The 69009-nt window shown below is 39.3% G+C and overlaps 5 protein-coding genes across 5 annotated transcripts in view; 2 read left to right on the top strand and 3 right to left on the bottom strand.

Annotated features, from left to right (window-relative positions):
• Positions 1-9242: 9242 nt before the first annotated feature.
• LOC108677745 lies at positions 9243-23074 on the bottom strand. The gene is made up of 7 exons (XM_047884816.1): positions 22999-23074; positions 14142-14278; positions 13641-13746; positions 12153-12307; positions 11552-11722; positions 10343-10657; positions 9243-10287 (listed from the first exon to the last, which is right to left on the bottom strand). The coding sequence occupies exons 2-7, from the start codon at positions 14259-14261 to the stop codon at positions 10273-10275; spliced, it is 882 nt and encodes a 293-aa protein (XP_047740772.1). The 5' UTR covers positions 14262-14278; positions 22999-23074; the 3' UTR covers positions 9243-10272.
• Positions 23075-29143: 6069 nt separating this feature from the next.
• On the bottom strand, positions 29144-30126 carry LOC125179268 (uncharacterized protein YMR317W-like; the record flags this gene model as incomplete). Its single annotated transcript, XM_047884821.1, has 1 exon — positions 29144-30126. A coding segment is annotated over one exon (909 nt), but the record flags the coding sequence as incomplete, so codon positions are not given.
• Positions 30127-30134: 8 nt separating this feature from the next.
• Positions 30135-36091, bottom strand: LOC108677743 (the record flags this gene model as incomplete). Its single annotated transcript, XM_018166013.2, has 6 exons — positions 36030-36091; positions 34959-35005; positions 33054-33836; positions 32548-32687; positions 31479-31890; positions 30135-31265 (listed from the first exon to the last, which is right to left on the bottom strand). Coding segments are annotated over exons 2-6 (2475 nt in total), but the record flags the coding sequence as incomplete, so codon positions are not given.
• A 10662-nt stretch (positions 36092-46753) lies between these two features.
• Positions 46754-60676, top strand: LOC108677742. Its single transcript, XM_047884820.1, has 17 exons — positions 46754-46819; positions 47961-48071; positions 48947-49087; positions 49412-49541; positions 51438-51660; positions 52916-53004; positions 53383-53569; positions 54529-54708; positions 55346-55557; positions 55821-55974; positions 56386-56884; positions 57347-57572; positions 57951-58070; positions 58674-58812; positions 59181-59349; positions 59646-59833; positions 60319-60676. The coding sequence occupies exons 1-17, from the start codon at positions 46784-46786 to the stop codon at positions 60434-60436; spliced, it is 2922 nt and encodes a 973-aa protein (XP_047740776.1). The 5' UTR covers positions 46754-46783; the 3' UTR covers positions 60437-60676.
• A 2871-nt stretch (positions 60677-63547) lies between these two features.
• The window catches only part of LOC108677758 (MAPK regulated corepressor interacting protein 2), a 15555-nt gene continuing 10093 nt past the window's right edge, over positions 63548-69009 (top strand). Inside the window, exons 1-3 of the mRNA XM_018166028.2 lie at positions 63548-63860; positions 66952-67045; positions 67300-67448. Of these exons, the coding sequence (XP_018021517.1) occupies positions 63809-63860; positions 66952-67045; positions 67300-67448 (295 nt within the window). The 5' untranslated portion in view covers positions 63548-63808. The remainder of the gene's footprint in view (positions 63861-66951; positions 67046-67299; positions 67449-69009) is intronic.

Below are 69009 nucleotides of genomic sequence, written 5' to 3'. Positions count from 1 at the left end.
CAGCAAGACCACACACAGCAGGACCACATACAGCAGGACCACACACAGCAGGACCACACACAGCAGGACCACACACAGCAGGACCACACACAGCAGCATGTGGGGGAGGCATGTGGGGAGGCATGTGGGGAGGCATGTGGGGGAGGCATGTGGGGAGACATGTGGAGGAGGCATGTGGGAACAATTGTTCTCCATAATATTTTCTTCCGCATTCACCTCATTTTGCCTTTTCCATTTTATTTGTCCCTCATCGCTCCCCTCATCACTTCCCTCATCACTCCCCTCATCACTCCACCCGTTACTCCCCCCCATCTTTCCTCTAATCACTCCCTCATTACTCCCCGTATTACTCTCCCATAATTTCCCTCATCACTCCTCCCATCACTCCCTTCTTCACTACCTACTCTTATCACTCCATCATTATTCCCAAATCATTCCCCCATTCCCTCCTCCCTCACTCCCCTTCATTCCTCTACTCATTCCCCTCATCACTCCCCTCACGCCATATTGATCCCCTCTCTCACAGCCCTCATCTGACTCTCATCTCTCCCTCTTTTCCATGGCCATTCCTTGCTCTCTTTACCGCGCTCTCAACTCTATTGAGGCCGTGCGTTTTGATGATTTATAGCACGATTAATACCATATGATATTGTTCATACGTATCATAATTACTTATTGTATTCGAATCCTTTTTTTCTTCGCTTATTACACTTCTCGTAGCTCATCTTTAATTTCCTTAACTTGTTTGAAATTATTTGTTCCTAGTTAATAGACATATTTGTGAACTGAGCAAATGGTTCTGGCTAAAAATAAGTGTCGTTCGGTAAGTATTTTGGAGATACGAGCAGTATAGGTTTTGAGTTTACTGTCACGAATTACTTGCGTATTGTTTTATCCTCCAAAGACCGTGCACTACCAAGACTATACGATCACGCAAGGCTCTTATGAAGTGGGCGCCACGAATTAATCGCAGCAGCGTGTGCACCTAATGTCTTCCGTATTATGTGGGAGCTTATACATACTACATTCCTCCACCGCCGTCCCGCCGCATTCCCCACCGCCGTTCCCCGCCACATTCCATCCATCAGCGCAGGATCAATTGCGGGTAGCTGCTCCTGACACCGCCACAAAAGCGGCGGCTCTGGCGCCCACCGCAGCGCCCACCGCACTCAGCGTCCTGTGGCTTCCGGTGTGCCACTGCAGTGGCGGCGCCCACCGCAGCGCCCACCGCGGCGCCCACTAAACGCGATGAAAAATTCAATGTTAAAAATGGAAATAATTTAAAAGAACATTATGATCGTGAAGAAACAACTGCAAAATAAGACACTTGTTCAAAGAATAGATATAAAAGAGAGATATTGTTCAGAATAAGTCAAGGTAACGTATCTCTATACGTTCATAAGTGCCTGAGCTGCAGGAGTTGAAGCCAAATTCTACGTCTCGTGTCAATAACATAACATATTACATCATAGTGATGTTGGCGCTCAAGAGTATAGGCCTGATGTGGCCTGTTGCCGATTCTTGTACTTTTCGTGCCTTGTTCGCAGAAGATCTGAAATCGTGTCATTTGACCGTATCTTTTCACGACTGACGATAGTTGAAATAGCTACTAGACTTACACCGGCTCGATATAGAGCTATGCTTTTAAAGCATGAACATATATTCCTCCATACCTTTATCTAGTCAACGATGTAATCGGGGAGGCTGTTCCACATGGCGGTGCATGATTCGAAGCGAGAAGAAATGTTGGCGCGTGGATAAGTTGCACCGCAGTTTTTAGCGCATTTTCTCATTTATGGAAAAAATGCACTATTGTGTGTGAATAACGGCCAGTGAAGCTGTAACGTGTGATGAATAACGACCAGTGAAGCTGTAACGTGTGATGAATAACGGCCAGTGAAGCTGTAACGTGTAATGAATAACGACCAGTGAAGCTGTAACGTGTGGTGAATAACGACCAGTGAAGCTGTAACGTGTGGTGAATAACGACCAGTGAAGCTGTAACGTTTGATGAATAACGGCCAGTGAAGCTGTAACGTGTGATGAATAACGGCCAGTGAAGCTGTAACGTGTGATGAAACATGTCCCCATGTTTGGTTCATTTCCTGAGGCCGGAGGTCAGGCCAGATATCATGTAAAATATGGCGCTACAGAAACTCTGAAGCGCCAGCCTAGAAAATCTGTATTCATGGTAGCGGTAATTGAGGTGCTTTCGGTAGGTAATTGAAACTAATGGGGAATTATTAATTAAAATAAATATATAAATAATTACTTATTATAGTTAATAGAATATGCGTTGAACTATAATATCCATAAATTTTTAACAAAACAATGATCAAAAGATTTCGCATCAAACGAATTTGGCTTTAAATGGCTTTAAATTAAATTAATTCGTTAGATTCGTTATGAAATAGTAATTATGTCGTATTAATATATGCTAATGTATGTTAATTTTATTAATTATCATTAATATATGTCAATAGTAATAAAATCGTGACCAAATGATTAAAAAAACATTGATTTCCTTTCGAAAATCAGTATAAACGTACTCAAAATATACAGATGATATTGTAAATATATTCAATACAGACAACTGGGAATTTCTTCTAATGTGGACATTGATTAATCCATCTAGAACTGCTATGCTAGATTTACTTCTACTTGGTCCGATTATACCGTTGTTAAATTGCAAAATAAGTCTGACACGGGTGAATCCAGTCCTCCGGTCACGGAGGACTGGATAAACCATAAATGGGTGAATAACGAATTAATCCTCATTAATCCTTATCAATCATCAATATTAAAGAATTTTCAAGTATGACGGTAAAGATTATCCAATATTAGTGCTTCCTGCTAAGGGAAAAGAGCGCGGAAGTTCCCTCTGGACGCGTGCGCGACGCTGAGGTCAAACAAGCGTGATGCTCAGATGAGGGCCGCTGAGGGCCGCTGAGGGCCGCTGATGCAGCGCCTCAAAGAGAGGGCTTAGCGCCTGTCAAACCCAGCTCAGCTGAACGAAAAAAAGTGTTCAGCAGAACTGCTTGGATAAAGGAAAAGTGTGCAGTGAAGGCAGGAGTGTGCAGCGCAAGCAAAAGTATATATCTTAGCATACGCAGAAGCAGCAAACGTTTGCTGTAGCAGCAAACGTTTGCAGTAGCAACAAACGCCGTTTGTAGCAGCAGCAAACGTTTGCAGTAGCAGCAAACGTTTGTAGTAGCAGCAAACGTTTGCAGTCGCAGCAAATGTTGCAGTTGCAGCAAACATTTGCAGTAGCAGCAAACGTTTGCAGTAGCAGCAAACGTTTGTAGTAGCAGCAAACATTTGCAGTAGCAGCAAACGTTTGCGGTAGCAACAGACGTTTGTAGTGGCAGCAAATGTCGTTTGTAGCAGCAGTAAACTTTTGCAGTAGCAGCAAACGGTTGCATGCAGTAGCAGCAAACATTTGAAGTAGAAGCAAACGTTTGCTGTAGCAGCAAACGTACGTTAATAGTAAATTAATATGTATTAATTTTAAGCAAACGTTTTCTGTGGCAGCAAACGTACGTTAATTAGTAGTATTAATTCCCAACTTTAACTTAGGTGCGCTAATTTAATTATGTCAAATTCTTTTCATTTTGCCGCTAAAACTACAGTACCAATTGTAAAAGTTTGCCCTGCGTTCAAGATAACTCTTCTCTTTGTTTGGTCGAGATAGGTTATCTTCAGTGTTCCTTTTAGTGCATCCAGGCAGTCACGAAGGCGGTGCATCAGCATGACCATGGACAAGGACATCATAGACTTGATATAAAAAGTCACATTAAGATAAAATCCTGTCCCGCTCGGGCTGTGGGTTAGAAATTAAAATTCTACTTTTATTGCAATGACATGGAATTTCTCATGTAATTGCATGATTATTTGAAGATTTTCGAACAAATTGCTGAACAGCAAAATTGGTTAGTCGTGTCGTTGACAAATCTGCCGTCATGCACATTCGAATAATATTGTCGTGGGTTACATTCTTGCATCATCCGTATACTTAATTATCATTATACCCAGCATTGCTGTCATGCTTAGAGAACACTTTAATAAAATAATTTTATAATACTAAATAAATTATCTCTTCAGATAAAAGCACGGCTTACAATATCCGAATATCAATGCACGTATTCATACATCTACAACAATAAATAGGCAATATTAGCGCAGGTATTGACAACTAATCAGTTTACCTCGTTACATATCAGTTACCACCGTCACTCTGCACCACTCTGACTCCTGCACACCAAAATCCTCGCAAATCAAAAGGCCATCAAATAATCAATGGCATGCGAGCGGCCGCTCTGTGTCTGTTTTGAAGTGCTCCTGCAGGCAACACTCAGAAAACCAATGGTTCAATGTCCAAATAGTGACACACTTTCTTACCTATTACACGAGGACGTCCGCCCCAGGGTCTGTTTGAAGTGCTCCTGCAGGCTACTTCATTAATCAATGGGTCAGTGTCCAATTAGTGACACACTTCCTTACCCATCGCCCGATATGGCGTCCGCTCGAGTGTTTTGAAATATTCGTGTTAGAGTCGGAAAAATGATGGGTCAATGTCGAAATAGTGACACACTTTCTTATCCATAGCAAGCGCTGCATGAGGTAGCAGTGATACGTGCTGTTGTCAAGCCAAACTGGGTTAGGATGAGGTACAGAAGGGCAAAAAGTGCGTCGATATTCAAACAAAGCCGCACTGTTGCCTATGAGTGTACGACGGTCGCGCTTTTGCTCCAGTAATTAAATAGCCAAAAAGTTTAGAGTCACGGTTCTTTACTTTTTATAATATATCGTTTTTGGTGGTGTTATGCTAAAATTCATAATCTAGCAGTCTCGTTTTCGTCTAAGAATTAACTCTATCTTACCCACTTTAGCTTAAAAATACCTGCATACTTCACGCGTTAGTTTAAACTTACTTCTACCATTTAAATATGAACACGTTTGAAATGTTGACCGATTTCTTCTCATCTATGTAGGTTTTATCTGTGTACATTTCGATGCTAAGACTACCTTTTTTTGAGTACCTATATTATTAGCAATCAGTCTTGAATCGTGTTGTCGCGCTCAAGTTCAACAAGAATTTGAAAGCAAAGAAAACGCCTATGGTTAATATCTACACTATATATTTCTTAATGATCACAAACTATTTAATAATAAAAGAACATTACCTTATGTTTAAAATGTTGCGCGTTCAAGAAGATGCAAGTGCGTATCGATTAGCGCGTGCGTTTCACATGCGTAATCATTTAATGAAATCTGCGCTGTCGCGTCGTCACGTCTGCGCCGCGCGGCCGCCGCTCCTGCGCCACGTGACGCGGGCGACGTCTGCTCTGGGGTGGCCTTCCTAACTGCAATATTTCTTGCCAACATCAAAAAATTAGCGAGAATTTTAAAACCTTGAAAACGACAAGTAAATTCACCATATCTTCAATGAAAACGTTGAAGTATAAGAGTTCATTTCTAGTACGTTTTCGTTGACGGTATAGAACCAGATGCAAAAATATATCCCAACTAAGTATTATGCATATAGAACTTGATGGTGTACTTATTCTAATATTTCTAATATAAAATGAGTCGTATGGCACATATATTGAACCATGGATGGTATAGGGACATCAAATTCGCGGAAACTACATATATCGTCCGCATTTATGTCGTTTTTCAAACTATAGATGATTTAGGTAATATATGTTTCTCGTACATCAAGTACTTAGCACTTAAATTCTCGTACATAAAGTACTTAGTACTTACTTACTCTTACATGAAATACATTTCGCAGAACTTCGCGTCAAGCAGCGCAAAATAGCGTTATTTACGTAACGCCGTGGTCTCGGCGTAACATTTTTCTTCAAATTCGTTACTGATGAAACAAATATCACTACTAGAATTAACAATAGCAGCATCTGCATCAATAAGAGCGTTAACACCAAACAAATTAGGCATCAAATAAATCCAATGCATCAAACCGGCATTAATTTCAATAACCAGCATGAGCGTCTATAAAAGCATCAGCTTTAATAAAAGCCTTGGCATCAATTGCAGCATCAGCATCTCTAGCAGCTCACGCATCAATAACAACAAGAGAATCAATAAGAGCCTCTGCTTCAATAACGTCAGCAACAACTGCAGCCGCGGCCTGGTAACGGCTGGCGCTGACGATCGCTGACATATCGCGCGCGTTATTGAAGAGGGTTAATGCCAGACCACCAAGGTAGACAGACCGTCAAGTCCTCAAGCCAGACCATCAAGCCAGATCATCAAGCCCTAATGCCAGACCACCAAGGTAGACAGACCGTCAAGTCCTCAAGCCAGACCATGTGCACCAGACTTACCAGCGCCGACGTGACAGGCGTGAACGTAAAGCTGGCCGCAAATAATGTTCAAAATAATTATTTTACGTTGGACGGTGAGAATTCTTGAAATGTTGAAGATTTCGGGCAAACTATGCTTGAAATGATGTTTATTTTGGCAAAAACAATGTTCGAAATAATTATATTTGGATGCAGAGCAATGTTTTCTATGATGGTAATTCAACGGCAGAAATGTTCGAGGTAATATAACATCGAGATGATTACCGCATTATAATGTACAGTATTTAAGGCAGAAACGGTAATGTTGCTGAATGTAATTATTATTTGAACAGAAATAATGTTGAAAATACTGAACATTTTGCGCAGCAATTATGTATGAAATAATGGCAGCAAAAATACTCCAGTCAATTGACATCATTTGTGGCAAAAGTAATGTTTCGAATCAGGTTGACAATTGAAGAACCTTGTCCAGAAATTGTTAGCTCTTTATTCAATAGTAAATTTATCATCATATTATATTCTATATTGTCTGTCTATTATATTAATCTCTTATATTAGTAAATAATATTATCAGAAAATTGTTTATCACGCAGATAACGCTGGGTTTGAAGAGCGGTAAATTCAAGACGAATTAATCAATCGTAGACTCATAGGCTATTAAGGACTTATAATTGTTATCTGCTTATTTTGTTCCTATTAGTTTTTTTTGTAACTAATTAGTATTAAGTAACACTTATGGATCTTAATTATAAAAATTTTATTTAATTCTTTTAATTTTACATCCTGGCCGCTTTGGAAAATACTGGCTTCCCTTTAATTGTAAATATGGTTGTTGAGGGGAAGTGAGGGACGTGGGGGAAGTGAGGGACTTAAACTGAAGTGCGCGTTATTGAAGAGGGAACTGAAGCGCGTCGCTTGGCTGTCTCCCTTCGAGTTCATTTTACACTCACAAAATAGGTGAGATTTTGTCAGAATAGCGACTCACATGTACGTTCATCCTGATCAAATTTGACGCGGCATTGGCGCGTATGTCCGGTGTCAATCTGGCGTCTCATTATAATCATTATAATCATTATATGTATATATTGTATGTAATTGAGACGTAATATTCACTTGACCTGATAGACTCTGTATAACCACCCCGTATACAAGATACGTTATCTGGACAGATGTGTCTTACTTATCCCTCACTACCTTAGTCAACGAACCCGATCCTAAGGTAATTAATATATGAGCTCCAGTCATGAGCGCGTCCTTTGACACGTATCAGTGCTACGAACGAACAGTGTATCACTATATGAATAATATGACCCATTCATTGTTCTGAGTGTACATCTGTTGCTGTCCTAATGCCAGACCACCAGACTTACCAACGTCAAGTTCTCAAGCCAGACCATCAAGCCCTTATAATGCCAGACCACCAAGGTAGACAGACCGTCAAGTCCTCAAGCCAGACCATCAAGCCAGATCATCAAGCCCTAATGCCAGACCACCAAGGTAGACAGACCGTCAAGTCCTCAAGCCAGACCATGTGCACCAGACTTACCAGCGCCGACGTGACAGGCGTGAACGTAAAGCTGGCCGCAAATAATGTTCAAAATAATTATTTTACGTTGGACGGTGAGAATTCTTGAAATGTTGAAGATTTCGGGCAAACTATGCTTGAAATGATGTTTATTTTGGCAAAAACAATGTTCGAAATAATTATATTTGGATGCAGAGCAATGTTTTCTATGATGGTAATTCAAAGGCAGAAATGTTCGAGGTAATATAACATCGAGATGATTACCGCATTATAATGTACAGTATTTAAGGCAGAAACGGTAATGTTGCTGAATGTAATTATTATTTGAACAGAAATAATGTTGAAAATACTGAACATTTTGCGCAGCAATTATGTATGAAATAATGGCAGCAAAAATACTCCAGTCAATTGACATCATTTGTGGCAAAAGTAATGTTTCGAATCAGGTTGACAATTGAAGAACCTTGTCCAGAAATTGTTAGCTCTTTATTCAATAGTAAATTTATCATCATATTATATTCTATATTGTCTGTCTATTATATTAATCTCTTATATTAGTAAATAATATTATCAGAAAATTGTTTATCACGCAGATAACGCTGGGTTTGAAGAGCGGTAAATTCAAGACGAATTAATCAATCGTAGACTCATAGGCTATTAAGGACTTATAATTGTTATCTGCTTATTTTGTTCCTATTAGTTTTTTTTGTAACTAATTAGTATTAAGTAACACTTATGGATCTTAATTATAAAAATTTTATTTAATTCTTTTAATTTTACATCCTGGCCGCTTTGGAAAATACTGGCTTCCCTTTAATTGTAAATATGGTTGTTGGGGGGAAGTGAGGGACGTGGGGGAAGTGAGGGACGTGGGGGAAGTGAGGGACGTGGGGGAAGTGAGGGACGTGGGGGAAGTGAGGGAAGAGTTCCCTCTAATATCGCAGAGGGCGTGTCGAGTCCGTATCATTGGGCGGAGCGTATAACAGAAAACGGAATTTCCCCTCAAATATCGAGCCAATGGAAACTGTTAAGACAACGAGACGAATTATGTATTAGAAAATAACAGCCATCCAAATATTGCTGGTATCCCAATTCCGAAATGTATTTACCTTCATTTTTTCATACTCATTATCAAAAATTTTCCAATAAAAATCTACTAATTATTAAATCTGCTTTTAATAAATAAACGTGAAATCCGATTCTAGTCAAGATTTCCCTAGATTTATACCCCAAATTAATTTCCGATATTTCTGAAAGTTTATCCATTGAAGCTAAATAACTTTAATTTACTTATAAACTCTACTGTAAAACAAAAATTGGTAAAAAAATACACCTTTGAATATTATTTACTAAAATGAAATAATTCACCGCGATTAAGGTTAAAAAAAAGATTAACGTGGCCATATTTACTGGAAAAAATAGAAGAGTTGTCTAGATCAGGATCATCTTGTTCAGGATCATCTAGATCAGGATCATCTAGATCAGGATCATCTAGATCAGGATCATCTAGATCAGGATCATCTATATCAGGATCATCTAGATCTAGATCCTTCCCGCTTCTCTGTGCAGTATGGAGTTATAATAAGATTCAAAAGCAAAGAGTATATTTTGATAATAAAAAATTAATTAACTCATTTACTTAAGGAAAACAAGGCATGTTAATATATTTGTATATGTTGGTGAGATTCGTTATATTTTAAACGTTATATACTTGCGTGCTACTTGTATTTTATGTGATAGTTAATATCTACGTAGACATACAAACAACTAGAATAAAACAAGGGTAAATAGAGTTGAAATATGAATTTCTTCGTTAACAATAAGAATAATTATGACATATGGCTAATGCCTCGATGGTATATAGATCATTATCCCGTTAATAAGATACAATGCTTAGTTCTAACATAGATCTTTATTCGAGTTTTGACCTTATAGAGCTTTGTTCTTGTTCTAACCTTGAACTTTGGACAAGCTGAACGTAAGTGCACTTGCGTGAAGTCGTAATGAGGGATCATTGCCTGAAGTAATTTTTCCCTATAACTGTCCGATATTATTATACCCATGGTTCTGTAAAAGTAATTTTTTCAGTGATGCGTGTTGTACGTTCAGTATTATAGGGGTAAACTACTCAGTTCTGACCATCCGACCAACCTACTCAGTTCTGACCATCCGACCAGCCTACTCAGTTCTGACCACCCGACTAACCTACTCAGTTCTGACCATCCGACCAGCCTACTCAGTTCTGACCACCCGACCAACCTACTCAGTTCTGACCACCCGACCAGCCTACTCAGTTCTGACCACCCAACCAGCCTACTCAGTTCTGACCACCCGACCAACCTACTCAGTTCTGACCACCCGACCAGCCTACTCAGTTCTGGCCACCCAACCAGCCTACTCAGTTCTGACCACCCGACCAGCCTACTCAGTTCTGACCAAACGACCAACCTATCTCAGTTCTTACCACCCGACCAACCTACTCAGTTCTGACCACCCGATATATTTCGTCCTCCGATGGCGTGATAGAACTGTTAGCAACAGAGTAGAAGTTCTCCTCGAGATTGTCTTCAGTAAGAACGCTGTTCACATCTTCATCCGGAACAGTGCTACCAGTTCTGATGTTCACATCAACACTCTTCGTGGTTGCAGGGCTCGTGGTGGTGGTTGAGCTACCACCGAAACCAGTACTAGGGGTATTAGTGACGGTATTTCCGAATGTGCTGGTGGTAATGCCGGGGAAATTGTTGAAGGTGTTTTGTGTGACATTCGAGACCGTTGTTGCTATACCACGGATGCCGTTGATGAACTGAAATCACAATCGTTTTATTAGTATAAAGGCGGTATTTGTATGTAACAACGCTTCATCTTTTTATAATAGAAGGAAATTCGTAAGGAGGAATGAAATGATGATGAAATCGTTGTAAATTGCTGTTTACAACGATTTCATCTACAGCTGCAGCGTTGCATGTATGAGTACATCGAGACGTAATTCAGGACTTTCAATGTAATATATTATATTATAATGTAATATGATATAATATAATATAATATAATATAATATGGTATAATATAATATAATATATTACAATACAATACAGTACAATACAATATAATATAATGTATTGGTGTCCGTTTTTTACTACCCACGTTGGTGTATTACTGATTCTAACCACGCGATCAGCTTGCCGATTTTGACAAGAATTTTCACAACCAGTTGCGAGTTTCGAACCCGCAAAATAGTTACAAAAATCTTGGTGATTTCAACTACTCGGCCACCTCAAGCTCAATATAAATTAATATGACATTAATGGATAAAATGTGCTTCCAATCAACAATCCTAAAGTAAGGAAATCGTAAAAGCTGAAGGCAATGAATAAATGAATAAATAAATCTAAGAACTACACTCAGAATAATGAATGGGTTACGTTGTCCAAATAATGTACTGTACGTAACAAAAATGTACGTAATAATTCATTACGTAGCACTGATATACCAGGCAACATGTACATCACTATTAGGAACAAAGTCTCGCTCATTTCTCTTAGTGTCATATTAATGAATGGGTTACGTTGTCTAAAAAAGACACACTTTCAGTGACTAGTGTCGAGTGTCAGTCACTAGTGTCAGTCACTAGTGTCAGTCACTAGTGTCAGTCACTAGTGTCAGTCACTAATGTCAGTCACTAGTGTCAGGAACTGACAGTGTTAGCAGCGTCCTCGATGCCGTCCCTGGCTCCTGACATGACGTTAGTCAGCGTGTCGCCGTCGACGTGCAGGTTGACGTCAGCGTCAGCCTTGCTGCGGCAGCCCTCGTGCGAGATGCGGTCCAGGTGACGCAAGTCGATGCCGAATGACGTCAGCCGACGCTTTACCTGACGATGAAACAACGTTAAAAACGTTCACAATAGAATTGGAACAGAGATACAATACTATAGTTCGACGTTACCCGACGTTTTACCTGACAATAAAAAAACGTCAAAAAACGTTCCAATAGATTTGGAACAGAGATTTGGTACTAATGTTTGACGTAAGTCGACGTTTTACCTGACAATGTAACAACGTTAATTTATAAATGGTTAATAAACTGATACAAGACCGATGGTTCTGATGGTTCATATGGCTCTACAAGAACCCCGAACTATCCCGTGATTCATGGATGGTTGGATCCCGTAACTATATTCTAAACCCAACCTACTAAACACATAATATGATGCTATTAATACTATACAATAATATTATTAATATATACTATACATTATTATTAATATTGATATAAAGGTAGCATTGATAATAAAGGTTCACCCTGTCGACGTAGTCAGGAGACAAGGTAGGCTCCCTGGAGAGGATGGAGGCGCTCTTCCTGTGCATGAGTGACGTCACCGCCTGACACTCGTAGATGCCGGCGTAGTGCGTGTAGTCCGTGTCGAACACGATGTAATCGCCCTTCCCTGCCAGGTCTGGTACGAATAACATTGTCAGTATTGGTCTTTTTAGGGGAGATTACATTAATGATTCGTTAAAAGAATAATTTAGCCCTTTCCCGTCAGGTCTGGTACGAATAACGTTGTCAGTATTGGTCTTTTTAGCGGAGATTACATTGATGATTCATTGAAAGAATAATTTAGCCCTTTTCCGCCAGGTCTGGTAGGAATAATATTGTTAGTATTGATATTTTCAGCGGAGATTACATGGTTAATTCATCAAAAGAATAATTCAGCCCCTGCTCGTATATGGGCTGGTACGAATAACATTGTGGAGCATTGGTCTCTCTAGCTGCGATCACATGTTTTTTTACAACATTTCAACCTTGTTATGCTTATGTCTCAACCGCTTGCATTCATAACAGGGCTAAGTTATATATACGATTATATATATAAGCCCACCAGACATTAGACGTTGAATATATTGTAGCCGCAGCTTTTACGCATAGCGCGTAGCTTTTGTTTGTAGTTGATAAGTTCATTATTGCGACACCTGAAAGTCTAATTCTTAGTCTTGACGCCGGCTGTTGTGGTGTGGCGTAAAACGCATGACTTTATAGGCAAGTTCTTTGAAGTAGTCATACTGTCAAATTTCATTTAATAATGTTCCGTTTATTTTCAGCCTATGCAAAATAATTTCATCCACTGTGATCAGACACCGTATATAGTTTAGCATCCGATATCATGTTTATTGTGTTTTTTATGATATTAAAATTTGCGCTACCTACAAAGTTTGATTACTTTTTGTTAATTAGATTCCTCGTCAGTTTAACCTTGATGACCATTGCTAGAATGGTACGTAACCACCCTAGGCTGCAAATCAGCGGTTAGATAAATATAGTTTAACCCAAATCAACTGTTAATTAATGTTATTTCAGCGTTATTTGCGCGTAAGAAATGTGCTATTACTGTCTATGGTCTACTAACACTCACCGTGACTAGTAAGCTATTTGAGCTACATACATCAAATTACATCATAATATTGATTGAATTAGCAGGGCGAGTTGAAGCTCATCTTTTGTAGATCCCTGGTATTTATATCTTTGTTTTCACTCTTTGCTTTAAGTCACTTTACTAATACTGAAAGCTGATAATGAACGTTTGGTAAAAACACAGAGTATCATTTATATTTCATAAGAACGATGTTTTAAATTGCTAAAGAACTCAACGATCTCGGGTACTCGCGCCTGAGTATACTCAATGAGAGGCCCCCTAACCCTTACTCACTGAGAGGCAACCCGATTATTCTTCACTGAGTGGTCATCTGACCATGACTCACTGACTAAGAGGGCACCCAACCCTCACTCACTGAGAGGCCACCTGACCCTTATATATTGACTGAGAGGCCACCTAACCATAGTCAGGCACAGAGATGACGTGTCGAACTGCTCGATGACGTACCACAGACCCAGGAACTGCAATAGCAAGGGACGTGTTAGAGTTGAAGTTCTCAAAAGTTGTCATTTAGGTGAAGAAGGTAAATGTAAATGCATCAACGACGAATATGATGTCGTCAGAAGTTAGTATTTTGGTGAAGGAAGTCGAATATGTTGCACCAGCAACGAACGCATTAGCGATGAACCCTATAAAAATAGCATTAAAGTGAATAAAATTATGCAGAAAAGCAAGAAAATAACATAAAAACAGCACGATTTTGCACGTTGATGAAGAATTTTTTTAATAAATTAAGTCTTCAAAGTATATAATTTATTTCTGGAACGTATTTTCTGAGAAAGCGCGCAATAATTAAATTTTTATGTACATTGTTCCAATTCGTCGTTGTTGAGATAAATCGTATGATATTCTTTACCTTGTCGACGGCGAGGTTATCAACGGGCTTGACAGATGGGCAGGCACCCAACGCCCAGTCATGTCCCGCCACACGCGTTATCCCCAGCAGCGACACCAGCAGCAGAGAGTAGCCGAGCATCGTGGAACTGTGGTGACCTGGACCAATGAAGATAATTTAAGGAGTTAACGAGATGCACATGCCCAACTTCACACTTAGTTCATATTCATTTCTGTGTGTATCACGCTGGAGAGCATAGCAGCCTTTGATGTCAAGTGCTTGGAGCCATAGCGCCATATGCCCACAGCCACCCTTAAGCCTGATAAGTGAAGCATGGTCGTACTCAGTGGTGGGCACAGTCCGAAAATCCGCTAACCGCTAATTAACGAAGCTAACTTTGTCCTTAGCTGGTGTGTCACACTGATGGCTGACTACGTCAACATACGTACGTCAACCAATCACGTCTTGTGGAACCAACCTATCACGTCTTTTGCTACACAAGACATGATTGGTGACGTACATATGTTGACGTAGTCAGTCATCAGTGTGGCACACTGTCTAAGGATAACGTCATCTTCGCTAATTAGCGGTTAACGGATTAGCGGACTGTGCCTACCACTGGTCGTGCTGAATGTAGCCACACACGTCGCAATATTTTTCAATCTAAAATAAACATGAGCAGACCTAAGCTAACCTCATCGGTTGCAGGAAGTTAAAGAGAAGCGGTGCAAGTGAATAGGTTAGGTCAGTCATTGGCTACGAGAAAGTTGTGAGTCGGGCGGGGTAGCGTGTATAGGTTAGGCCGGAAGAGGCTAGGCCAGAGTATGTGGGGCCGGATGCAGAACTGCCTGGGCCCATACTTTCAAAAAAAGTTAAGAGATCGTAAGTTTATCAGCCAATCATTGACGGCCTTTTAAGCAAAAGCCACCAATCATAGACAAGAAAATAGAGCGTAAATACCTACGTTCACTTAGCGAGTTTTGACTGGAATATTGGCTGAAGACCCACGGCGCTATTATCTTTAACCAGTGTTACATTGTTCTAGATATTAGTGTTCGACCGTAGCCTGCGGCGCCCTATTTCTGAGGCTGAGTGTAGTTAATTAGTATGCTGAGGTTGGATAATGGCTACCGTACAAAGCTTATTTGAGAAATAAATTTGTGGCCCACGGCTGCGCCCCCTGATAAATATTGCGCAAGACATACAATTGTCTAAAAATTCCAGCTATATTTAATGGGAAACTATACCATTAACGAAACTTACACCACAACGAAACTTATACATACATTGAACATCACTTGTACTAATTAAAATATACCTAAAGCTCATGAAACTATGCCTATAGCACTAGCTATCGAGTACAGTACCAGTCTATCACTAGTACAGGACCAGCACTACCACTAGCTATCATTAGTACAGCACCAGTACAGCAGTAATTAATTAAGCAGTTCTCAACATCTCACAGAATGGTGAGCTCAGTTCACTTTCACGGCTCTGCTGACTCAGCCCAATGCTGAGCAATGCGTGGTGACTGAGTAATAACAACAGCCCTGGACTGAGTAACGAGTTCGGAGTTCTGAGTAACAGGACATGTAGCAAGAGAAATTCCCGGTATATACGAGTGAAAGTCGCCGGTTACAGGAGTGCTGTGCGTGTTGGTTCACATAGGAAATGTTCTATGCAAGTGAACAATAAATTGACCCTTTTGCTTGTGATGAGTGGAAACTCGTGGACTGAATGATACAATATTATAAATATATAACAAAAATTCTTGCTTCGAAAATGACTGTTTGTCCAGGGTGTTTAGCATTTTATATGAAATTCCACAAATTCAATTCTACACATAAAATAAACGGCTCCAATGGAACGAATATTAACATCACATTTAATACTAAAGTTTGTTAAATTCCGAATAGATCAAAAGAAATGGAACTTAAAAATTTATAAGGGACCCTACGCTAAAGGTTGATCATTCCGTACAAAAATTACCATTGCATCATAACAAATTTTCGAGTCTTAATGAATATTTTAAAATTTGACGCCCTAAAAAACAAATACAGCGGCCGCTTTCACGTTTACTAATCTCTGTCAAATTAATTCAAAATTTTTATGGTAATATGAGAATACATTAGCAAATACTCATGTGGTCCCTATACAGATAAGTCGGAGTTTGGTAATACAATTACAACGTTATTATGATAAAATTTCATGTCTGCGTGCATTATCAACTTGACGCAGATTCATCGTGCATGTAGCGCGCTCTATTCAGCATATAAATTACTTAGCCTCAGGGCCGTCATACGGCGTACTATAGCGTGGCCTGGGACTGCAACGTCCAGAACTACACAAAAGAACAAAGCAATGCATAGCTGGTCTCATGTCTTAAAGAATTGAATGAGACAGCGAATGACCGCTGCCTAGAGTTCTGTGAACGCTGCTGTAGGTGATGAACTAGGGGCCTAAACGTTGCTGTAGGCGCTGAACTAGGGGCCTGAACGTTGCTGTAGGCGCAGAACTAGGGGCCTGAACGCTGCTGTAGGCGCTGAACTAGGGGCCTGAACGTTGCTGTAGGCGCTGAACTAGGAGCCTGAACGCTGCTGTAGGCGCTGAACTAGGAGCCTGAACTAAACTAGGAGCCTGAACGTTGCTGTAGGCGCTGAACTAGGGGCCTGAACGTTGCTGTAGGCGCTGAACTAGGAGCCTGAACGCTGCTGTAGGCACTGAACTAGGAGCCTGAACGCTGCTGTAGACGCTGAACTAGGAGCCTGAACGCTGATGTAGGCGTTGAACTAGGAGCCTGAACGTTGCTGTAGGGGCTGAACTAGGAGCCTGAACGCTGCTGTAGGCACTGAACTAGGAGCCTGAACGCTGCTGTAGGCACTGAACTAGGAGCCTGAACGCTGCTGTAGGGGCTGAACTAGGAGCCTGATTTCTGCTGTAGGCGCAAAACTAGGAGCCTGAACGTTGCTGTATGCGCTGAACTAGGGGCCTGAACGTTACTGTAGGCGCTGAACTAGGAGCCTGAACGCTGCTGTAGGCGCTGAACTAGGAGCCTGAACTCTGCTGTAGGTGCGAAACTAGGAGCCTGAACGCTGCTGTAGGCGCTGAACTAGGAGCCAGAACGCTGCTGTAGGCGCTGAACTAGGAGCCTGAACGTTGCTGTAGGCGCTGAACTAGTAGCCTCAACTCTGCTGTAGGCGCAGAATTAGGAGTTTGAACGTTGCTGTAGGCGCTGAACTAGGAGTCGGAATTCTGCTGTAGGCGCTGAACTAGGAGCCTGAACGTTGCTGTAGGCGCTGAACTAGGAGCCTTAACTCTGCTGTAGGAGCTGTAATAGGAGCCTGAACTCTGCTGTAGGCGCAAAACTAGGAGCCTGAATGTTGCTGTAGGCGCTGAACTAGGGGCCTGAACGTTGCTGTAGGCGCTGAACTAGGAGCCTGAACGCCGCTGTAGGCGCTGAACTAGGAGCCTGAACGTTGCTGTAGGCGCAAAACTAGGAGCCTGAACGTTGCTGTAGGCGCTGAACTAGGAGCCTGAACGTTGCTGTAGGCGCTGAACTAGGGACCTGAACGTTGCTGTAGGCGCTGAACTATGAGCCTTAACTCTGCTGCAGACGCTGAAGGCGGCAGAGGCTGTTCTTTGTGAATGTTTGCATGGCATAGAGCATGACCGACAGAATATCTATTCGCGTGATGACTGAAGTCGCATGTGTGATAATTCTTTGTTATAATTCCACTGATGTTTCTGCACTTATACGACTGAAAAATTAAAAATAAAATAAAAACTTTCAAGTAAACTTAAATAATTTCTGCACCTGCTTTTATGAGCCGTTTTTTAAGGATAACGAACCGTAGCACTATATTAAAATTAGTTTCTTCTATGGGCGAAATTTAAAACCGATAACTTGAGCTAATAATTTTCTCTTATATCAGGTTTTATCCGACGAAGTCTCGACTTGTTTTTCCTTGTCATCCATGGAACAAAATACCAACAGAAAATCAACAACCCCAAACAACAACAGACTTTGGCCTTGAATAAATACTGCATGCATGCCAGAAATTGCGTACCGGACTGTCATTGAAGATATAAAATCTAGATAATATCTGATGATTTTATGGTTAGCCGCTCAAGTGCAGTTCCTGTGTAACATAAGTGACCTTCGCGGCCTGCGCTCTTCCGCTGCAGTTAACGCTGCTGCAGTTAACGCTGCTGCAGTTAAAGCTGCTGCAGTTAACGCCGCTGCAGTTAACGCTGCTGCAGTTAACGCCGCTGCAGTTAGCGCTGCTGCAGTTAACGCCGCTGCAGTTAACGCTGCTGCAGTTAACGCTGCTGCAGTTAACGCTGCTGCAGTTAACGCTGCTGCAGTTAACGCTGCTGCAGTTACAGCTGCTGCAGTTAACGCTGCTGCAGTTACAGCTGCTGCAGTTAGCTGCTGCAGTTAACGCTGCTGCAGTTAACGCTGCTGCAGTTAACGCTGTTGCAGTTAACGCTGCTGCAGTTAACGCTGCTGCAGTTAACGCTGCTGCCTCTGCTGCACCTATAGGAACCTGCTACGCTGACGGCACCTATAATGAGGAATTCATATATAAAATATATGTATATATAAACCATGAATCTGCATGATGTATCTACATATCTACAGCAACGTTTATAAAGAATCTACGTTAGTTATGCTGTAGATGTAATATAATGTTTATGTATATTTCTAAGCATGAAATTTCTATACCAATAAATCATTGTAATGAAGTGTCATGTTCTGCATCACACGAGTGATGACTTTGTGATGGCTCCACCACATGTGAGGTGAACGACTCACGGTATGTGCACCACCCACAATTATCATAACTTATCATTCATGATTCTTGATGACGATGATAGATAAGCGGCGTCCCACGCCAGGCTCTTGTCATGTCAGTGTGATGGACGGCATGATGGGGCGACATGATGGGACGGCATGATGGGACGGCATGATGGGACGGCATGATGGGACGGCATGATGGGACGGCATGATGGGACGGGATGATGGGACGGCATGATGGGACGGGATGATGGGACGGCATGATGGGACGGGATGATGGGATGGCATGATGGGACGGCATGATGGGACGGCATGATGGGACGGCATGATGGGACGGCATGATGGAACGCAATCACTGTCTGCTTCCTCGACAAATGATGATGAATGATAGAAAGAGATAATGGCTTGTGAGAATTCAAACTACTCTAAATAACCTTTAAATTTATGACTGTCTTTATTCATGACAGTCATAAATTTATACGCCGAATAAATAAATGAGTTTACACCAGGAAAATAATCACCGGAAAGATCGGTTGAGTTAAGCTGTCGTAGCGAGGATATACATATTATTTCGTACTCAGCACGCAGAGAAGTAAATGGTTCATTTTGTCCGAATAGTGACGCACTTGCTGCACGTAGCACTAATACGGCCATTTGCCAGGAAAAAATGGGTCAGGATGGCCCATACATAGGCATGAATTACATCACTATTTGGACAAAATATCTGAATATTTCTGAGTGTGTCAAGGTATCATTAAGCATCTCTAATAAATGGTAACAACATCACTTGCATGGTCTTACGGTTGTTACTTGTTCGGAAGAACATATCATATTTTTTAATATTAATATGAACGTTTACAAAAATTCCGATAAGAGACGGGAACAATGATGGTTTCGGAAAATTAAAATCATAAAATCATAAAATCCATATGCTGGCATACAGATATTGTCAACAATATTTTACAACGTTTTTCTGGGTCTAAATAAGCAAGATTTGTGATTTAAATTAGACCATGGAAACGTCTATGTATGAATATACAATAGACTATACCTATCAATCTATAGCTTTGTTTGGCTATATTATTAACCCAATTTATTTATAAAATTGAAGAATTTACTGGGAACTAAAATGAATTACATCTTAGTACGAATAATTCAAGCATTGAAAGCTTCTTTATTCGGAATAATGATGCCAAGTTTATAGGTCAACTGGACAGTCGGAGCAAAAAGTTGTCATCTTACAAGCACGGCCACCGAAACCGTTCACCAAAAAAGGCGTCAAGAGAAAGCCGGACCTGCCGGACCTGCCTCAGTGCTCCGGGCTCCTGGCATTCAGGGTAACATGCGGTCGGTGCGACATGACGGATGCAGGGTAAGATTTAGGGTAAAAAGTATGATAATATATGGCATTTGTAGAGGCTTAGAATTGAATTTTATATTCTCACTCTTAACCGCGTGTTACTAACTTAACATGACATGACGGATGTGGCATACAGGGAGAGATTTAGGGTAAAAAGTATGATAATATATGGCATTAACATAGAGTAAGATTTAATGATAATGGGACACAGCTTATAACTGAATTTTATTTTCTCACTCTTAACCGCATGTTACTAAATTAGCATACGGTCGGGTGCGACATAGCGGATTTGGCATGTAGGGTAGGAATTAATGTTAATGAAGACAAACTCAGAATTTTAATTTTCACATTCCAACCGCGTTGTACTAAATTAAGTAGCTGTAATGTGCGACCGGCCGGATGTTCAATTAAAGATAGTAAATATTGATATTAAATAGTAAATAATTATATCAAAAAGTAAATAATGATATTAAATAGTAATTAGTGTTAATAGCTCATATAATTTATTCTCCTTTTACTGGACGCGTGGCGTATAAATAAGTGACTGTTCGGTTTCACATGATGGGTTGGACGTTCACAGTAAAACAATGCAGGGAATAAAATTAGATAAAATGAATAAATTGATAGAAAATAGAGGTATGAGCCACGTGAGATTTACTGAGCGACGAGTTTAGTGCAAAAAAACAGTATGAAACAAATTAAATAATGTTGAAACACTGCATTGGTTTGCATCCTGCGACAACGATCCGAAGCTGTGGCATGACTTAGCACAAATTCTAATTGATGCGCGCGAATTGTAGGCAGTAAAAAATATTGTCGAACCATGACTGAGCCATACTACATTACAACGGTAAAGCTTCAAGAACTGTACGCGGTGTAGAAGCCATTATACTTGGCAACGTAATAATGCAGCTATTCAGAATATTTATTGGATGACAAGGAGGTAAACGGCCTTTGAGATATACAACTTTGTCGAGTTATTGTCAAGTAGCTGTACCATGAGTTGTAGAGTAGCTGTACCAGGAGTTGTAGAGTAGCTGTACCAGGAGTTGTCGAGTAGCTGTACCAGGAGTTGTAGAGTAGCTGTACCAGGAGTTGTAGAGTAGCTGTACCAGGAGTTGTAGAGTAGCTGTACCAGGAGTTGTCGAGTAACTGTACCAGGACCCGAAGAGCTACAGCTACAGATTTTGGCCGCATGTAGCCGGGTTCATCCGGCGCTCAGCGGTCCGCGTCTGCCGTTGAATTGCGCTTCATGTCGCTCCGTGATTCAGGGATCACGAATTGCGGGCGCTTCCGTGACCGTGCGTGCAACCTAGGTAATGACTCAGGCAAGGCCTGGTTGAGACTAGGTAATTACTCAGGCAAGGCTTGGTGGAGACTAGGTAATGACTCAGGCAAGGCCTGGTGAAGACTAGGTAATGACTCAGGCGAGGCTTGGTGGAGACTAGGTAATTACTCAGGCAAGGCCTGGTGGAGACTAGGTAATGACTCAGGCAAGGCCTGGTGAAGACTAGGTAATGACTCAGGCAAGGCTTGGTGGAGACTAGGTAATGACTCAGGCAAGGCCTGGTGGAGACTAGGTAATGACTCAGGCAAGGCCTGGTGGAGACTAGGTAATGACTCAGGCAAGGCCTGGTGGAGACTAGGTAATGACTCAGGCAAGGCCTGGTGGAGACTAGGTAATTACTCAGGCAAGGCCTGGTGGAGACTAGGTAATGACTCAGGCAAGGCCTGGTGGAGACTAGGTAATTACTCAGGCAAGGCCTGGTGGAGACTAGGTAATGACTCAGGCAAGGCCTGGTGGAGACTAGGTAATGACTCAGGCAAGGCTTGGTGAAGACTAGGTAATGACTCAGGCAAGGCTTGGTGGAGACTAGGTATAATTACTCAGGCAAGGCTTGGTGGAGACTAGGTAATTACTCAGGCAAGGCCTGGTGGAGACTAGGCAATTAATGACTAAGGCAAGGCCTGGTGGAGACTATAGGTAATTAATGACTAGTGTAACTAATATCTTGAATTATATGTAATGAACTACATAGAAGTAGTTAACTATATATAAGTAGTTAACTCTATGTAAGTAGTTAACTATATATAAGTAGTTAACTATATGTAAGTAGTTAACTATATATCACTAAAATTTTCAATTAGAAACGTTAACAGAAGACCACGCACAGGAGAGGAACATTTCCTATTAAATAAAATCATACCAGTTAATTTATTCTGAAATTTATTCATAGTGAATTCATGCCTGCTACAATACGTATGAAAACAAGAAAATTCAAATCTCACGCTACGTAAATATCGTCGTCCACTTCTCGTCTGATCTGTATAACAGCCCTAGTGATGTCATCGCAATCGAGCGAAAATATAGAAAATGTAAAATAGAATTTAATAGAATGCACTCAGAAAATTCTGTGGATCGTATTGTATACATGGTGACACACTCTCAGTACGTATAGCACTGATAGCCATTATGCCGGGCTAAAATGGGTGAGCTTGAATCACACAAAAGTACAATGCGCATCACTATCAAGACAAAGTATTCACATTTCTTTGAGTGTGATGCCAGTCTATGGAAGTTATAATGAATGTCTGTTATGGCAATCAGTTACTCAACTCGTTTGCTTGCGCTACACATTTGTTTAACGGTTTATTTTACACATTCGCTTAAAAACGTTGCTTTAGTACATTATTTATTGATAAAAACTGACAAAACTCACCTTGAAATGATATTGATGGAGTGGCAGCACGAGTGAGAATCAGAGACGAGTCAAGACACACCTTCCACCGCCAAGGTTCAGATGCAACTGAAGCCGCTGAGCGAGGCTATTCCTTTTAAACATAACAACTAGGATTGTAGGATTGACTGTCCTGACACTTGGACGAAAAAGTCTTCAAGATTTTCAGCTGTAAAATTTATTGTACGTTAAATAATGTCTTTCAAGATGACAAGTCTAGAAAATCTGGATAAACTTCCATATTGTTGTGCTTATGCTGTAGATATGAAGACGTTTCGTAAACTGTCTTCCGGTGAAGACTGAGCACTGTTATCTTTGAAATGAACACTGTTTTCGTTGCAGATTTGGAAACTGTTGCATCTTAATTGTAATGCAAGTGATTTTCACGTGTGCTGTTACTATATGAAGTTCTTTCCTGACATTTGTACTTTCCTGACAAACAGGCCATGGGCCTATTTCTTCAACGCCGACACTTCTATTCTATTCTATTCTATTCTATTCTTAACTTTATTTACGAACGCACTTCTATAGTGAACTCTTATATCCTATAATGTGTGCTATACTTGTTTGTGCTTCTGATGAATGACCTTGTTGAAGATCTAGCATTACTTAATATTTTGTTATGTTTTCTTGATATTGTATTTACTGCGCACTGTTACACTGCATGCACATCAATTGTTTACTGCATTCACTGTTACACCGCATGCATATTACTGTATTCACTGTTTCAGATTCTATTTTAAATGAAAAACCTTTTAGCGTTCACTTGGTAATGATAAATAATTTTTTAATTACGATTCATTTGTTACTAAACACAGTCTGTTACTCGGGTGAATAATCATTGTTAAAATCCATCACAGGCATTATTATTGAGGTAATAAATATACGCGTATATTTAACATATGACATAAATTTGTGTTCAATACCGAACAAAATTCTTTGAATTCGTGCACAAAATTCTCTGAATTTCTCTGAATTTTTTGGCTGAACAAAATTCTCAGTATTTTGTTAACTGCAGCCGCGATTGTTCGACGCAGCACAGCCGGATGTGGTCACTTCCGCCTGTACTGCGATATAAATTCAACATAAATATTATTTCTCTTATAATTATTATGATTAAAACAACATTTAGCATGAATTTTCTCTAATCTCAATGACTAACTTGAAAATAAATGAAGGTGGAAAGAGGCTGTTTTATGTTCGTGTGTGGTAGACATGTGTAGTTTAGGGGTTGAACATCCCAACAGAATCTAGAGTCGCCCCAGCTTCTGGTAATCCAAATCAGAAGCTGCCGCGTCTGTAAGTTTTCACATCGCCCCAGCTTCTGGTAATCCAAATCAGAAGCTGCCGCGTCTGTCAATTTTCACTGGGATTCGGGTACTAAGACCTGGAGCGCATGAAATTGTCCGAAAAGAAAGTTTTCTAACAAACTTTCGCAAACAGAGGTCGTGAGCAGACTTTAGATGATAATATCAGCTATTTTAACCAATTAATTCAGACACTGGCCATTATTGAGAGACACCATCTAGCCGATGACAGCAATGGGGCTGAAATAATGGTATTTCATGTAATCCAATCAAAGAAATTCACGTAAATTTTGAACGACTTTGAATCATACAAGTATATGCGATCTTAAATTAAGCAATTAAAAAAAATACTTCAATTCAGTAAAAAACATATGAACAAAAGGTTGAGGGTGGCCTTCTGGACCACTGCGCAATGGGGCCAAATGGTTACTGTTCAGAGTACCATGACTAGAGCAATGCGTTACGGGTTCTATCTCGGCATCCAGAGACATTTCTTGTCAAAATCGTCGAGGTGGCCCGGCTGACCGGACGGTCAACCCTCTACCGCCTGATACGAGTAACCAGAGCAATATTGTCACGCGCCTACTTCCCAAAAAGGATACGTTCTATATATAGTGAGCGCAAAATGACTTGCACTGATGGTTGCCGCCACGTACGACAACTTTAAAATGTTTTCTGTTGCGTACAAACGTCCTCAGGTTGCTACACTCAATAGTTCACGTATAATTCAAGTTAAAGTTATGTTCCCGGAGAGTGACATACGGCGGTAGAGGGTTAAGCACACCAAAGTTAAAGTTAAGCACGCAACTGTGCGGTGCACTTCAGGGTCGACATTATGGGCGCAGTCCCAACTCCGCCGCATCCGCTGCCGAATTATCACTGAAAATTGTGAATTACTTGATCCTGAATGAATTAATTCTGTATAGAGTGTGACTTGCTCTGAATGTATTAATTATTCTGTATTTTACATTTACATTCATTAATTATTCTGTATTTAAATATATGTATATCATGTACTGTATATTGAGATTTAATTAGAAGTTCTGAGTTACTCTATCTTGGAAAAAATATTTTATTCCCTATATTGTGCATTACTCAGATCATTCACGGATGATATTTAATTATGTATATTTCTAACATAATAGGTTACAAATTTCCTACTCTCTGTAGGCTAATTTCTAATACTCTCTGAGCTGCTAATTCCGACCGGCGTATACCGGCTCTTCTATAGGATTCCAACTCCAACGCTATGAAAAGTTGTTGCGTATAATGGTTATGTAATTCGTATAAATTTTTTAAATACAGTGAAACAATGAACAGATAATTAGTTTGTAATGATTAGGTATTTATTCCATGGTTTCTTAGGATCACGGAACTTGATCTCATAAAGTTCAAGCTCTCTTTTCGTATCCAAGTTATTAGTATTACTTTTCTTGTTAATGCGATTCGCGATTAGTCTGATCAGATTTGTCATTAGTTGGTCTCCTCGTGCGTTTGATGCGTTACCATATTCATTGTGCCGTTTGCCTTCAAATATATTAACTTTGCTTTGTCATTTGCGTTTCAAATACCGTCCAGAGTAAACCTTGCTTGTCAAGCCGATAGGAAATATTAAGCGTGTTTCAAATAACCTCTGCTCATTGGTATAGGCGTTGAGGGTAGACGATCTTGAGGTAGAATTTTATGGTTGAGGGTAGAATTTTATAGGTGATACGACCGGTAATTTCGAATAGCTTAAGTCGATTCGTTGTAATATTTATCATCGCAAATTCACGAAAATTCACACACAAATTGAGAATTAATTCATAAAATTTGTAAATTACTATATCCTTATGTCCTGGATTGACTTTTATTTTATATTTCCTGAACGGTATACGTCCGGGAATCGATTGCCGCTCGGTATTGATATTTCCTTTTGTTCATTCTAAAATTTTGTAAGCATGTAGAATTTATGACTGTTCTATACATTCAATGTTCATAATTCCTAAATTTTTATCCCCTGATCGAACACATTTGTATTGAGATTATAAATTGAATGCCTGCTGATGTCATTATTCACACTTGAGTGGCTGGCAATTAAAGACTGACTTGAAAGTTCACTTCAGGCAAGGGTTATTAATTTATCTCTTTAAGTAAAGCGGTTGAAAGTTCATAGAAAAACTGTGAATTACATGACATTCCATCGCATTATAACCTGTTAAGGGTATGAAACATGTTTTAGAATAAACTCTTATATTTTAGAAATTACTCACTCCGTCCATAAAATAAGACCAACTATCCAGAATTGAGTGAAAAATAATCAATCTGGAGTTTTAAATGAATCTTTCACTACTTTAGGAAACTTTTAATAATATCTAAACATAATAATTATTCTGAGTTAACTTCAAGAGACTGAAGATATCGAATGCCCTTCTTTTCATGCTTACTTTAAAATTTTCATTATTAACATTATACATGATAATGATCATTTTTCAGCTAAAAACGTTGTAAATTCAGACATCAAAATTGCCCAAAATTTATAGCTTAGCGAACATTAAACTAATTCAGCGATCACCTAAAATATAAACTCGACTCCATGGCGAGCGCAGCAGCAACTGATCGATGTTACTTAAGGACTTTTTGTTGCATTTGGACTGAATATCAAATGAGGATAAGAGCAAAGAGATGAATTATGTAATTCATAATAATATCAGATGAATTAGATGTATTGAATGGAATCATTAGGATTTACCCTTAAAATGTAACCTGGTAAACGTCATCTAAATAATCGAAGAAAGAGATCCTGTTAGTTAGTGAAGTAACGCTCCGAATTTTGCAGCTGCCGGGTTAAGTGGTCCTGAGATCGAAACCTTGCGAGGAACGTCTTGCGAAGGCCGCGCCACCTCGTCAACAACTGCGAATCCTGGATCATGGTTCTCGGAAACCAAACTGGTATTGACGTCATGGTCTTGCTGTACGTCTCCAATAATTGACTGTACTAAAAATGGGTTTCGTTCACCTTGGAATGCGTCACTTGAAATATCCTGTCTGAAGTCTGCAGCATATGGAACAAAGTGTTGCACAGGCTCTGTTTCAGATTTGGATTTGACCGAAGTTCCATCGACGAACGAGGTTTCGACACCAGCAATGTCGCTCTCTGCAGGTGCTGGCTCAGTGGTGACGTATTTCACCTCATTTTCAAAATCTTGGGAATCGGCAAGCGATTGATGTGAACGAATTTCGTCGTCAAACGTCAGTGGCGAATGAAGCTTATCATTTGATGTGCTCAAAACTGAATTTTCCTCATTGTTTTCTCCAATATAATAATCTATGGCTTGGTCAATGTTCGATGCAGGTACTTCAGTTGTTGCCTGGACACCAATATGTTCGGATGAATCTTCTGTCGACGTAAAAGTTGTCAGTTCAGCTTCGTTCTCTGGCAGGGCGTAGATGGCCGTCTGAGGTCCTGTTGCAGGTTCGCTCTGTTCTAAATTCTTAAACGGTTCCAGAGGATACTCTTCGACTTTGTTCGCTACTGGTTGATCATCAGGAATGGATTTACCTTCCAGTTTGTCAGTTAGGTCTCCATATTCATTAATGTGTTGTAAAATAGTATTGAAGTATATTTGATCGGCAACGGGTAGCTTAGAGGTCATTTTAACAAGATGGTCATATTTATCACTGAATGTCTCTAAAGGATTTGTCTTGAACGCGCCAGTTTTCCGAACTTGATGCCGGACACATGAACAATCAGCTTCGTGCTGAAAATCTTCCTCCGGTTTGGATTCTACTACAGTTAATGGAGGGACGACGGAATTTACTATATGAGGATAGGGGAAAAATTTCACTTGCTGGGTGTTCTGAGTATGACTTGTCACTGCGTGTTGTATGCTTTGGAAGTTTGTAACACCTGAAGTTGGAAAAGCTCCGGGCATCCAATTCGGCCATGATAACGTGGTTGATTGCGTCGAAGTATTTGATGTAAAAGGAAGCGTAGGGTAAATGCTGGGCACGTGTTCTCGATCAACAACATACCACATAGGGACGGTCATCTGTGGATATGCCGGCTGAACTCCCAAGACGAATGGAAATGCCGCCAGGCTGTTGTGTCGATCCGCAGGCTGGACAAATCTGTACGGAAATTTTAAAATATATGGCTCAAGAACAACTTCTGATATTAAATTTGTTTGCAAATTGATTTTTGAATTGAGCGTTGGATTCGAATCTGAAGAAATTTCAGTGGTAGATTGTCCAAATGAGCCACCAAGCAACGGCTTAGACTCGGTAACCGAATGCTTGATGGATAGAACATTCACATCCTGATCCTTTTTGTCTAAAGTTTGATATTTCACGGGATTATTTGCCACATCTTCTTCATATTGGACATGTGTGCACTTCAAAGGCTGAACAGAAGGGGAAAGTGCGTTTGGAGTTTCGGGCTGTCGTCCATCACCGCTAATATGATCTTCACGAAGAAGATGGCCGTCATCGGTTGAATCCAAAAGCCCTAGGTTTTGAATACTGGGTTCATAAAACACAGTCGAAGGTTCATAGACAGAAGTATCGTAATTACTTTGCACTTTGAAACGCGAAGGTCTTTCAACCATTGATGGTCTTTCAACTGGAGCACTTCCTCTCCCAAAAGCGGCAGGGTATGCAAGTGGACCTGGTATCCCGGATATGTGACTTGCTTGTTGTGTCTTTTCTGAGGACTGAAGCACAGCATAATCAGTTTCTGGATAGACAGGGAACTGGCTGGCTCCAACACTCGAGCTTCCTCTGTTATTATCGCCGTCAGATTTGCTGTTTTGTTGCAAGAGATGATCTTCGCTATAAGGTCTCAGCTCATTGAAGAAGGCAGAGGGTATTTGAAGCTGAGGATGCCATTTTGGTGGAAGACTCCAAGTCTCTGGAGTTAATTGAGGAGACTGGGGGAATACAGGGTATCGAATTGGCGTCTGGGCATCATGAGGCTGGTGAACCTGGGCATGGGACTGGTCGTGGTGGAAGCTCCATGGTTGAGGGGGAGGTTGAGCGTGCTCTTCTGAAGACAATTTTGAATGCTCAGGCTGAACAGATTCCTGCTGAGGCTGTACTGGTTGCTGAGGCTTGACTGGTTGCTGAGGCTGGATGGGCTGCTGAGGCTGAACTGGTTGCTGATGATGAACTGGTTGCTGAGGCTGGACTGGTTGCTGAGGAAGGACTGGTTGCTTTGGCTGGACTGGTTGCTGAGACTGGACTGGTTGCTGAGGCTGGACTGGATGCTGAGGCTGGAATGGTTGCTGAGGCTGGACTGGTTGCTGAGGCTGGACTGGTTGCTGATGCTGGACTGGTTGCTGAGGCTGGACTGGTTGCTGAGGCTGGACTGGTTGCTGAGGCTGGACTGGTAGCTGAGGCTGGACTGGTTGCTGAGGCTGGACTGGTTGCTGAGGCTGGAATGGTTGCTGAGGCTGGACTGGTTGCTGAGGCTGGACTGGTTGCTGAGGCTGGACTGGTTGCTGAGGCTGGACTGGATGCTGAGGCTGGAATGGTTGCTGAGGCTGGACTGGTTGCTGAGGTTGGACTGGTTGCTGAGGCTGGACTGGTTGCTGAGGCTGGAATGGTTGCTGAGGCTGGACTGGTTGCTGATGCTGGACTGGTTGCTGAGGCTGGACTGGTTGATGAGGCTGGACTGGTAGCTGAGGCTGGACTGGTTGCTGAGGCGGGACTGGTTGCTGAGGCTGGACTGGTTGCTGAGGCGGGACTGGTTGCTGAAACTGTGCTGGTTGCTGAGACTGAACTGTTTGCTGAGGCTGGACTGGTTGCTGAGGCTGGACTGGTTGCTGAAACTGACTGGACTGGTTGCTGAGGTTGGACTGGTTGCTGAGGCTGGACTGGTTGCTGAGGCTGGAATGGTTGCTGAGGCTGGACTGGTTGCTGAGACTGGACTGGTAGCTGAGGCTGGACTGGTTGCTGAGGCTGGACTGGTTGCTGATGCTGGACTGGTTGCTGAGGCTGATATTTTTCTTGATAATTGAATGTGTTGAATGGTTGTTGATTTTGTAACTGTGGTTGAATCTGGAAAAGCGGCAATTGCTCCTGAGGCTGGAATGGTAGATGAAGAGGTAACTGTCCTTGAGGCTGTAATTGTGTGTGAGGCAGGAGTGGTTCTTGATAATGGTATGGCGCCTGATAATGATTATTGTGTTGATTTTGGCGAGTGCCTTCAGCCTCCACTACAGGGTAGAGTTTTTGCGGTAAGGGATAATTCGGTGCAAACGAAGCAGGCTGATAATTCTCAGGGTAAGTGACTTCTTCTTTCCCAGTGTTTGTCGTAGGAAAGAAGTACTCTAGAGGCCCTGCAGGATCCGGCAATAAATGTGCTTCCGCTGTTACGTTTTCTATGATAACATCGTTTTCTTTCTTTTCAAAGTTTTCTTTCAACACTCCGTTTTCTTGTTCCAAATCAGCGACTTTGCTTTTCGCATTTTCGGCCCCCACAAGAAAATCTTCTTCAACGAGATCGTCGGTTGTTAATTCGCCTGCCTCTAAATCCTGAACTTGAATTCGATCCTCATTAAATACAACGCTCGCTCCTTCATCGTCAGTAGGGATGCTCACAGGTGCAGGCGTCAACTGAACATTAATAGGAATTTCGCTGTCAGGTAAATAATCTGTAGCATCGGTTCCTAAATTTCGCATAGGGGGCTCATATTCGACAGGTACATTACCTAGTGGAACTGCATCACTAACTGATGGATTGACCACAAATTGCCCAGAATCTACTGGTTGTGGTTGAATGAGGCTCGGGAAATTCAGAAGTTGCTGCTCGTGTCGAGTTTGTTGATCGCGTATTTGATTCTGTTGATTGATTTGCTGGAGTCTGAGAAGCTCCTCAAGCTGCTGTCTTTGGTAGTTTTGCTGAGCCTGGTACGTCTCACGGAATTTCTCTCTTAGAATTTGTGAAGGCGTTCGAACAAAACCCTGTAAAAATTTATATTTGTATTTATAGTCCCAACTAAGATGGCAGATATACTTTAATTATAATTAATAGCTGAATATAATCGGTTTGTATTTTATGGCGCTGAAATTTAACGAAGGTATCAACACAGAAAATAAGTCGAATCTAATTCCTGTCTCAAAAAGGTGATTATAATTATGAGACAAAACTTTTTATATATCATGAATAGCACTTACTAAATGCGATGCAGGAGCACCGAGAATGGCTTGAGGACGCTGAGTCTTGATTTGGTAGGGAATGGCTTCAAAATTTTGGCCTACGGCTGGTCCACCAAATACAGACGTTCCAACTACCCCCACAGCTTTTGTCTTATCTGAGTAAGTAACGCCAGGAACAATGGAGGTCTTGCCTACGATTGGGGTGTCCTTATTAGCAAGACTTGCTGGGGAGTTTGAATCCCTAATGTTTTGTTGAACGAAGTAGTTATTGGAGGCCTCCTGCCTGATGACATCGGGATCGGCAGGTCGAGCAAGTGTTGGTTGCTTGCGGTTGCCAGCCTTCGTGAGCGAGGTCTCCTTCAGTCGAGTGCTGTCGGGGGGAGTTGTCTCGTATACCCGCGCTCTGTAGCCGTCTTTTCCTGCTGTGTATCTGTTGCAAAATTGAACTAAATTAGAAAAATCTTATTTAACTACAATGAAATTTAAATGTAACCTGAGCTATTCTGCGCGAACAGGCTTTAAGAAGAGAAAAACTCGGAATTTAAATAATAATCTAGACTCTATAGAGTTATATATAAGTTATACGAAATTAATTTCTATATAATAGTTAGGAAATGAAGACCACCACAACAGATGTTAGAGAAGACAAATCCAATTTTAAAAACACGTTAATTAGTCCGCACCCGTCGCAATGAGTGATTAGTTTACAAATGAATTAAAATATCGATAAGGAACCGGAAATGTCGTCAAATTGTCTTCAAGTTGCAACAGAAGTCAATCCACATTTTTTAAACTTTTCTCCATTAATGTACTTGTTAGTATCATCAGCTTTATATATTGAAAATTGTAAACAGAAAAAATAATAGGTATGACAGCCGATAGATAAAAAAAAACAATAAAAAAATATAACTCAGTACTCACTGCAGTGAGTGACTGAGAGCACATTTTCTCGTCGACGAAAACGTGAAGTCACTGACGGACAGACGGACGGACGGACGGACATGGCGAGCACAATAGTGCATTTTTTCCATAAATGAGAAAATGCGCTAAAAATACAATAGAAATAAAAAATAAAATAGATACTCACCTGACTGTCATGTAGACGCCGTCGGAGCGTAGGTAGGAGTAGGATCCTACTAGAGGACCTGAGTTAGGCTGTTCCTCCGTCCTGTGGTGGTACACTCCTTCGCTGGGGTCCTCTACGCTGAACCCGAACTGATAGGGCATCTGGCACGCAATAAATTATGTATGTGTGAGTGAATGAATGGATGTATATGGAGCTTAACTTTAAATAAGCAGGTCAGTTGTTTTTTGTTTGGATTTGAACGAGAGGAAATTCCTAGTTAACTTATATGTAAATTTGAGAAGTAAAAGATTTGAAAATAAAAACTGTTTTTGGAGATGAAAAAGTGTTAAAATTAAGAACTTTATTAAAATAAAAACTGTTAATGATTTGAAAATTTATTCCCTTCGTGAAGTAAAGTTAGGAAGAAATTTTTCCTCAATAATCTTCTTATCACCAAGATTTTAATATGACGTTATAAAGATCATGTATACTAAAATTCCAACTTCAATCCTTCATATTCTTCTTACCACCATCATGGATTTATTCATGGAAGACTTCGAGGTCGCCACAGTTCTTGCATTTCCTCTTCTTCTAGCCAGAGGCCTCAGCGCCCGCCTTGATTCGTAATTGTCTATGTTTGAATATATTTTCGAATTTATTGCTTTGCCTCCTTCCGTCGTGGTCTCATTTTCCGGGGAGAAAAATCCTCCTAGAAACGAAATCTGTTCATCTGGCGCAATACGGCTACTGGTGGAAATCTGGTTTACGGTAAAATTGCCAGCCAATTTTGGTTTCTCTGAGAATTCCTCTCTTTCGGTTATCTTTTCCTCGTTGACAAGAACAGGTGGATTGGCGATAACAGCAGCGCCTTTGTCAAGATGTAGCAAATCTTCGTTAACAGGATATATATTTTCACGTTCAGAATTATTCTCTTCGGCTGAATCATGATGCGTTGATGAATTTGATCCACCATTTGTTATCCTTGATTGTGTTGTTGAAATTAGAGATAGATTTTCCGGTAGCTCTACGTTGCTATCACTCTTTTTATTGTAATCTAAAAAGTTGTTTTGGGCAAATATTCCTGGGGTTGCACTAGCAGACGAGATCAGAGGATCTGCGTCTGATGATGATGAGATGGCTATAGTTTGTTGAACTTCGTCGAGAACGGACGGCGCTGTCGAATCTTGCGGTGTTGAATTTTGCGCTGTTGAATCTTGGGCTGAGTCGCGACGAAGGCTTAGGGGCAGCGCTGACGAGTGACCGCCGTTGCAGCACGTCGCCAGAAGGACGAAGATGAGAAAATTTGCTTCCTGTAATTAAATTTAAATGATATTAAAGTGTATCCATGTTCATTTGGTAAAAATTAGGGGCAAATAAACAACTTTTTATTGCATTCTGTTTTAATTTTTAGTTGCTTTCAAATCTATACTCGATTTGATGCTCAAGTTGACTTGGATTGGGGCATGAAGACATGGATTTTTCGAATTATTGAAAAGAATTTAAAATATTTACAATATTGAATTGAATATTTACAATATTGAATATGCCTAAAATCTTAATTACTATCATGAAAACCCGTTGGTGCTTATCAGTTGCATCACCAACACCTATTTCATACTAAGCCAGTTTTTGATCAATTCTTTCAAATAAATTAAATAATAAACAATGTCAGTAAATAATCAAGCACACCATCTAAAACACTTTTTTAACCACATACTTGGCGTTTATTGGCTGGAAATGTATTGAATATGTAGTGAAAATGACTTATTACAGTTTAAAAACAGATGGGAATTACAACCAAGAGACGATGTGCCGGAAACCTCAACGCGGTGCAAGTAGTGATGTCAAACTGGTGTCCTTTAATTCCCCTTTTATAAAGAAAGCCTCGAATTATACTAGGTAAAAACACCCAGAATTCTAAAAACCTGTGGTGGTACAACTTGAGTAAACCAACCTCTGGGGTAAATCAACCTATGGGGTAAACTACCCTCTGGAGGGTAAGCTAACCTCTTGGAGTAAACTACCCTCTGGGGGTAAGCTACCTCCTGGAGGGTAAACTAACCTCTGGGGTAAACTACTCTCTGAGGGTAAACTACCTCCTTGAGATAAACTACTCTCTTGGGGTAAATTGGCCTTCGTATGATGAATTAGCACATAGCGGGAAGCTTCTCCCCTTCCGGGAAAATGTAAACACATTTTTAGAGACATAGGCATGGCAGTTACTCCCAAATTTGAAGTTAATGGTCAATTTTGAGTAATAATCTTGCAAGCTGTCGCGCTGCTATGCTCCCGACACAAACTTAATATGTGATGTTATATTGCGTACCATTGCCCCCACACGTTAATCAGAATATGTCGGGAATATGTCCTACAAAAAGCAATATTGCAGCTGCATGTTATGAAGGAGCATAACCTTTACACGTATGACTCACCGCGGTCATGTTGACAGACGCTAGGCGGAGCAGAGCTTCTTCGGCACCTGACGTACGTAGAAGGAAATGCCGGTATTAGGTCACCGGTATATAAATCACCGGTTTAAATGGTATATAAATCGCCGGTATTAGGTCACCGGTACATAAATCGCTGGTATATAAATCACATAACTTAGGAGCTCAACGTTTAGCTTTTACAGCTTTGTTAAAGTTCTGCTGGTAATGTTATTCTGAATGTTATATTGAACAGGTAAAAGGCGCATTGCAAAATACGACGGCACCTAACGTGAGAACGAGCTAGAAGTGGTCTGGTCTGCAATCGGCTATAATTGGCCTCTGCATTTTGCTGATAAACTATGACCTATCATTGAATTATCCTAATTATTATCAATTTTATTATTTTACTTACAATTTTGGATTTAAGAAACACCGGGAGACAAGTTAAAAAAATGACATTGTTCCTAGCTTTTTTGAAATATATACCGTATGTTGGACCATCAAACGGTAAAAAAATTCAAAATTATTTAAAATTTTGCTTCCAAGATTTTTAAATGGTCATCAAAAATGCATAAAGAAGTGGACTCGCAGGCTCTTGCCATTATAAAAACTTATGATTCATTGTAAACCAACTAAAATGCCCAGGGTTTTTTAAGCTTGAATATTATTTTATTTTCACTCGTTTAGTAAACAAATCTCAACCTAAACTGTCCGTGCAAAATAAACGGAATCCCCGAATTCGCTAATTAATTTACTGATTTAGTGCTGAAGACGCTGATTTAGTACTTTTTTTTAGATTTGAAGACGTTATTTACGGATAATAAATAAAAATATTTCAAACTTTGGATTTTAAATGAGAAATTTTCTATGCAAACTCAGCCAAATGAGGCTCACATGGAAATTCGCCCTGAACTCGGCAATTTTTAAGCAAGATAGATAATATTTCATAAACTTATTAAAAAATCTTTCGGATGCAAATGTCACTGAAAATTTAATTTTAATGTATACTCTATAGTGACCAGAAGAAAATGCCAAACTAGTCCCATCTGGAAAAAAAATCGGAAGTTGAAATACCTGAATCTTGATCAGGGCGTGAAGGCGTGGATCAGAGCCGTGCACACCCGCACGCTAACAAGGCTGCCGGGCGACTGACTGGTCGTGCTGAGCATGGTGCTGAGCGTCTGCCCCATGACTGCGTATGGAATAAAAAAGACGTGCTCAGCCTTTCCGAGGTTGCCCGCTGCGGATGCCGGGCCAAATGTGACATTTCCGAGCCGGGTTAGGAGACGAACTTCACCTTATATGGCTGCCATGTTCTGGGCTGTGGGAATAGCTGAAGCAATGTAGTATTTTATCAAGATGGGGGTTTATAAATATTTAATTCATTACCATATAAGTATTATAAGATAAGAACGTAACTTTTGGCCTTAGTTTACGTACCTACAAACGTAATTAAATGTTGGTAAACATTAATAACATTCATTAATGTTGTAACATTTGTAGGCTATCGAGAATCGCAGCAAGATTTATAATTTGAAGTCCTACTGGAGAACCTACTAGTAAATGTGCATAAAATTGCATCGATTTTGTATCATTTTATCTATTTTGTAATGTAGAGCTTTGCATGTTGTGACATCGTGTCACGTATGAATTTTTTTTCACCAAATAAAATTAATTTTAACCCTTTTTGTCCGCTCTTTTCTCAAATAATATTTAATGCTGAGGAACTTTAACATCACTACGTGTATTAACATATAATATTGAATTTATTTGCACCACATATTATTCATTCGGGCGTCAAAAATTAGCATGGAGCAGGCGTTCACTTAATGAAAAGCTGTTAATTATTTATTTTAAATATCAAGGCGCTTGATATGGCAGAAGCTACGTCGGCCTAGGCTGAGTATAGGCTGAGGGAGTAGCCTGTGTTGACAGCTAACGTGAACTACCCTGGCAACTTATAGATCAGCTTATAATAAACTTATTGACGGGCTCATAATAACAGTACTTAACAGCCACGATGCTATAATAAAGACATCACAGTTAACAGGAGGACGATAAAATGATGTCCTTATGTGTTGGTGATCTTACGTGGTGTTTTCTAATAGTTATAGCGAGCAGGCAGTAGAGTAGCGGTTCTATCAGGGGTTTAAATATCAGTTTAAATATCAGTTTTATATCAGTTCAATGGTAGTATTTGTTCATTTACTTCTTTGTTTTCACTTCTGCACTGGAAAATGATAAGAAGAGTCTTCACTTCTATAGATGTTGAAATTTTACAATGTACACGCATCCTCGAATATTGTGTCGTGTATAACCTATAATGCCTAGGCTATTCCGTTACTTTATTCTTATGTATAACTACTGTTAGCAAGTTATGAGATACTTTTTAACTTAATAAGCTTCAATAGAATAAAAAAATAAAATCCTTATCCAATGTCCCTCTTAGTCTTCCTCTTTTGTTTCAATATAGTAAATAGTTCATTTTGGAACCAAAACTGAATCATCTTCATAAAATTTTAATCACGCACATTTAATCCTCAGCCTTCTTTGTCATTTCTTGTTCGCCGTCTCAAAATCTTTGGTTTCTACATGCATTTGATTGTTTGCTAATTTCACTATAAAGATAGACTCACTTTCTTTACTAATTTAAATCAGGAAAATCTAAGTTTTCTTCCCAACTTCACTCAAGATAAAATCAAAATTTTTTGCTTACTTCATTCCAATTAAAACGAGGTTTCATGATAATTTCCTTCCAGAGATCTACAATTTTACCAGAAGAAAAAAAGTTTCCCCTGTTTTCGGAACGTTATGTGGCCAGCGCGTCTGCTAAGCGCGGCGATGACGCAGGCTCGCTAGAGTTCGTCGGCCGCTGCCATCATGACTGTCACAACTACTGCCTCAGCTCTTATTTTTGCAAGGGATATTGTGCATTCAGTTCTCACTTTTTCATAAGAAAAATGCGATATCAGTACTCGTTTTGAATGCATTCAGTTCTTACTTGTTTATCAGAAAAATACGATATCAGAACTCGTTTTGAATGCATTCAGTTCTTACCTGCTTATAAGAAAAATAGACTTCCAGCACTCGTTTTGCGAGTGAAAATATATACGCAAAATATGTATCCAGTTTCTTTTGTTTCTTATGAAATTATTCATTTGGTTTCCGCATTTTGATCAGAAAAATAAGCTTCCAGCAAACGTTTTTCTTGAAAAATATGCACGTAGCTTTCGTTTTTGCGCATGAAATTACGCAATCAGCGTGTTTTGCAGTTGCCTTGGAAAATATGCACTCATCTCTCATTTTTGCTGTGGAAATGTCCTCTCAGCACCCAAGTCTGCGTAGGAAAATAGTGCCTGCGTTAATTTTTTTATCAGGTTAAGTGTGGCCTCAGCTCTTATTTTTGCGTACGATAATAAATCATAAGGCAAGACGATGACCCAGGTCTTGCTTTTAACACAAACAGCCTCAGGGATGTGGAACAGTTATTCACACTTTGTATTATTCGTTTGTGTTTACGTTAATAAAACTTTGCAGGGCTGCATGGACTTTACATAAAAATATCCCTAGCATGTTGAATTCAAGTCGTTTACTTCCCTCTAGAATAGCTTGACTACGAATTTGAAGTTCATATTGACTACAGAGCTTGACTACGAATTTGAAGTTCATATTGACTACAGAGCTTGACTACGAATTTGAATAATTCATGAATATGTCTATCGTTTATACATTTTTTTAGTTCTCGTTCGTCTGATTTGTGCGTTCACAACAACATGGACATGATGATAATTCTTCAGAGCTTTCAAGAAGAAACGAAATTAATTTAGAGGTAATTTAACAAATTTTGCAACCGTAGAGGTTTTGTTGCAACCACTGCAATTAGACGCTTCGCAGCGTGTTGCTGCAGCATCAGCGTGTGTTGCTGCAGCATCTGCGTGTGTTGCTGCAGCATCAGCGTGTGTTGCTGCAGCATCAGCGTGTGTTGCTGCAGCATCAGCGTGTGTTGCTGCAGCATCAGCGTGTGTTGCTGCAGCATCAGAGAGTTTGTATACATCCATCATCTATCTTTGTGCGAAGATCACCAAATTTTTTTAGAGAACGCAGCGAGAAAGACAGGACCAAAAAACACAAATAATTGTGCTTGAAATGATTCGTGAAATTTTTAAAATGCAATTTTTATTGTAAAAATTAACTACGCCTGACGAGACTGAAGACAAAGCTTCGTTCCGCTAGGAATTTTTTTGTTTTCGTTTTTCGCTTCCAGAAATTATTTTTAAAATCATGACTTGCAGATGTATTTAGACAGAGAAAATAATACCAGCTGAGACTTAGCTTCATGTTTCTGCAGGTGGGTATGATCAGTCATCCAAAAAGCGAGATCTATGCTAGAATTAATTGCAAAGAAACGGCCACTTCAACATTTTCCTTCATTTGTACTACATTATATAATTAAGTAGCCTGGATTCCATTTAAAATCTTTCGCAACGAAGTATTGTTCACTTAATATTAAACGTGTTTGTATTCACAGAAGCAAGAAATATAAGATATATAAACGAATTCGAAAATTTTTCTTATTATTATAGCAATAGATTGGTTGACATTATCTCGCAAACATTATTATTTTTAACCATCAAGCAAGCATTATATGTGAGTGAAATGTCCTCCTACAAAGCCAAACAAGGAACATCCAACTCCAGCCCCAGGAATTCTTGACTTGAAGGGCACAGTCAACTTTGTGGAATGTTTGACAAACATTGGCGTTAAAAATGTGGCCAGTATAAGGACCTCAAATTTAGGGATCCGGAGGCGTGTGGGCAGTGGAAGCCTAAGAAGGGATGCGGTACAACATATGTTGATGATAGGCATTCCCTATACCTTTAACCTTCATAATAAGATCTAAGCTGGCTTGGTTAGCGGTTATTGAGTTGTGAAACTTCAAATAAAGTTTGAAGGTCTCGGCTTTTATATAACGCTTTTTAAAATAGCTTTGACGCCAGTGAAGAAACCTTATCGCATGCAATATAGTTACTGTTTTGATTCGAAATTTCGCATAATAATTTGTATTTTTAATCCGAGAAAATGTAAGTTTTGAATAATATATCAAGAGCATGATATTTCGAATAATAATTTCTATCTTTTCAATCCAAAATACTGCTAGCTTTGAAAAAGATATCAAGAGCTTGAAATTTGAGCAGCAAAACGCAATTAGGTATGTCGGCACACGAGCAGCATGATGCTGCTGGCTTAATGTAAACTGCGGTAGAATGAAGGAGAGTTGGACTTCCTGTCATAAAATAATTAATTATTTGAAGCCGATTAATTTGAAGCAGTCAATTTCAATTTTAATTAAATCCCTATACATATTTTCGGATGCCATACCACATAAGCGCATCATGAGATGTTCGTTTCATGCGCCTCAGCCGCTAGTGGACGTACCCAGTGACCTCTCAAAGAGATACCTCGTATTTTAGGCCGTATTTTAATAAGCCGCAGAGAGCCGCAGAAAAATACGACGGCAATGTATGCAAAGATTATCTCGAATAGCCGAGGTCATGCCTGAAAGCTGGATCCCTTAGCGCATCTGCACGGTCGCCATCTCACCACGCGCACTACACGTAAATCTTGATTGGAATTTAGGATAAAATCAATATTATGAAGGAAATATGGGTCACATTTATTGCTGTATGGGAGATAAGCTGATATGTTACTGTACACGATCACCATCGTGGCTAGAAGATAATGGTGGAGAGCTGAAGCGCAGCTATCTAGCGATTGAAATAATTAAGTGCTGATCTCATCGATTCATATAGCGCCGATCGAAGTACATCAAAGTATTTTCCAGACCTCGTTAATTCACAGAAATATTTAATTTATCTTAAATAATGGGGAAATATTTTCAATCATAATGAGTAATAACTTTTTGGTTGTGTGTGTTGAAAAAAAGCAATACCTATGGTGCCAGGTTTGGCTAAAACATACAATTTAAATAGATTATACACTGTTAGAAAAAACGGTGAAAAAACGGTCCCACTGGCGTTCTAGTGGCCGGTCGCCCCGTGAAAATAAACTGTTTCGCCGTTTTTATCAGATGTTTTACGGATTTCTAGTGTTAAATTAGAATAAAAACGGCGAAACGGTGTTTTTTTCACGTGCCGACCGGCCACTGAAACGCCGGTATAATACCGTTAACGGTAATTTTTCTAACAGTGTATAGTCGTTTGAATAAGGACAAAAAATTGAATTTATTGAGTTCTCGCCCACACATGAATTTACGATAATTTCCATGACGAAATTCACATGAAAGTGACCTTTTTTGATCACTTTTATTTTGTGCAATAGTTGAGAGTAATAAAAGTTACATTTCATGGCCTGCAGATTTTCAAATGGGTCCTAAACTGCCTTTTATTGGAGGAAGAAAATCATTCAGAATACTCGCTGATAAAACTGTAATTTGGAATAGAATCATCAAAGAAGAAACATTTGATAAAAAATTCATTAAAGTGTAATATGTTAAACTATAATTTATGTCTACACTTAATATCATTTGAAATGAATACTTCAATATGATTAAAGAAATCTATTTAGTTGTAATTTTTATATATCAATATTTTTTAATTAAACTGTACGTGATTTAGTTATCTTAAGACTACTTTATTAAATTAAAATTAATTAAATTATATTTATTACGATCGCATTGCATCGATTTGAACTCAAGGGAAGTTTATAACATTCCATAACTTTTTAAAGATTACGCAGTATTCGACACAAAAATGTAAATATAAAACCCAGAAATTCATATTTTATGAAATAGTATCTAGCTTCTTAAAGTTCTTTTTTTAATTTTCTCCAATGATAAAATTCAACAATGTTCAATTATTTTCATTTTTGTTAATATAACTTGTGATCTGTCTTTTGTTCTCTTTCTTCTTCTGTAGCGAGTTTTGTGTCCGTTGAAAGTGACCGCGGGATGACTTTCTGCGGCAGCGGCGGGCGCGTCTGGCCAATATTCGGGACCCTTTCTTGGAAGTGGGACGGTGGCGGTCCCTCCGAGGGATCCATTCCCACGACATGGTCCCTACCAGACACCAATAGCAATGGAAAGTGACGATGATGATTGCGCCACTACCAGACACCAATAGCAATGGAAATTGTCGATGATGATGGCGTCACAACCAAACATCAATGACATTGGAAAGTGACGAAAATGATAGCGTCACTACCAACATCAATGGCAATGGAAAGTGACGAAAAGGATAGCGTCACTACCAACATCAATGGCAATGGAGATTGACGATGATGATAGCGTCACTACCAAACACCAATAGCAATGGAAAGTGACGATGATGATAGCGTCACTACCAAACATCAATGGCAATGGAAAGTGACGATGATGATAGCGTCACTACCAAACATCAATAGCAATGGAAAGTGACGAAAAGGATAGCGTCACTACCAAACATCAATAGCAATGTAAAGTGACGAAAATGATGGCGTCACTACCAACATCAATGGCAATGGAAAGTGACAATGTGGATATCATCTTGATCAAAAAATAACTAAAAAATCAATTCGTGTTTAACAAACAATAATGGACAAGATCAAGTGCATGACGATAAGCAGCAACGTCAACGTATAACGAAAGAATCAATAAAATGAGTTTTACAATCTTTGAGTTCTGCGATTAGAAGGATCTCCTCTGCTTTTATTTTGCTGTTCATTAGCGAACAAAAAATCTAATAGGTACTTCTTTTTAGTTCATCATCATTGCTGTAAAACATAACAGTTATTAGGTATTTATTACGTATTCCTCAACTTCAGAACCTAATACTTTCTTTGGTTTAACTTACCAACTATATGTATTTATTATATATTTCTCAACTTCAGAACCGAATACTTTCTCAAGTATCCAGCATACCATCCTCTTCCTTTCAAGTACTCCCTCTCTAATAATCACCTCTTCCTTTCAAGAACTCCTTCTCTAATAATCACCTCTTCGTGTCAAGTACTCGTCTCAAGCACCGGAATTGCCTGAAGAGTTTCTTGAACGCAAGCAACTTGTTTTAAATGGGATCCGTTTTAAATTTGTGAAAGCTGCATTGAGTCTAAATCTTGCTGGTATAAGCCGTTAAAATATTTCATTCTATAAAGTGGACAAGATTAATTAACCAACAACCCATCTGAAGATTAAATGTAGAAGATTAATTGGATGATTGATTCTTCTCTGCAAGTGAGCGCTGAGCAGTCAACCGCAAGCTGTAGGGTTCAAGGTCAGGGTCTGGGTCTGGCAATGCGAATACCGTTCGTGCTCAGCAACCCTGGACTCCAGACAGCCTAGCCCCATGCGTACCTATGTTTTCTGCACGAATCTTAGAAGAGAACCTAATCTCACAAGCAGGCAAAATAAATCTAAATAATCTTAATATTACAAAAATATAATATATACTTTCCAACTTATACTGCGAGCTTAATTGTTGGTAGTTATAACAAACATTGTCGATAATACAGGGCAATCGGACGAAGATCTAGGAAGAGATTATGGAAACTGTTCTCTCCTTAGCAACAACTGAAAACAACTGAACAACTGAAAACGTGAAATTTTATTTCATTTCCCATTCAAGAAGCACTAAATGGACTCAATTTTAGACTCAGCAATTACAGAAAACCTAATTTGACACAGTTTCTGCTTATAGATGAAAGCGAATGTTTATTGAAGCCGGTTACCACCTTGGCCTACCAATCCGGGATATAAATTGATATTTTTCATCCTGTGCGCTGCTTGGCCTTAACTTTTTCATAGTGTGACCCAATCTAACATTTCTACAATATATACAGCTTGTCCCTATTCTTGATGTACCTAAACATTAACATATATTGGTTGGTTAAAAACTATCCGAACGTCAGTGACGACTACTTCGCATTGCGTGTGTCGTCAGCCTATAATTATAAACCGATTATAATTATAAAATAATCGATTATGATATACTATCTATTCATAATCAGAATGTAAAGAAACCTCTCAAATAAGATCTTAGCAGCTTCGAAATATTTATACGGTAAGAAAACACTACAAATCGCTTATCATACAGGATTTAAAGGCCAGTAAAATTATACATATATTACTGGGCACTGGGCAGGGATTTATGTGTGATCAATGTAACTCTTTTACCTATACGTTAATCCTGGGGATTGTATAAATTATTCCACGAGTTTAATTAATTAACGCCAGAGCTGAAGCCGTCCCCATTGGCAGATACCGATGAACGTCAACTCTAAATTATGCGGTATTATATTTAAGAGAACGGACAAATTTGGACATGGGGACAGGATGTCAGTGAAGAGACTTTATGGTTCCTATGTTTTCTTTCTGAAGAAAAACCTTACAATCTATTCAATAGCGGCGCTGGGTAAACTATAATGCCCCCGAACCTTTGTCGATAAACTTTTTATCCTAGGAAATAAATTAACAAATTTGTTTAAATAAATGGTGATTAATAAAAAATTAAGCTGTGTATTTCCGAAAATCTGGATTATAATAAGTGGTAGTTTAAAATATAATTTATGTCCAATTCAGTCTAGCTTTGATGCACCCTTTACAAAATTAATGCGATCAAGTGCGATCAGATATACTCAGTATGAAACTAAATTAAATCCGTCATTTTTTGCATTTTAATTACCACGCTAATCGTGGTGAAATAAAAATGCATCATCCAATACTGAATACATTTTCAAATAAACGATTAGCATGCTAATCGTCGTAAAATTGGAGTGAAGAATCCAATACTGAATACATGCTACAAATTTCAACAATTAGACTAATATTTCGAAACCAATATAACGATGACGGCTTATTTAAACCCATAGTTGAACTATATATCTAATAGTTCAACCATGATTTAAACTCATTTCTTCATAATCGAGGATCCTGGCTATGCGTTTTGGTTTTCCTTAATTCCGCTAGACCGGAGTTTATATTGGAAAGTTTTAACTCCGCAAATTCTGTTGCACTGTTGCTGTACTGTTGTTGTCAACTTGCAATGTCATGGACTCATGGTTAATGAATTTTTAAGTGTTGGGGCTTCTGTGTTACTTAAATCCAGTCAATCACTATCCCCAAACACAAGTAGGTACTTGGGATTTTTAGTGTGGTGATACAGACAGCAAATGAAAACAATAATTAGGACTGGAAAATTACTAGCCTACTTCTTACTGAAACTTCGCAGCTCAATTTCACATTCTGAATTACTGAATTAGTTACCTAGTCAGTTAAATAAGAGATAATATTAATTCATCTGGCATGAATTTCCAGCACTAAAATAAAATGATGGGAAAGCTCTAATTATGGCTCATGAACATTACTTATAATAACTTATTGTTGTGATTACCTAAGTGCTGTGCTCTTTTGTCTTTTCCTTAGTATTTCAGATTGTCTCTGGTTGTTGGGTAAATATTTTAGGTATAACAGAAACATAACATTCATACTGGGGATGCTGATTTCATAATATCAATTAAAACTTGTATGAAGACTGTGATAGTCACCATTCACCAAGGTCCTACAATTTAGGTACTTATACTTTTCACTTTTCAGATTAGAATACACACAACAGAATAAGTTTCTGAGTATTCTTTCTGCTTCTGATAATAATTCTTTTTGCAGAATCCACACTCTATTGACTGCAACAAGAAGACCTTGAGCTGACAAGGTGAAGGAGAATTGAAACAAAATCTGCTGGGATGTGAGAGTCAAAACTACAAGATTAGTCATGGGATTCACATATTAATCACTCTGCATTTTTGAGAATCAACTCCTTGATTATTATACGACCAGATCAGTTTCCATAGGTAATTATTTTTGGTGTATATTTGTTATTTGGATGTACTGAAAATTCTTTGTTTTATTGTTGTACCTATATTAGAAAACTGATTTTTTTTACCATTTGTTACCTTGATCCTTCAAATCTGGTCTGCATTCTGGTTTGATTAAGCTATTTTGAATATTGGTCTTTTTGAAACTGCCTGGCTGCCCTGGCATCAGCCATCAGGAATGTGAAATCACAAATCACATGAAAATTCACATGGCATCATAATTCCTCATGAAAACATTTTAATCGCATCATTCAATCTTTTAAGGAATAATTAAGTTACTAATGATTATTGAATAGGGTACATATATTAAGAATTTGTTACCTTATCCATGGTCTTGTTTGACATGATTTTATTCCTGATTAACGGATAAACTTTGGTTCATAAATCAAGACTTTGGCTTCACTTTTCTAAACTCTGTAATAATTTAGAATCAAATCAATTCCTTTTGCGCAGCAGTATTATATAAATGTTTCCATGGCATTTATAGATAAACAAGATATATATAAATATTTTTATGATGCAAATTCTGAAACATTTTCTTTAGATGGCTATGACCTCTAGATTTTTAGAGGGCTATGACCTTCACAGGTCCAAGAAATGAGCCTGTTAAAAATTTGTAGAGATTGTTTAGAATATTTTAAATGTGCTCCCTAACTAAGTTGCCATCTCCAACAGAATTTCCTAGTCAAATCTTCGTTGTAATCAATTACTTTGATTCAGCAGATTATGTCAGCTAGCTTATGTTTTGCAGTTCATATAAGATGTACATACACATAATTATTATTGCTATATTGTTGTGACATTTTATACAATTCACAGTTGCACACAATTTTTATTATTTTTCTGTGACCAGCAAATTTTATTCAACCATTTAGGAATATATTAATTGTTGCTTGTGTGTATATATTTTTGTTTATTTTATTTCTATATCCACAGAGTATTTTCTCATTCTTGATAGCAAGGAAATGAGCACAAAGAAAAGTGACACCTGTAAGAGAGAGGTACAAGTGCCCTCCAAAGTTCCCTTGATTTGCTGTACTGGCTTGGGCTTGCTTTTATAGGATTTTTCAGCTGGCCTGATAAATACATTTCTCAGCACTTGAATATTGTCATTCTGTGGCTACTTGTCAAAAAGTATGTTTGGTATGCACTCTTTATTTGCAATTTTTTTTAGCTTGCCATCATCTCACTTGCAGCCACAATCCTGCATTGAAAAACTGCTGCCTGTTGTACTGATGAATTGCACTCAAAGTTTCAGTTACAAATTATAAGTAGACACTTAACATGAACTCACACCTTCAATTTGTGGATAAATTGTTCTTGCCTATTCTTTTCAGCTGTATCAATGTTGAAGTTATTCTTATTCAGCACCATATGTACAAGAAAGATCTTCAAATGCTCACTACTATCTAAAACTGCCTGCTGTTGGCTCAAAATCATCATCTTGCCTGCAGAGTCATCTTTAATTCTGATTCTGCTGGACATGCAAGGGTATTCCTTGCAGTTACTTATGTGCATTTCTATTAGGTACTTTCACAGATATTTGTTTGTTCATGCACTCAACGAGAAGAAAATTATAATCAATTCTGCTCTGTACCTAAGTAAAGAATTTTGAATCATTTTGAACAGTCATCATGCATGAAGTTTTAGAATTAGTATATTATTGATTAAAAAATATTTTTTTGATGTCTCAATTCATATAAGAAATTGTTTTGCATTAATTGATAATCGTATGCACCATGTCCTGAATGCTTGTTGCTGACCCATCCTCCACAACCCACAAAAAACATATACCGTACCTACCTACATTTTATTTTCAATTGCACTGAATTATTCATTTATTTTTATCATTAGTTTCTTCACTTGTATCATTTTGTTTATATTTTATACATACCCTGACAATACACCATATTATTGTACAAGTGATGATGTGAAGGTATTGCTCTGACTGAGACAACTCATTGTACTGCACAACTAATGCAGTGTTTGGTGTGTGTTAGTGTTGCTGTTGTTGCTCAGTGAGTGTCTCTGACTGAGACAACTTATTATACTGCTTAACTAATGCAGTGTTGGGTGTGAAAGTATTGCTCTGACTGAGACAACTCATTGTACTGCTTAACTAATGCAGTGTTTGGTGTGAAGGTATCGGTGAGCGGCATGTCATTCCTGCGCGGCTCCACCAACTATGTCTGGTGTACCACTTCCGTGCTGGGCAAGGGTGCCACCGGTGCTGTCTTCCAGGGCGTCAACAGAGTAAGCAGCATCAAATAAACCTCAATTATCAACAATAGTTCTTATGAAAAACTTTATACCATTGCTGAAGTTTGCAAATAATCATAGAAAAAACATTGTTTTGTACTCATTTATTCAAGTCTGCAGGGCAACTTGGATTACTCCTAAATTTCAGTCATTAGAAAGAATATCTTGCTTACAATCCTGAAATTTTAGTAATATATACCTAGGTACTGGTGTTATTTTCTGTGACTTATTCCTGATTTTCTGTCAAGTCAAAGGAGCAAGTGCTGCCGTTTCTATTTATGGTTACATAGAAAACCTTATGTCGCAATGAATTACAAAAGTAAACTGAAGTCTGTTATGTGATTGACAATTGAAATTATGTTAATCATACATGTAAGGTATAATTCCTGAAAAAATTTTGGGAAGTTTATTACACATAATATAATTCATGAGTTTTCACTGTACTATTAAAAACCATTACCTTTAACTGTACCATTTTCACATCCGTTTATAAATAATGATATTGAGGTGGCTTTGACCTCGTTTGTTCTAAACGCTATATATATAGTACCTTTACAATGTTTAATTGTGCAACGTGTTAATGTCACCTCTGTATCGCTTACATTTGTACTTGGTTTAATAAAAAATATTTAGCCTTTCAAACAGTGGCTATCACCTTTCTTCTTCTGGCCTTCATAATTGGTTTAATGAAAAACATGATGGGTGGCCTTTCAAACTGGTCCATTACCTTTCTTTCCTTTGGCGTTAATACTTTTTCATAAACAAAAACATGTTGTCTGGCTTTTTAAAATGCTAAGATCACGTGTATTTCTTACGGATTTGCAAAGTACACAAATATTGCAGTGGTTAACCTGTGTCATGTTTTCCAGCACACCGGCGAGGCAGTTGCGGTGAAGACGTTCAACCAAATGTCACACATGCGCCCCCCAGAGGTGCAGATGAGGGAGTTTGAGGTCCTCAAGAAAGTCAACCACCGCAACATCGTCAAGCTTCTGGCTATTGAGGAAGAGGTGAACATGGAGCAAATATTGTATATTGACATAAGTCTTGCAAGTTTTCATTCTATGACATGTGCATCTTTTTCACTATTATTTCTAATTTATCAAAAAAATTTAGGTTTCAAGTCTGTATATTATATTAGTATAAGTTGGAAGCAGCTGACTAGGTAAAAGTTAGCAGGTTTATGTATCTTTAGACTGAGGGTTTAGCCAGCTATTTTTTCACCAGTTTTTGATATTTTATAACCAGATTGTCAGGTATGAATAGCATTGACAATTAGTACTTATGTAGCCGTAAACATATTGTTAATGATTGAACACTTGTATGGGGAGCAGCAAGAGAGCCGCGGTAAGGTGATCGTCATGGAGCTGTGCACGGGAGGCTCGCTCTTCAACATCCTCGACGACCCTGAGAACAGCCACGGCCTGGAGGAGAACGAGTTCCTGCTGGTGTTGCATCATCTGGGTGAGTGTTGCTGCTGGTGTTGCACCATCTTGGTGAGTGTTCCTGCTGGTGTTGCATCATCTCGGTGAGTGTTGCTGCTGGTGTTGCACCATCTCGGTGAGTGTTGCAGCTGGTGTTGCACCATCTCGGTGAGTGTTGCTGCTGGTGTTGCACCATCTCGGTGAGTGTTGCTGCTGGTGTTGCATCATCTCGGTGAGTGTTGCTGCTGGTGTTGCATCATCTCGGTGAGTGTTGCTGCTGGTGTTGCACCATTTCGGTGAGTGTTGCTGCTGGTGTTGCACCATCTCGGTGAGTGTTGCTGCTGTATTACATCGGTTTGTTTTTCCTTCCGTAACCATTGAAAGGACGATGAGAATCCTCCAATAAAATTGTTAAAATCTTGAATTCCTGCAGCAAAGGATTTGTTGTCTATAATGCAATAAGATCTTAAGATATCATATTTCACTGAGTTAATGCAACATCAAGTTGAGGTTATCATGGACCCTCTAAAATAATACCAACCTATTGATAAAAATAAACTATATATTCAGTGTAAAAAAACTGAACTTGACTTTTGAGAATAATAAAAAAAAGAATAAAATAACAGTTTGTTAGTTAAAGTAAATAAAAAAACACAGTGTAAAAGACTGAACTTGCTTTTTGAGACTAATAAAAAGACTACCTAATAAAATAACAGTTTGTTAGTAAAAGTAAATAAAAAACACTGTGTAAAAGACTGAACTTGCTTTTTGAGAATAATAAAAAGACTAATAAATTAACAGTTTATTAGTAAAAATAAATAAAAAACACTGTGTAAAAGACTGAACTTGCCTTTTGAGAATAATAAAAAGACTACCTAATGAAATAACAGTCTGTTAGTAAAAATGAATAAAAAACACAGTAAGACTGAACTTGACTGATGAGAATAATAAAAAGACTACCTAATAAAATAACAGTTTGCTAGTAACAATAAATAAAAAACACTGTATAAAAGGCTGAACTTGCCTTTTGTGACTAATTGTAAGACTACCTAATACAATAACAGTTTGTTGGTTAAAATAAATAAAAAAAACACTGTAAAAGACTGAACTTGCCTTTTGAGAATAATAAAAAAGACTAATAAGATATCAGTTTGTTAGTAAAATAAATAGAAACTACAGTGTAAAAGACTTTTGTTTCAGCGGCAGGCATGAAGCACCTGCGCGACAACCACCTGGTACACCGCGACCTCAAGCCCGGCAACATCATGAAGTTCGTAGGACTGGACGGCTCCACCGTGTACAAGCTCACTGACTTCGGCGCTTGTCTCTTATACACATCTAGATGTGTATAAGAGACAGCATGCGCCCCCCAGAGGTGCAGATGNAAAACAAGGTGTAAAAGACTGAACTTGCTTTTTGAGACTAATAAAAAGACTACCTAATAAAATAACAGTTTGTTAGTAAAAGTAAATAAAAAACACTGTGTAAAAGACTGAACTTGCTTTTTGAGAATAATAAAAAGACTAATAAATTAACAGTTTATTAGTAAAAATAAATAAAAAACACTGTGTAAAAGACTGAACTTGCCTTTTGAGAATAATAAAAAGACTACCTAATGAAATAACAGTTTGTTAGTAAAAATGAATAAAAAACACAGTAAGACTGAACTTGACTGATGAGAATAATAAAAAGACTACCTAATAAAATAACAGTTTGCTAGTAACAATAAATAAAAAACACTGTATAAAAGGCTGAACTTGCCTTTTGTGACTAATTGTAAGACTACCTAATACAATAACAGTTTGTTGGTTAAAATAAATAAAAAAACACTGTAAAAGACTGAACTTACCTTTTGAGAATAATAAAAAAGACTAATAAGATATCAGTTTGTTAGTAAAATAAATAGAAACTACAGTGTAAAAGACTTTTGTTTCAGCGGCAGGCATGAAGCACCTGCGCGACAACCACCTGGTACACCGCGACCTCAAGCCCGGCAACATCATGAAGTTCGTGGGACTCGACGGCTCCACCGTGTACAAGCTCACTGACTTCGGCGCTGCTAGGGAGCTCGAGGACGACCAGCAGTTCATGTCTCTCTACGGCACAGAGGAATATTTGGTGAATTGCGTTCATGTCTCTACGGCACAGAGGAATATTTGGTGAATTGCGTTCATGTCTCTACGGCACAGAGGAATATTTGGTGAATTGCGTTCATGTCTCTACAGCATAGAGGAATATTTGGTGAATTGCGTTCATGTCTCTACAGCATAGAGGAATATTTGGTGAATTGCGTTCATGTCTCTACAGCATAGAGGAATATTTGGTGAATTGCGTTCATGTCTCTACAGCATAGAGGAATATTTGGTGAATTGCGTTCATGTCTCTACAGCATAGAGGAATATTTGGTGAATTGCGTTCATGTCTCTACAGCATAGAGGAATATTTGGTGAATTGCGTTCATGTCTCTACAGCATAGAGGAATATTTGGTGAATTGCGTTCATGTCTCTACAGCATAGAGGAATATTTGGTGAATTGCGTTCATGTCTCTACAGCATAGAGGAATATTTGGTGAATTGCGTTCATGTCTCTACAGCATAGAGGAATATTTGGTGAATTGCGTTCATGTCTCTACAGCATAGAGGAATATTTGGTGAATTGCGTTCATGTCTCTACAGCATAGAGGAATATTTGGTGAATTGCGTTCATGTCTCTACAGCATAGAGGAATATTTGGTGAATTGCGTTCATGTCTCTACAGCATAGAGGAATATTTGGTGAATTGCGTTCATGTCTCTACAGCATAGAGGAATATTTGGTGAATTGCGTTCATGTCTCTACAGCATAGAGGAATATTTGGTGAATTGCGTTCATGTCTCTACAGCATAGAGGAATATTTGGTGAATTGCGTTCATGTCTCTACAGCATAGAGGAATATTTGGTGAATTGCGTTCATGTCTCTACAGCATAGAGGAATATTTGGTGAATTGCGTTCATGTCTCTACAGCATAGAGGAATATTTGGTGAATTGCGTTCATGTCTCTACAGCATAGAGGAATATTTGGTGAATTGCGTTCATGTCTCTACAGCATAGAGGAATATTTGGTGAATTGCGTTCATGTCTCTACAGCATAGAGGAATATTTGGTGAATTGCGTTCATGTCTCTACAGCATAGAGGAATATTTGGTGAATTGCGTTCATGTCTCTACAGCATAGAGGAATATTTGGTGAATTGCGTTCATGTCTCTACAGCATAGAGGAATATTTGGTGAATTGCGTTCATGTCTCTACAGCATAGAGGAATATTTGGTGAATTGCGTTCATGTCTCTACAGCATAGAGGAATATTTGGTGAATTGCGTTCATGTCTCTACAGCATAGAGGAATATTTGGTGAATTGCGTTCATGTCTCTACAGCATAGAGGAATATTTGGTGAATNCCAGCAGTGTGTGCTGGTCGATAGGTGACGTGTTGCCAGTTGCCTGCACTGTGTGCTGGTCGATAGGTGACGTGTTGCCAGTTGCCTGCAGTGTGTGCTGGTCGATAGGTGACGTGTTGCCAGTTGACAGCAGTTTGTACTGGTAGATAGGTGACGTGTTACCAGTTGCTTTAGTCAGTGTCTCCTGAAGCTGACCTTGCACATTCCCTGCATTAAATGTTTTGCCACCGAAAGTTTGGTTTTGCCAGACTTAAAACCTTTTTTATGAATTCCTTGCTATAATACTCTGCCGATATAGGGAGGCAGAACTTTTGTTGCACAAAATTTCATTTGTTTTTGTTCATTTATGACATTAGGATGAACCACAAAATTCAATACAAATTACGCAAAATAATTCATAAACTGTGTTATTTGCCTAATTAATTGTATTTATTTGGTTGTCAGGCGTGACGTTGTTCCACGTGGCGACAGGTCTGCTGCCCTTCAGACCACACGGCGGGCGACGCAACAAGGAGACCATGTACAGGATCACCACTGAGAAAAAACCCGGGGTCATATCGGGGGTACAGACCTCAGAAAACGGACCTATTGACTGGAGCAGAGACCTGCCCAGCACTTGCCAGCTTAGCCTGTCAGAGACTGAGCTCTTCCTATACTCTTACTTGTACTTATAGTCTCCGTATACTCTTATACTTATACTTTCCCTATACTTACACTCTCCCTTTACTTTTGCTTATACTTATACTCTCCCTATACTTACACTCTCCCTATACTTACACTCTCCCTATACTTACACTCTCCCTTTACTCTTACTTATACTCTCCCTATACTCTTACTTATACTCTCCCTATACTCTTACTTATACTCTCCTATACTCTTACTTATACCCTCATTATACTCTTACTTATACCCTCATTATACTCTTACTTATACTTATACGCTCCCTATACTCTTACTTGTATTTACATATGTGTAAATTTAATAAGAATTTCCAGCATAAGAATAGGCCAGGAAAATTCAGATAAGGCCTTTTCTATACTCAATTCTATCCACTATACTTTCAAATTTAATAAAAATGTAGCTTGATAAATATTCCGAAAATTATAGTTTTTCAATAAAAATGTTTGAAATATATGAGCTCGCCGGTTCCGTTCTCGTGCAGTATGTCAATAAATATTATTTAATTCGGCAAATTATCACAAAACTAAAAGTAAAAGATCAAGGTGATTCAAGAAGCTTGTGACGTGACGTCTGTTTGTGCAAAGGCCTGGGAAAGCTAGTGACGTGACCTCTGTTTGTGCAGAGGACTGAGGAAGCTTGTGACGTGACCTCTGTTTGTGCAAAGGCCTGGGAAAGCTAGTGACGTGACCTCTGTTTGTGCAGAGGACTGAGGAAGCTTGTGACGTGACCTCTGTTTGTGCAGAGGACTGAGGAAGCTTGTGACGTGACCTCTGTTTGTGCAGAGGACTGAGGAAGCTAGTGACGTGACCTCTGTTTACTGTTTGTGCAGAGGACTGAAGAAGCTAGTGACGTGACCTCTGTTTGTGCAGAGGCCTGAGGAAGCTGGTGACGTGACCTCTGTTTGTGCAGAGGCCTGAGGAAGCTGGTGACGCCGCTGCTGGGCGGGCTGCTGGAGGTTGACCCTGAGCGCATGTGGAAGTTCGAGGTTTTTTTCAGCGAAGTGACGTCGTTGTTGGCACGCAAGCGCATCTACGTCTTCCATGTCAACAGAGTGCAGTCTCTTACCATTTACCTGCAGTCTGACCACAGGTCAGTCTCTTACCATCTACCTGCAGTCTGACCACAGGTCAGTCTCTGACCATCTACCTGCAGCCTGATCACAGGTCAGTCTCTGACCCTCTACCTGCAGCCTGACCACAGGTCAGTCTCTTACCATCTACCTGCAGCCTGACCACAGGTCAGTCTCTGACCATCTACCTGCAGCCTGACCACAGGTCAGTCTCTGACCATCTACCTGCAGCCTGCCCACAGGTCAGTCTCTGACAATCTACCTGCTGCCTGACCACAGGTCAGTCTCTGACCATCTACCTGCAGCCTGGTTTTACCCCGATTATTTAAGCATCGTGCATTGCTGTCGATTTAATAGGACTGATGGCATTTCAATAATTGTTTTCCACATAGCTCTCTCGTTGTGATCAAAATTTACAACTTTTGTTCTGGTTTGCAGTTACGATCGCCACAAGTACTGAGAATATGCAAGCCACAGAAATACGAGCAGCTGCAGTGGCTGATCAATAAGCATTAAGCAGGCCCGGTTGATGCTTATTGGATGTTGCTGTAGCATTATCACTAGCCTAGATGTAGCCATCACTACTAGGTGCATCCATAATCAATAGTCGTGTCAACTATTATTACGTATCTATTAACACAGACCCACACGTTTCAGATACGAGCAGCTGCAGTGGCTGATCAAGGACCAGTCTGAGGTGGCACCGGAGCACCAGCTCTTGCTGTACAACAACTCGACGTTCTCCAAGCTTTTGTATTGCCCAGACACAAGCCCCGCGTCCTCCTTCCCCACCACGACCCCCCACAAGCCCCTCATGCTCTTCTCGGCCCACGAGCAGGACATCGTACTCACGCTACCGAAGACTCCAAGTGAGCCGTCTTATTTTGGTGGTTTTCCTCGTGTTTTTCTATTCATTTTTAGCTTAAATTTCCCAGGCAGGCATGAAGTTTTCTAGCAGTTGACCCATACTTTTACTCCTTGTCCCTGCTAGGTTGGAAATTTCTTAGTTCCAATTAGTAATACCGCGTCGATGCTGGTTTGTAGTTCCTCAGCCGTTGAGCCATACCTCTACTCTTATTCTCAGCTAGGTTGTAAATTCCTCAGTTTCCTAAGTAATACTTGGTTGTTACAGGTCTGAAGTTCCCCAGCTTCCCCAACGTAGTGAGCGTGGACCAAGACGCTCTCACCGGCAAGAGCATCTGCAGCGTGGGGCACGCGGTGTGCAGGATGGTGGTACACCACGCGTCCTGCGTTGCCCTCATCCACGACGCCGTCGCCCTCTACAGGTTAATGGAGAAGCTTGTCTCTACTCTCACAGTTAATGTTGATGCACATGGTTTAACTCTCTGGGTTAATATTGAAGAATATATTTACCTCTGGGTTTGAAGGGAAGCTCGTCTATTCTCATTAGTAGAATGATGAAGGCCATAATTAATCTCTATGTGTAATGCTGAAGCTAACCTTTGCTCTCTAGATAAATTATGTGGAAAGAGTTCTGTTGTCCCTACAGTTTTTTACTTATGAACTCTACTTTTCGTATGCGCTGCTGTTAAATTACACATAACTTTAATTTTTATCGTAAATATTTAACGAATCACCGTTGAACATGCTATTTCTAACTAGTATTAATAGATTAATGATTTGTGTGACATGTTGCCGCATGAGTATCTTGTTGATGATAACTTCCTTCATAACAGGACTGTGCTGATGAGTGAAGCTAAGGAGATCGTATCAGAATGCGAACGCTTGAGGTCCTCCACGCAGTTAACTTCAGACAGCTTCACTCAGCTGGTTACTCACCACAGACGCTTCCTCACCACCTGTGTCATCGCTTGCCCTTCGAACCAACTGCAGCCATCCACTCCACCAGCTGAGATCACTGACGAAATGGAGAGTTTTGTACATTTAGGAGACGAGGCTATGGGAGAGGGACAGTCAAGACTAGGTGAAGCACAGTCAAGACTAAGCAATGCACAGTCAAGGCACAGCGATGCACTGTCAAGACAAGGCAATGCTCAGTCAAGACACGGCGATACGGAGTCAAGACACAGCGATGCGCAATCAAGACTCTCTAACGGGGACAGTGGCTCCGGCATCCGCATCACAAGAATAGAGAACGATTCCAAAGCGACGGTCACTGGACTCAGAGACGCCCTCGAGGACCTGGTCAACAACCTCGTTGAGGAAGACAAAAAGGTCCTTCATAGATCATATGTTGCAGATATTCCATTTATGTTCATTTTATCATCGCCACAGCATTGAGAGATGGAAAAACTCACACGAAGACTACGCCAGTCATATGTTGCCAATATTTATACAATATATTTTTATACTTTTAATTGCTTAGCTTTAGAAAGAATATAAAACTCCTACCGGGACTCCTACTTTTGTACTGAAATAACTCCTACTGTTGATTGTGTTCAGCTAGCTTCACTCTTTAAGCTAATATTTCTAACTCAGAAACAAAAATACTACTGCTCAAGCTTTATTCTATTTGTGTAAATAACCTCATCCTCATGACATAGTAATTCCATTCACTAAATCCTGTCTTTGATATGTTATTGATATTGATGTGTTAATAATATTGATATGTTAATGATGTTGGTATGTCTATGATATTGATATGTTAATAATATTGATACGTTACTGGTATTGTAGGTGCGAGTGTCCATGGAGAGCCTGGGTCGCCTGACCAGTCAGCTCAACAGTCGCCTGGTGGAGGGCGATCAGCTGGACCAGAGCTGGCAGCTGCAGCTCACCACCATCAACAGCTCCTGCAACATCACCACCACACCAGCATCGTCCCTCGCCAAGAGCAAGATCGGCGTAGCTGTGTCCCCCATCACCGCCCCCTCAGTGTCCCTCACCCCCGCCTCCATGCAAGGTACTCACCCCTCTCCTCCTGCCCTCACCCCCGCCTCCATGCAAGGTACTCACCCCTCTCCTCCTGCCCTTACCCCACCCTCCATACCAGGTAACACTACGCTATGACTTTTATTTCCCTATAGAGCTAAGGAAAGGGAATGAAGAAGGTCGATGTGGACGTTTTTCTCCGAGTCATTTGAAGACATAGTTTTCTGAGTAGGCCTCCATGTTGTACAAAATGGAAGACATGAAATAGCATTCCCTGGAAAAATAATTTACTAGAAATGCTTTGAATTTGAAAAAATGTAAGACGAGTAGGCTTCTTTACCTACTCCATTAAATTTATATAATCGAGCAAAGTTAATTATAACGTGTAACTCTAAATTATTTAATGCAGTGAACGGGTCAGGCGAGAGCGCCGTCGACGCGATGGCCAAGACGCCCGCCATAGCGGCCACTCTTGTGGGCAAACTGAAGGACTCGTGGCAGCATCTGCTGAGGGACAGAGCGGCCAGAGGTGAGGGACAGAGCGGCCAGAGGTGAGGGACAGAGCGGCCAGAGGTGAGGAACCGAGCGGCCAGAGGTGAGGAACAGAGCGGCCAGAGGTGAGGAACAGAGCGGCCAGAGGTGAGGAACAGAGCGGCCAGAGGTGAGGAACAGAGCGGCCAGAGGTGAGGGACAGAGCGGCCAGAGGTGAGGGACAGAGCGGCCAGAGGTGAGGAACCGAGCGGCCAGATGTGAGGAACAGAGCGGCCAGAGGTGACGGACAGAGCGGCCAGAGGTGAGTGACAGAGCGGCCAGAGGTGAGGGACAGAGCGGTCAGAGATGAGAAAAACGTGGTAAAATTGATGCTTGACCAGGTATTGTTCTTTTCTTTTGTATGTGTGTGTCTTTTTTTCAGTTAAAGCGTGCCTTGGCGTTGTATTTTTTTGTTTTGTGCTGGTTTTGGTGTGCGGATTTAGTTGTCATTTCGAGTAGCTAACCCAGGTATTTTTTCTTTCTTTTGTATGTGTGGGTATGTTTTTTTAGTTAATGCTTGCAAACAAACATTTGTTTGTTTTGTGCTTGTGTGGGGTGTGGATTTGTTGTCATTTCAAGTACCTTGTATTGTTTATTGCAGCGCTGACGTTCAACGACGAACAGTTCCACCTGCTGGAGAAGCTCAAGATGAAGGAGACGGCCAAGAGCTTGGAGTGTCTGCTGGGCTGCTGCGCCACCACCTTGCACACCTCCACTGACGGTCTCGCAGACTGGTGCAAGTAAGAGACTTGATACGTTATTTTATTCTTTATTTCTTCTTTATTTAATGACTGTTGCAGAACAATTAAGTACTTTTTCAAAGGTACAGTTGAGTACTTTTTAGCACATTTTCTCATTTATGGAAAAAATGCACTATTGTGCTCGCCATGTTCATCCGTCTGTCTGTCTGTCCGTCCGTCCGTCCGTGACTTCAAGTTTTCGTCGACGAGAAAATGCGCTCTCTGTCACTCACTGCAGTGAGTACTGAGTTATATTTTTTATAAGTGCAGTTAAGTACTTTTTAGTACTTTCTTGTACTGAAAGTTAGTTAATATAGGTACACTTTACATTAATGTATGATCATGTTGGCTATGTTTTGCGGCTGCAGAGTGGCTCAGGTGCAGAGGGTGCAGGTGGATATCGCTTTATCTGACCAGCGACGCCACACAGAACAACTGCAGATCCTGCAGGCTAAACTTGCAGCCACGCAGGACTCGTACCACACCCACGCCAACAGACTCCTCAACGCTCTGCAGGACTCGTCCATAGCTCTGCAGGTCAGTGGAGCTCCATTATTGCTGGCAAACAGACTCACGATTTTATGCGGGCCTGCATTGTTATTTTGGTTTGGTAAATCCTACTGATTTAGCTGATTTTGATGTTCGTGCCGTCCGTGTATGTAATCCTTCTATTTTCATCACATATTTATTCCATATTTATCTTCTAAATGGAAGGTTAGTGCACCCCGGATAAGTCAACAATTAGGATCTCGTGAAATTTTTTTACCCTATGTTGATCAGTAAAACAAAACCAACAATAAATCTCCATTGACAAAGTCCTTTTCAATTACCAGGGCCGACCAGCCCCGACCATCTCTACCCCCGCCGCTGCCGTCCCGACAAATTCAACCCCTGATGACCCCCAAGCTGGCCCCGACGACCCAGACGACGCTGGAGCCACCGCCCCCGGCTCGACCAAACCCAGACGGAAGCCCAGGACCCGCCGTAGTGTGTCGGGTCATCGCGCTGCTGTCGCTAGGAAGTACGCTTTGTGTTCTTATCTTCTCATTTCTTTTCTGAGTTTTTTTGCAATAGCATTTTCCTGCTTCCGTGTTTACATGCATTACAGTTTCTTGCATATTTATTGCCTGTTTTTATCGCTTTTTTTCTTCGGTGAGTATGACGTAAACTCAAATGCAATTTTCTCATACCGTGCATTTTGTAGCCCTAAAAGAAAATCACAGAAACTCTACCTTTTTAATAACTTTTGTTTAACTTATAAGTATTCCGTAAGGATAAATAATGATAGTTGAACACATCCTCGTTTTTTTAAGCTAAGACATCAGGCATGGTTACATAAATGTTACGTCTTTTTATTAACATCTGATTTACTATTATCTTACGGACTGATCGTTATTTCTCTAGGAAGTCCGCCATCAAATCATTCATGTATTGGTTTTTACGTAATTATTTATAACCATTATAGTATAGATTTATTTTCATATTATATAAGCAAAAATTTTGCAGTTTGGAGCGTGTGAACGAGAAGCAGGAGGCGACGCTGCGTCTGCTGGAGGAGGCCAGGACCCTGGCCAATCTGGTGCGTCAGACCGTCGTGTTCGGCCAGCAGCACCTGCAGCAGTGATGGTCAGCAGCACCTGCAGCAGTGATGGTCAGCAGCACCTGCAGCAGTGATGGTCAGCAGCACCTGCAGAAGTGATGGTCAGCAGCGACGTTAACCATGGAGCCAGATTCTCCTGTGAATTCACCGCCCGAGTTTTGGTTACGTTGCAGAATACTTTTTTGTATTCAAATGAATTATAACTAATTACTATTCTGGTGAAATAATTGATGTGTCATTTCTTAAGGAACTATTTCTACGGGTGACCCTAGAATTTTTTTTTTTTTTTTTTATATATAAAGGCCTCCCACATTCACCATTCCAACGAAAAAAAAAGGAATTGATTTTATTAATTAAAAACAGGGAATGGTTTCATGTCAATGATCAGGGCCCCGACCTTAACGCCTCTGATGGTGGCCTACACCGACTCCGAGGGTCACTGAGCTGTGACGCGAGCGAGGAGCGGGCCCACGTCGAACTTTTCTCTGACCGCTGACGAGCACACTCAGTAGAAAGACGTGTCAATAATAAAATCGCCGCGTCAGCAAAAACGAGACGAGAGAATGGGAGCAACGCACGTGCAAGGCAACAGAGCAAACAACAAGCAATCGAGGAGCTCTTAGGCACCACACAACCTGCTCTCGTGGATGCTCAGTTAACACTCTCAGTTAACTTTACTAGAATTGCACCCTAGAATTGCACCTTTAACTTGATGACGAAGCGTTCACCTACTGCTGAATTCAACTGATTCTTCACTTACTAAGCTCATCAACTTTTTGTGCACTTTTGGAAATAATCATTACTTAGTCAATTTTGTACGGTTTTCCCTTGGGTGCACAACTCCACTATTCACAATTCAACTTCATTAGATTGCATTCATCTATATTCAATTGCATTTAACTGTTCAAACTGTTGTATGTTACATGAAATATTCGTGGTAAATTGATGGCTCTAAGCTTGCAAGACTCCGGCGTTGTCACGTTGGTTCTGAGCTTTTGTAAGAATCTTTTGATTTGGATAATATTGATCTTCAGCATTTGAGAAATCAATTAATTAGCTAATACTTGATTATCAATCGCCTATTAATGGCTTTCTAATTAGTCTTCGCTAACCTGCTGACTGATACTCATGCTCACAAATTCTTACGGTGTCGTTTCTTGTTAATATTAAGTCTTAGTGTACGACTGTTTAGTCGTTGAGTGACTGCAACGTTTTGGGAGGAGCTAGTCGTGGGTTCGAGCCCTGGAGAGCTCAGTTAATTTTGTGGTGTTGTTTAGTAGCCGTCGAGGGCTGTGCTTCCATGGTTCCATGTGGTTCAGCGTGGTCTTGGGTTGTGCATTAAAACAAACCCCGCGTCTGTGGATCTCTGTAACGAAGGGTAGTTTGCTTTACCTGATATACAATTGGGCTATTCTGAGTGACACATGACGTAACGATGTAATTAGCGCGGAAAAAACGTGTGTACAAATTGTGAATGTTGTACGTAATTTGTACTATGTCGTGCCTTATTCCCAAGTGGTCGCAAAAATGTTATTTACAATTATATTTCCACCTAGAATCTAATTTTACTGTCATCGTAGTATCGATGGCTGTTCACAATTAATTTTTAAACAGACATTTTATAATATTCGTTGAATGAATATTACAAATATTTTACTATTATAGTTTTATGTTTCAGTCGAATTAGTTTACGAAATGTTTTTGTAAATTAATTTGAAATCGGCCAGTATTTTGCTCCTTTATAGTTAAGCCTAATTTGATTAGTTTCTCGAATTCGACATGAATTCAAGTTAGGTTAACAGTCTTGTTTTATTTTTTATACGATTACTCGATACGAATTTCCAAGTCTTGTCTCTTAAAGTCATAATATGAATTAAAGTATATGAAAATTCAAGTTTCAAACATTTTCCATCTAATATAAATTGCATTCCGAATGATGGCTCTTCCTTAACAACCTGTCCTAAATTTTACTTATATTTCCATCCTCATGATAATTTTTCCCCCGCCACACTCTGGTTAAAATTATTTCCTCTAGTTATTATTATTATTAAAACGGGGGAGAAATAATTCCCTGCTAGTTGGGGGTTTCATCCCTCGTGCCTTTCCTCCTGTAAATTTGATGTTGCTAAGATGCAGCTCACGTTAATTTAAGTATATGTATATTTTTTTACGCTCAGTGTAATAGATTTAATAGATCCTCCTCATTGCCTCTGTGATACGCGCCGGAATCTGTTAAACCTGAAGAGTTTAATGAACAGCGCCGTTTATCAACGCTTGTTTCATTTAACCATCCGTTGACTCTGACTGAAGATTTACGGCAACAGCGCAGTTTATCAACGTTTTAATAATCTGAAACTGTAGGGACATAGTACAATTAGCGATCCAATTTTTTGCTTTTGTGGTTAATTCTGACCCATCTTGGCCCGCTGTTATCATTTTTTTCGGGTTTTTATCTATGGTTTGGTCTTGAGTGCAATGAAAAATGTTGCCGTTTATATTGCTATACGATTCTATTTATAAACTGCCATCCATAAAAAAAATTCACACAATTAAATTTTTGGGTTAGCAAGCTTGTCTAATTCAGTAATTCTGACCAAAAAATATTAGTTGATATCGCTCATGGTATATTATTCATTTCAAAATTTTATTCAGTATGATGAATAATATGACAAAATTAGTGGAATATTTAAAACGATTTTAATTTATGTAAAATTGAGTATTGGACCATGAAATGGGCCAGAAAAAAACTTAATTTTTCATTTTATGTGTATTGTCTACAGTTCTAATTAGAGGAAATGGGTGGGAGCTGCCTTTAATAAATTGTCATTTTTTTTGAGCTTCAGTGCAGTATTTTCAATCGTGATGCAATCCATGGTTGAACCATGATGCAATCATTGTATGGTTTTGTTCGATTAGGTTGCATATTTGTGGCTTAGGTCTGCGACATGCAGTATAAACTCTCCAAGGAACTTCGTAAAATTTTTATGCATTATATTACTTAATTATAACACTGCTCATAAACATTTCATTCACAAATTTGAATCAATATTTTACAAGCAAACATATGCGCATAATGTAATCAATTGAAGGATGCGCCATACCTTTTGGCCCTCAAAGGAGCACCGGCTAGTCAGCTGCTCAATGCGCAGTCGGCTGAAGACCGCGGTGCCGTAAACATCTCGTGTTAAGATTGTTGTGTTAATTTTGTTTAGTTTCTTGTATGGGCTTCCTTTCCATCAAATTATTAGTTGTTTTTTAATTTTGAAAATTTGAGTATGCCTTACCGTTTAAAAATTTGAATAATCTTGTTAGTCGTATTACATTTATCTTACATCGAGTGGAAACTATCGCTTTGGAGCAGCTGATCGAAAAAACGAGCTACGGCAACTGAGCAAAATGTACACAGTTTCAGGCGGACCCACCAGAATCATCAACCGAACAAGGAGAGGTGAGGTGTTGCTGAATCGTTTTCTTCGTTCAAAGTTTGTTATTTTTTCCTTGTCGCACGCCTACAGATAGTGTGGTTATATACTTCCTTTGTTGAAATAATTGTTACAATGTCTAAGCTTTTCTTTCGTGACGCAAAAGTGAAAAGAGGAGGTTAAGCGTGAGAAACGGTTTGACAAATTGACAGTGACACTTTGACTTGATTGTTGACACTTGGACTTGATCATTGATTTTATATAATATTTTTTATGTTAATTTACTATTTTGTCCTAATTTAGAAATTTTAGATCAATTAGATGTCAGAAGTTCAGAACCAAGATTGAAAAATCTTAACTATTAAAATTTAAAGCTGCAGGCTTGTCTGATATAGATATTTATCTTCCCATGTCATGACCTTTCTCTATATATATATTACTCTTTGTACCTTAGTCTCTGAGACATGGCTAAATTTTTGAAGCTAAGTTCATCAAGTTTGCAGCTGTAAAAAAAAATTGCTGAGTCTGTATTATAAGTAGGGTAAACGCAGTATATTCTGACACATTAAGGAAGGACGCATCAAGAAATGAAAAACTATAAAAAAATAACCATATGCGTTACTCCAGTTCTGTTTGCTTTATGTGACTCGCAAAACACCGTACTACGCGCCAGCAACGATGAAACGTCACAAAATGTTGCCATATTTATTTAAAAGCCTTTAGAATGCAAACCTACCAAATCCCTATATTCCGACACTGCGTGTGGCAATATTTGGCACGTGGTGACTGGTGAGGCGTATTCTGTCCGTGCTTCAAATTCTACTGATACATAATGCCGTCATCCACGTCACATGTGTTCGAATTCCGTTCGCTGTGGCCTGTGTGAGCTGTATTGGAATACAACACGGCTTTGAATTAGAAGACTAATGAATATTGAACACCACTTAATTACGCTTTTAATTAACAACTATTGAGCTTTTAATTAAGCAAATTTTAATTTTTGTACATAGCTTGGAACGATCTGTGTGTGTCCAATTCAAGTTATGACGGAATTAGTTTTCATGTGTCTAAATCCATTTCTCAACTTAATCATGTATTAATTTATTTACCACTTGAAATCAGCAAATACAAGTATACTTAAAGGATTCCTAATAACTTATCTAGTAAAAAAATGGCATCATTTAAAAAAAAAAAAGTGGTCTAAGTTACCCCAGTTTACGGTACACGGTACATCTACAAAAATATCCATAAGCACATTTTCAGTGTGGCCATTTTTGGCAGGAGCTGCTAATGACCTGCTAAGTAGAGTTTGACAATATTGCTGCCAAAATAAGGTTTTCAGACCCAAAATATTATTAGTAACATTAAGGAATTGTTGCAAAAACTATCTGAACCTTCATGATTTTTTACAATACTTGCTACAGAGAATTTTTGAAGAAGATCTTCTGATGTGTTGCCCAAGTTTTTCAGATATATAATCATCTCTACTCTCAGAATGGACAGAACCCTAGGACAGATGTGTAGTTTTGGATGGCAGAAGTTCAAATTTTTTTTTGTAACAACATATTTTCAAGCCATGTAATTTCTGATTGAACCAAATTACTATGGAACTACTGGGTTCGAAATTCTCTGAAACTAAGTGATTTTGGAGCCCTGCTTATATGTATAAAGAGCTTTCCAATCCTGGTTATAACCAAGAGATTTAATGCACTTGTCATACCTCTTTCAGAAAGAGAGAATTCTGGTGCTAAATGTGTGACCCAGTTTCTATGATGTAACCTGTTGTAAAACATTATTTTTTAATCATTATATGCATTTTTGTGCCTCCTTTACTTTGGGCATGAGGTCTGACTGTCAATGTAGAGTATATATATAATCTCAACCTTATCTGGTTTTATCCAGCTGAGCAATAGCCATCAACATGCATTAAGAATTAATTTTTACGAATTTTCTTCTGTTTGCATGTCAAATATTACTTAGTGAGGAAGTTCTGTAGTTATATTCCAGTACAATCTAATCTCAAGACTCAAACATTGAGCAAATTTCCTAAAAATTCCCTATGAAAAATGACCATTTCACAGGTTGAAAATCACAAAAGGTAAAATGTGCCATTTTACTTGAATGTAACACTGGAAACAATTAAGTGCCATAAGTTATCATCTGCAATGTCAAAATTCTACTGTCATGTTGATGTCTTTCAAGATACAATTTGGAACCAAGCCAGAAAATTTCAAATTATATTCTTCCAACTTGCAAGAGACCTGCACAATTCCAAGTTTAAATAAATTACCTTAATTTGAAGCTACAAGGTTCAAGATTCAACCAAAATGCAATATTTTGAAGACATCCAAATGTATTCACCAGTTTTCCAATATGGGAGCCAGGCCAACCTATATATTACATAAACATTTCACTTGTGCCAGCTTTACTCCCCTGTCATTGGTACAAGCATCTAGGAACTAGTCATTCTTATTTATTTATATTTTCAACACAATTCAGCATAATTTTCAAAAATATTCTGATGGCAAAACAATGCATCACCTCACATATAAAAGATAGCAGTGTGCAATTGGAATATATAGGTAGATCCCAATTGAATGGATTAGCTGAGAGGAAAATGTCACAATATATTATTGTGAATTATTATTCAAGTTAAATACCAATGTTTTCTTTGTTATAAAGATTAGCTGTACTATATTTTTTTATTTCAAGCTAAAATATTCTTTAAGTTTACCTAAAGTTCCGTTTGATTACTGGCCAAATGTAAATAGTTTTAACTGTCGGAAAGTTACTGTGGAGACTTTTTCATGCCTTTTTGGCGCATTTTATCACTTATGGAAAAAATGCACTATTGTGCTAGCCATGTCCGTCCGTCCATCTGTCTGTTCATGACTTCACATTTTTGTCGACGAGAAGAGAAAATGCGCTCTCTGTCACTCACTGCAGTGAGTACTGAGTTATATTTTTTCCTTTTCCACACTTGACACACTTTTATAAGGAACCAATGAGGAGCTGGTTTAATATAAATGTATGCTGCTCAGGGTGTTGTGTCTTTTATGGAAATGAGCTAACAGCTAAGATTTCTTGAGATGTTTCATTATTTCTATCTTCTTGTAGATATTCCCCTCAAATTGGAAAACTTGGAAGTGAATCGGGATTTGAGAAGAAAAAATTCTGGAGACTCGGATGATTCAGAGCAATCCGTGATGAGGTAATGTAGTATTGTTATTTTGGTTGTAATACTATTATTCAATGTATTCATGGTCTTCAACTTGCATTCAGAGTCACTTTCATAAACTTTTAGAAAATGTTATTAAATCAAATTATCAGCAACTACTCTTTATGGATGAGTTTTATTTCTCAAATTTTTGTTCTGACACATAGGTACACAGTAATAGACTACATACTGTTGTGTAAAATTTTTTTGGCAAGTCATTTCCATAGTGTTAATAAATTTGTGTGCAGTTCCCCACGTTTGGTATTCCAGCCAGCAACATCTGGCAAAGGCTCAAGAAATGGCAACAACAGACACAACAGCAACTCCAATAGCCAACAAGAAGCATCTCCCCCTCTTTCTCCAAGCCATATGGAGATAGTCAACTTTTTCAGCTCATGTAAGTAAACTCCAGAATTTTGTGAGAAACTTTTTTAGCTCATGTAAGTGAACTCCAGAATTTTGTGAGGAACTTTTTCAGCTCATGTAAGTAAACTGCTGAATTTTGCAAGGAAATTCTTTATTTTGTGTAATTTAACTCCAGAATTTTGTGATATAATTTTTCAGTTCATTTAAGTGAACTTCAGAAATTTGTGAGGAACTTTTTCAGCTCATTTAGATGAACTGCTTAATTCTATAAGGAAATTCTTTAACTTATGTAATTTAACTCCAGAATTTTGTGAGGTTAGTTTTCAGTTCATTTAAGTGAACTTTAGAATTTTGTGAGGAACTTTTTAAGCTCATTTATGTGAACACCAGAATTTTATGAAGATATAAATTTAGATTTGCAGCCCATAGGAGGTGAAAGATTTCATTACATGCCTTTAGTTGCTATTAACTCGAGTGTGTACTGTTCTATACCATCATATAATATCCACAATGAAAAGTTGGCATGATTTTATGAATTGGAAATGTGTAATAACTGAATTTGTCCAATATATACTCCTGAGGAAAAGGGGAATTCGAATTAATTCACCGTTGATCATCCTATCATGTAGGAATATTTGATGCCGCGCTGCTACATCACCTCATTGCTAGAGGTTTCATGGGATACTATTATTTTAACGTAATTGTGTTTTAAAATATTTGTACGGCTTCCTTTGATATAAAAGTGTTGAATTCAAACGATGTTTTGTTGTAATTTATTCTATTGTGTTGCATCTGTAGAAAAGTACGGTAACAAATTACATGGATGTTTTCATTCCTAATTGCTGCCATAACTCTCGTTAGTGTTAAGGTACAAATGAAATATTTCTTAATCATGCATCTCATGGTAAACTTGCGAGCAGGCGTGAGATTTGCGTTGCGTCACGTGAACGTCTATTTAAGATTAGTTCTCTGCTTTTGTTGTGCGCGGTGCCAAGAGTGTGCGCTTAATGGCCAACTCACTGCACGTGACTTTTGAACCTGCCGTGTATGATGTTCACGATGGCTGCTGCTGGGAACGGCGCCTCATTTCACTCGCATCATTTATTAGCAAATTATTTATTTATTAGCTAATTTTCAATCGGATCCTCCATAGTGTAGAAGTTTGGGCTTGAGGGCGACAACGTTCAGATGTAGCCGCTTGCTCCTGCGATGTTAGGACCGGTTTTAGTAGTGGATGATCGGGATTTTTTTGGTCGTATGGCTGCGCGGAGGCCAGTTGCTGGTGGACTTTGTACCCCGCTATAATTTCCCTGATTTTCGTCATGCTGGGCTTGAGGATAGCCAGTGCCGGCGATTGTGTAACGAGCACAATAGGCTTGCAGCTCAGGATTGTTATCTTTCTATATTGAACTGATGGAGGCGCATGCACTTCTTACTGACACTTGAAACGGTTAATTAACACGCCATAGTAATATGAAGACAATTATTACTGCATAAGCAGTGTATAATGCTACCTGACTCCTTTGGCAGATGTACCTTAGTTTACTCCTTAGTGTGAAGACAGTAACTCTCTTTACCAGGCTCGCAGATTC

Source organism: Hyalella azteca, unplaced genomic scaffold (genome assembly GCF_000764305.2).
Source record: "Hyalella azteca isolate HAZT.00-mixed unplaced genomic scaffold, Hazt_2.0.2 contig16248, whole genome shotgun sequence".
NCBI classification, from domain to species: domain Eukaryota; kingdom Metazoa; phylum Arthropoda; class Malacostraca; order Amphipoda; family Hyalellidae; genus Hyalella; species Hyalella azteca.
The sequence above is the reverse complement of the archived record's forward strand: the minus strand, read 5'-3'. Positions and strand labels throughout refer to the sequence as shown.

Excerpts from the sequence above, each read along its gene's own strand:
- LOC108677745 (XM_047884816.1), bottom strand. The coding sequence starts at position 14,261 with ATGCTCGGCTACTCTCTGCTGCTGGTGTCGCTGCTGGGGATAACGCGT. Across the intron at positions 12,308-13,640 it reads AAGGGTCAGGTGGCCTCTCA|ACCTGGCAGGGAAGGGCGAT; the intron begins GTGAGTGAGGGT and ends TATTCGTACCAG. Across the intron at positions 10,658-11,551 it reads TCGAGGACGCTGCTAACACT|TTCATCAACGGCATCCGTGG; the intron begins GTCAGTTCCTGA and ends TTGTGATTTCAG.